This window comes from Lactuca virosa, chromosome 3 (genome assembly GCF_052849685.1).
Source record: "Lactuca virosa cultivar CGN04683 chromosome 3, Lactuca_virosa_CGN04683_v6, whole genome shotgun sequence".
NCBI classification, from domain to species: Eukaryota; Viridiplantae; Streptophyta; class Magnoliopsida; order Asterales; family Asteraceae; genus Lactuca; species Lactuca virosa.
The window spans coordinates 369928148-370000236 of NC_136428.1; the positions used below are offsets into that span (position 1 = coordinate 369928148).

Genomic DNA, 72089 nt, shown 5'->3' on the forward strand with positions numbered 1-72089 from the left:
AATAACCTTCCTTTCAATCCCATGCTTTATCATCTTACTTAAGAGATGATTAAAGCGATCAAAAGCCTGAACCAGTTTCTCTTCAGGCTTCTGTTTGAAATCACCAAATTCAGAAAGCAAAAGAGTTTGAATCGAATGTTCCAGATCTTCATCAGTGGAATACAATTCTTTTAGTCTGTCCCAAATCTCTTTAGCAGTAGCGGAAGAACTCACCAAACGGAACGTATCTGACTGCAAAGCGAACCTAATCATCCTCAAGGCCTTGATGTTGCATTGAAACTTTTCCTTCTCGTCTTGAGGTATATCTTTCACATCACCAATGAGTTGATTATATTCCTTTTGAGTTTTAACAACTCTGGAAGTACTTGCATGAACGAAAGGGCCAACAGTAATTGCCTCCCAGATTAAGTAACCATTATCTTCAGATCCAATCACGTAGTCTTCGAAGTGATGCGTCCACACTTCATACTCTTGAGTATACAAGATTGGAATCCTTGTTGTTGAACCGATGCTGTTAGAGATGTTGATTGGATTGGTTTGAGAATCATCCATGGACATTGTGACGGCGTTTGATCAATTACCTGTTTTAAGATCAGACTTGTAATTTTATCTATTAGAGTAAGATTGACGATTAATGAGATACGTCAATATGGAATGACGGCTCAATTAATATCAATCAATGCGGAATAAAACTCTAATAACTTCTTCGACAGAAGAGATGTGTATGAATTACACAGTCTCCTGCTCTGATACCAATTGATGAGAATAAATCTCAGATCGATTAGATCTTTTACAGGAAAAATATGAATATCAAACAAAACAAACACAATAATAATATGAACACAGTATAGAATCAACGTTATGCTTATGATTCAAATATAGTCACGCCTCAGCAGAGCTCGATGAAGAACTTCCACTGTAGAGGCGAGCTAGGGTTTACAAAACTCAATGAGAAAAATAATTAAAGCGTTAATCACAAAGACTGCATGCATGCAGCTTAAATACTAAACCCTAGAATAATACATGCACGGTTGGACAGGCCCAAACCGACAACCAAAACTGGGCTATGGACCGAGCCCATGACGCAACACTATAAGCCCAACATTTATAAAACAGCCAACACAACAACACAACAAACACAATGGTCATTCGTTAGTTTATGCACATCATACATATCAACAAACACATTAAACAACCTTTGTTTTTCTAAGACAACTTTAAATGACAAAAGATGCACGAAGCTTTTGTCACATAAAAAATAACAATTATAAAGTTTTCATAGAAAATATGTATGAACTTGTTTTTATAAAAAACCAAGCTATCCATATCCTCCAAAACCAAGATTTTCAAAAAAATCAAAAAATCTAACCAAACTTGCAAGGTGACTCTGATACCACACTACAAGAAAAACACGATTTTGCTAGGGAAGGGCGCTATGGAACGTATTTCCGTTGTTAATCTGCAATGGATCGTGCTATGGAATGTCGTTCCATAGCAAGGTTGCTACCACATTGTCTACAAAATTTATTTCCGGTAACGAGCATATGACTTGCTAGGAAAAATGCTACCGACTCCATATCCGTTGGTATTATGCTACCGATATTTCTATGGAAAAAACATTCGTAGCAATTTTCCAACGAAATTTTTTACGAACACACTTTCCGTTGTACTGTTGCTATGGAATTAATTATCGTGGTTAATATACAACGAATTTTTTCAACGGAAAACAATTTCATAGTTGTTTTGCTATGGAAGTACCATTCGTAGGTATTTGCTAGGGAATTCTGCTATGGAATTTGATTTCCTTTGCTTGTTTTGCTATGAAAAAAAAAGTATAGATAATTTGTGACGACATTTGTTACGAAATTAAATTTCATAGCAACGCTGATAAGGAGTAGTTCAAATTCATAGATATTTAGCTATGAAAATTTGCAACGGCAATAAAACTCGTGGAATTTTTATTATTGAGCAATAATATGTTGCAACTTTTGCTACCAATTTTGCTAGTAATTAATTTTTTGTGAAGTATTTTACATTAATTATAGTGCCATATTATGGAATTTATTTGCATAAATAAAGCGTCCAATCCAACTCCTATATTTCCAACCCCACAAGCGGGAGAAGATAAATTAGGTCAAATCGATGTCGTCGTCTTCAAGCAGTAACGTGAGGTTGTGCGGATGTGGAGATCCGGTTGGAATGTGGACGACATGGGCACTAAAGAATCCTGGATGGAAGTTCCTTGGTTGCACAAATTACAATGATGAATACATAAATTGTGGTTTTTTTCGTTGGATTGACCCATAACTGCCGAACAAGTGGTATAGAGAGAAGATGTACGAGTTGAGAGCTCAAGCCAATGATGAAGATGTCATTTTAGATGCCCCCCCTCCCCCCCCCCCCCCCCCCCCGACGCTCCTGTCAATTTTCATGTCAATGAAACCCCGACTCAAGTTGTTATTCAACATACTAATGAACATGGTAATGGTCCTCGAGTTGAAGGTGATAAAGTTGGAATTATCAAGTTCATGATGGTGTGTTTGGTTTGTTTTTTTGTTGGGCCGTTGTATGCTTAATTAATTTTCTCATTGTTATTATGATCAATGGAGGAATTATTATTACGATTAATGGAATTGGTAAGCTATGGTTTAAATGATATGTTTTTGAATTGGTAATATATTTTGTTTGTTTTATTGCATTTTATGTCTTTAATAGTACATGAAAGAATAAACTTTTATATGTCTTTAATAGTACATGAAAGAATAAACATTTGTTATTATGTTTATGTTATCTTGAATAATTTTTTACCATTTTAATGTAAAGAAACTAGATTATAACATAAATGATTACTTAATTGAATATTTAATGAAAATAATGTACATACAAATATCTCAAAAACACATGTCCCCTTTTAAATGCTTTCAATGTACCAAAGAATGATAAAATTTTATTTTATTTAATTCTCATGAAGGGCACTAATACATAACATCACATTTTCCAATTCGCATACAAATACTAAAAATTAGACAATGTAACTATCCTTCTATAAAGAAACAAAAATATCTAGTCAATATCTTCTTGCTCCTCTTGTTATTTATTGCTCGATGTACAATACGCATAACTACCCTCGCTATCAGGTACCATCATTGTCGTCCTCATGAATTTCACCTTCTTCATCAATGTTATTTTCATTATCTGAACCGCTGCTTGACATTCCGTAATCATCATAATTGTATGTATCGGTTGTAGTTGGTATAATGATTTCATTTGATTCAACTTCATCTTGTTGGAAAGCAACGCCTTTCTGAGGAATACTTTCACGTACATCAGTACAACTATGAGGTTTAACTTTAAATACAGCCCACCAGTCCGAGTTGTTTGTTTTCAAACTTGGGTAAGGAATGTAACACACCCGAGTGGCTTGCGTGGCTCAAACAAACGGCCCGAACTTGTTGTATTTTCTTTTGACGTTTATGTCAACCAAGTTATATTGTTTGTGAACCTTAACTCCTATGTTAGGTGTTGGATCGTACCAATGACATTTAAACAAAACTGTGGTTTTAATTAGGGTAACGAGGGTACTTGACTTCTAAAATTTTCTCTACCTTATCATAATAATCACCTCCTTGTCGACTAACACACAGTCCGCTATTGATTGTTGATTTGTTCATACCATAAGCTTCTGTGTGAAACTTGTAACCATTGACAAAGTATACACTATATAATTTCACTCTCCTGAATGGCATTTTGGAAAGGTCAAATATATACTTGTTCTTTATCTGGATCTTACGAGCCTATATGACAAATGGTAAAGTACTTAATTAGAGTTAATTATAACAATAACAAAAAATAATAAAATTAAAAAATATAAAATTAACACCCACATAGTTTTGAAACCATACTGCAAAGTTCTTCTCAACTTCAACTGCAAGCTCCTGTTCATCCATATCCCCCAATAAGTTCATTCAAATCTTCTTCAAATATTCTGAATTAATATTTAAATAACATTTTGAAAGTTACTATGATGTAATAAACAAAATCATACAAGTAAATGTTATTCAGAGCAATTACACAACAAATTATTATTATAATTAAAAATGATGTATACGTTAATTACCTGATGTAATGGTTGATCTTATCTTCGTTAAAGAGTATGTAAGTTTGGGAATCATGTAATTCATCATCAGATAACATTCTATTCCTGAATCTTCCATAATGACGAGCAGAATATGAAAATATATCTGAAATTTCGTTGTTATCATCATGTTGCTCATCTTCTCCTCCATCATTATTTCGAGGCAACTTTCTATTACGTGTGGGGAAACCAATCTCGAAATAATGAGAGCAAAATATTGATGCTTCACGAAGCAAGTACGCGTTAATAATGGACCCTTCCACTCGAGCTTTATTTTTCACATCTTTTTTCAACTGATTTAGATATCTATAGTAAAGAAGATTTAAATTAGTTTATAAAAATAGCAACATACATTTTGATGCAAAATACAAACTTTTCGAATGGCTACATCCATTGATATTGGACGGGACCAACTATCTTTTCTTCGTATGGAAAATGTACTAGTAAATGTTCCATGGAGTTAAAAATACCAGGGACAAAGATGGTCTCTAATTTACATAGAATTATGGGATCTCGGCTTCAATCCTTTCCATGTCTTTTGTTGTGATTGATGTTGTTGTTAATGTTTTGAAGAAAAGACTCAACTATGTTAACGCTTCCTGATGTGCTAGAAATTACCCACTAGTTTTAAATTTATAACCTAATGAACTTAACTAGCCAGATTACACCTAGGCAGTGTGCCTAGTTGAATTATAGAATAGTTTATGTAAGTCGGGTGTCGATCACAGGGAACGGTATTTAATTAATAAAATAACTACTAAAAGCTAAACTAAGAAAACAACTAAAATGAGTTTTTTTATCTGATTTTACAAGTTCATAAAAACTTAAGCACTCAACTAAAAACGATTGTAATAAATATATTAAAAACACTTTCTTTTAGTGTAACACCCGGTTCCCGGTACGTATTTTAAATTTTAAATTTTATTTTTTTACACTGGGACTCGGCGAGTTGGAGGCCCAACTCGTCGAGTAGACTAGACTTTGGGCGCGGGTTTTAAGTAACCTACTCGATGAGTCGGAAGCCCGACTCGGCGAGTAGGACTGTCTGGATGAAACCCTAATATTTAGGGTTTGCATCCTATTTAAACGCCTTATCTTGTCCCAACCCAGCCTCCATCGTCTCTTTCAGTCCAGAAAAGCTCTAACTCGAAATCCTAAAGCATTTGAAGTGTTCTTGAGTCATTTTGTGTGTTTTTGGTTGTTTTAAGCTTGAAGAAGGAAGTAGAAGCTTGGGGGTTCCAGAAGAAGCAAGTAGATCTAGAGGTTTTGCTTCATTTTCAGTTCATTCAATGTAAAAAGCTTCAACCTTGACCATCTATCTCTTAGATCTCTAGTTAGGGTTCATTTCTACCTTTTCTAAGCTTTAGTTGAGCCATATTCGGGATTTTGTGGGTCTAAAGGGGTATGACTTCAGATCTGGAACCGTTGAGGGTTCCCATGGCATAAAGATGCCAACTTTATTGCCTTAAGAGCCCCATGCATCTTGTAGACTCCATTTTAAGGGCCATTTGAGCCAAATACCCCATGCGTGAACATCAAGTTTGCGACTTTACATGTATTATGGACCCTAGGAGGTTAGATCTATGTTTTGGATGTATAAAGCTCGACTGAAATTGACTGTATGGACATGGACTTTGGGGGACTCGACGAGTCTTCCATGGGACTCGACGAGTCGGGGTATGGTACCCCAACTTTTTTTGTTTTGATCGAACTGGTTGTGTCTAGAAGAGGACTCAACGAAATGGATGTGAATATGGACCTGAAGATTATGGAACTCGGCGAGTTCAAGAACAGAACTCGGCGAGTTCAAGAAAAGTCCTAACTGCATGAAGACGAACTCGACGAGTTCATAAGGAACTCGGCGAGTCCATGACTAAATGTGTCTTCTTGCATGAAGAAGGACTCGACGAGTTCAAGGATGAACTCGGCGAGTCAGTTGTAGAAGGTCCCGACTTTGTATGAAGGATGACTCAGCGAGTGTGTGCAAGACTCGGCGAGTAGGGTCGAGGTTTTAGTGTTTTGAGGGTTTGGGGACTTGGCGAGTTGAGTCAACCAGGTGTTGACTTTGACCCAGAGTTGACTTTGACCAAGGGGTTGACCTTGACTTTGACTTTGACCTGAATTGACCAAGAAATGGTAATTAAGGAAGATTGTTATGTGTAGGATCTGAGAGGGGTTGATTCTGGCAGCAAGGACAGTTCAGACACTTTACGAAATTGAGGTGAGTTACCTTCCAGTAGAAGTGGGTCTAAGGCCACAATGCCGGCCCACTAGTAGGAGCTTGTAGTTAGATGATTGTCTGTGTGATAATTGTCTGGTGTGCTACTATCTGTTATGTTCTATGTGCCAGTATGATATTATTCTATGTGGTAGTGGTAGGGGTGAAATAGTCCCCGATATCCAGTTGAAATAGACCGAAGGGGAGGCTAGCACCCAGATACGCTAGGTAATTATCCGGTTGAAATAAACCGAAGGGGAGGACAACACCCAGATATGATAGGCAGTTATCCGGTTGAAATAGACCGAAGGGGAGGCCAGCACCCAGATATGCTAGGTAGTTATCCGGTTAGAATAGACCGAAGGGGAGGCCAACACCCAGATATGCTAAGCGACTATCCAGTTAGAATAGACCGAATGGGAGGCTGGCACCCAGATATGCCAGGCTAGATATGTTATTGTATGGTATGCGGTATGATGGGGGAACTCACTAAGCTTTGTGCTTAAGGTTTGCAGTTTTGGTTTCAGGTACTTCTTCGTTGAAGGGGAAGGAGCTGGCACGGTAGCAGCGCATCGCACACACGCGATTTCTGCATTTTGAGATCCATGGGATTGTACTCTGACACTATTAGTATTGATGATATGATTTTAAGACATGTGATTATGGTTTTTATGGATTAGTATGATATTGATGATGTTTTTCAGTAAACTGTTTTATAAGTAACTTAATAAAAAACAAAATTTTTGGCCTAGAAAATTGGGATGTTACATTTAGTTTCGAATCCACCTTTTCCTATGGTTAGTTCTTATTTATGGATTAATGAAGTTGGTTACCAAGTTATATGTAATTAGCAATTCAAGTCCAAATTTACTAATATTTTCACCAATTCATGAACTACTTTGTATGGTCATATATAAGAAAAATACAAAATTAGTTATTTATTATAGATGGGCTATGTAAGATTTATCTAATCAAACACAATTATGTTCTCCAGCACAACTAAATTTGTTACTTTTATTACTTATCTAAGATTTGGTCGATCCTACCTCTAGCAATTTAATGGTCACTAAATCACTAGGTAAACAAGTTCATGTAATTTAATGGTCACTAAGCTACACTAAAATTGACTTTAAGCAACAAATCCACAAAAACTAACATGCTAGGTAATGATAATCAAACACATGCATAAACCAAATTCATATAATCCATAAAGTAAGAAACTAACTCATAGTTTTAGGTTTCATCTAACTAAACGAAAGAAAGGGTTTTTAGCCCATAATCACAGCTGATGAACACATAAACATAAGGTAAACTAAGCAAAACATCATTAAACTATGCAAACCGAATGTGTAGATGTGAATCCTTCCTCTAATCGACTTCCTAGCTTCAAAATCGACCATAAAGGGTTCTTAGAAGGGTTTTTGTAGCAATACTTCTCCATAAAGTCACCTCAAAGTCCCCCAATTTGTCCTAATGTTCGGATATATATATATATATATATATATATATATATATATATATATATATATATATATATATATATATATATATACTTGTCTAAAATCTGGCCACCACGACGTGGTAATGGCACCACGTCGTGGTTTTCGTGTATATCCCGTATTCTCCAAGTCAGCATCAAGAATCGCGAAGATTCCATTCACCACGTTGTAGTGGGATCACCACGTCTTGGTTATCGAGAATCTGCTTTTTCTCAAAACATGAAAGTCATCCGATATTGTGTCTAGTTTTCATAACATTTTTAATCTCATCAATCAGAGTTACGAGTCATGATATATGGTCAAAATACTGACGAGGGGTCAAGCTGGCCAACAACATCCTTCTTGTGTCTTCGACTTGCCTAAGCTCTCATTTTCCTGCTTCCAGCTTCGATATTGCTTTAGAGAATGTCTTTTACGCTACATAACATATATTAAACATAATAAGTACCTTTTGTTCTATAATAAGCATAATTATAGCTAAAACTATTATGATATGATGTAAAATATATATGTAGATATGCACATACCAAAATCCCCCACACATAACCTTTGCTTGCCCCCAAGCAAACTGATTTTTAACTTACCAATATCACATACAACAATCCATTTTAAACCCAATTGTTATCTCAAGACCGCAATGCATGTATTTGTGTCTATAATTCCTAAAACTTCCCAATCCTAAATACGCACAATCCTTATGAACATTCATCCCTTAGTTTATACAACATTCATTTTTGCAACCCACCGAATCCATCCTCAGAAATCTTTCTTAACCTCAAGGTATTTTTGGTAAGCTACCCAAGCATACATAATCTAGAACGAATTATAAATTTGATACAACAATGGAGCTCTTTGAATTCAACTCTTCTTTTATATTTGATCTTTGATTACTTTAAATTCACCACCTTTATTGTTTGATTTTTGGTATCTTCAACTTTTTAATTCTTCAGAATTTTTGATCTTTTAATCTTCATACTTTGATAGCTCCAAAATGCTTTCAACTTTTTTTTTTAATTTCTCTCTCTTTTTTATATATATCTCACTTTTTTCGCTCAAATCCTACATGCTTAAGCAAGGGAGCTTAACTTTAAACTTTATTGGTTAGAGATATTAGTCGAAGTGCAATGACTACATAAGCTCTCCTGGATAGATTTCTGGTTTAGGATGCAAAACGTATTATGCCATAAAACTACCAGATGACCTTTCATATCCAATGACTTTTCACTAAGAAATGGGAAACCACAAATACACTATAACATGTGTTGGCTCAGGTAAACATTTGGGCTCTCATCGGATCATCCCACACAATACTAGCAAAAATTTTCTAATTGACTAGATTTTCTAAATTAAACTATTATTTCAAGTTTATGTGAATGCATATTGTCAAAACTAGCAATTTTTTATGATTATGCAATTTTTTGTAAAAATCAAATGCTTGTACTCTAATGTAATCAACCCCCTACCCCACACTTATTTTATGCAATGTCCCCATTGCATACTATGAAAATCATAAAATTAAATAGGGAGAAAAATGAATAGACTCCCCTGGGATAGAAGTTGTGAGGTCGAATTCTGATTGTTGGTGGGAAAGCTTAGACTTCTCATATAATTGTTGGAAACAATACTTCTGGACCTTCTTCCTGTGAATGCAAATGTGCCGAATCGAATGAAATCAAAGAAACATTCTTGAAAAATGTGTTGAATCGCTACCACAACGTAGGAAAGTAATGTCATGTCATGGTTTCGAGAAAATGGTCATCAAGGTCGTGCAAAATAATGTCGCCACAACATGGTTTAAGGATGTCACGTCGTGGTGTAGTCAGATTCAGTTGCGATTAAATTTTTTGCCATAATGTGTTGATGATGTCCACATCGTGGTGTCTTCTCAGAGAATCTTCTAAGATTGAAACAGGTTGTCATCGACTCTTTGTGATGTATAAGACCATTCCCACTATTCTTTTCAGTAAATATGCTTCAAAATTCTTTTCTCTTCATTATGTGGGAACCCCACACTTATTCAAAAACTTGTTCGTCAATTATGATCTTCTAAAATCTCCCGGCTATTTCCAATTAAGCTCCTTCACTACTTCACTTCTTTCATCACTACAAACTAATATCAAAAGACTAGAGAAACACATGATCATTCAGTTAAGGTAAACTAAAATGAAAAATAAAACTGAGACTAAATAAAAAAGAAAAGAAAAAGCAAACTCTAAAAACATCGAGTTGCCTCCCGAGAAGCGCTTCTTTTTGAAGAGTCGTGAGTTGGACTCCTTCCCACTCTACATTACGTCAGGTGGAAGTGTAACCTCCCCTTTCTCCATCATCTTGAGCCTTGTTCGTTTGTAGGCAACCCGTCTGTTGAATGCCTTTCTTGAGCTTTCTTGCATTGTTGGGTTGACATATTCTTTGTGCTTTTGCTTGGGTTCTTTCCTCATTCCCATGTCTTTATCTTTTGTCTTGTCTCTTTCCGAATTTTTCTTGTCAAAATGAGACTCATCACTCTCTTCTTCTTTTTCTTCAATCGGCTCTATGACTTGATCTGGTGGTCTTGTAAAAGCAAATACCTCAAAAATCATTGGTGTTGAAACTAGAGGTTTCAAATAATTCACTTCTTTTTCCAATTTCTCTTCGGGTAAAGGCTCTTCCCATTCCTCCCACTCTTCTTCCTTCACGCGTTCAAATTCATCATGCTTAAGGAACTTCGTGTTTTGTTGTTTCACTATATTTGCATTGGCACGAGATGGGAAAGGGAGAGGTGGTCGATATGGCTTAATGACAGAAAAATCTTAATCATTTTTTATCTTCCACGATGTGGCACTATTGCCTCCACGTCGTGGCGACTGGGCAGCTTCACGATACTCTTCTTCTTCTTTCTTTTTTACTTCGAGTGACTGATTAGACTCCTTTTCAAGGTCCTTCGTATGTACCAATTCATCTTCTTCTTCTGTATCAACGACCATGGCTTGAGCATTTTAGATTGACTCAATTTTTCATGAAGGTGATTCCGGTAGCTTTTCTTGCACAAGCCTTGTTAATTGCACCACTTGCGTATATATACTTAAAATAGATTCTTTTGTTCTCTAAGTATTGAATTTATAGCATCATGTCGTTTTTCGCTAGCTTCCATGAATCTAAATAACATTGACTCGAGAGCAGATATTTTCTCTGATTGGACTTGCTCAATTTGGTAGAGATCATGCTTAAGTTCTTGAATTTCTTTCACATCTCGTTCTCTCTTGTACTCCACCTCACAATCCTTAGTAGAATGGGGCCCCCCACAAGCTCCACATCTATCATGAATTGATCCACCCATTTTTGTGATCTTTTCTTCCATTGCTTCGATCTTGGAAATTACTAAACTGATAGCATCTTGACCTCCATCTTTACTTGATCTTACTCTAGTGAAATCCTCCTTTGAGTTGTGATACTCTCTTGAATGCTTAGCGAATTCTTCAATCAAAGCTTTATTTGTTTTTGGATTCTTCTTTGTCATGGGACCTTGCGAGTCTAGAAGTTGACGAGTGCACACATTGAATCCATCATAAAATATCAAGATTTCTTGTTGCATATTGAAGTCATGTTGAGGGAAATGTCGTAACAATCTCTTGTAACGTTTCCGAGCTTCGTATAATGACTCCCCCTCTAATTGTTGAAAATTTTCGATGTTTCTTATAAACTTTTCCACTTTTGAAGGAGGAGTAAACTGGTTGATGAGCTCAGTCTTAAATTCAGCCCATGTCGTGATTGCTCCAAAGGGAAGTGATTTTAACCATTCCTTAGCTTCTCCCTTCAATGTCATCGGTACAATTCGAAGCATCACCGCATCTTTACTCACGTTTGGTGCATTAAAATAATGTGAAATCTCCACCACCTCTTCTATACGCTCATAAGCGTCCTCGTGCTCCTTCCCATAAAAAGATAGTTCCCTTAACATATTGAGAATGTGCCCCAGAAGTTCAAACTTTGTCGTGGCTGGGATTTTTGGTGGATCAAGACCCCATCTATTGTCGTTCCTCATATGTCGCTTGTATTCTTCCATTGACATGGTTGTGATGTCCCCCATATTTTTTCAGCTAAAACAAAACTAAAAAAACACGTAAAATGAACAAAAAAAAAAGAAATAAAATCAAATCCAACTGTAACGTGACCACGACGTGGTTGCTGCTCAGACAGAAAAATAAAATGCAGAAAAATTAACTTTTGCGGTTTTTACCCAAAAAAAAGAATCGAATAACTAAAAGAAATTGAATTATAACTAGAACAAGTCGTTCCCCGACAACGACGCCAAAAACTTGATGTGCTAAAAATTACCCACTACTTTTAAATTTATAACCTAACGAACTTAACTAGCCAGAATGCACCTAGGCAGTGTGCCTAGTCGAATTATAGAATAGTTTAGGTAAATCGGGTGTCGATCATAGGAACGGTATTTAATTAATAAAATAACTACTAAAATCTAAACTAAGAAAAACAACTAAAATGGGGGTTTTTTATCTGATTTTACAAGTTCAGAAAAACTTAAGCACTCAACTAAAAACGATTGTAATAAATATATTAAAAACACTTTCGTTTAGTTTCGAATCCACCTTTTCTTATTGTTAGTTCTTATTTATGGATTAATGAAGTTGGTTACCAAGTTATATGTAATTAGCAATTCAAGTCCAAATTTTCTAAAATTTTCACCAACTGATGAACTACCTTGTATGGTCATACACAAGAAAAACACAAAATTAGTTATTCATTATAGATGGGTTATGTAAGATTTATCTAAGCAAACACAATTATGTTCTCCAACACAACTAAATTTGTTACTTTTATTACTTATCTAAGATTTAGTCGATCCTAGCTCTAGCAATTTAATGGTCACTAAATCACTAGGTAAACAAGTTCATGTAATTTAATGGCCATTAAGCTACACTATAATTGAATTTAAGCAACAAAGTCACAAAATTTAACATGCTAGGTAATGATAATCAAAGACATGCATAAACCAAATTCATATAATCCATAAAGTAAGAAACTAACTCATAGTTTTAGGTTTCATCTAACTAAACGAAAACAATGGGTTTTAGCCCATAATCACAGCTGATGAACACATAAACATAAGGTAAACTAAGCTAAACATCATTAAACTAAGCAAACCGAATGTGTAGATGCGGATCCTTGCTCTAATCAACTTCCTAGTTTCAAAATCGACCCCAAAGGGTTCTTAGAAGGGTTTTTGTCGCAATACTTCTCCAGAAAGTCAGCTCAATGTCCCCCAATTCATCCTAATGTTCGGATATATATATATATATGTATATATATATATATATATATATATATATATATATATATATATATATATATATATATATATATATATATATATATATATATATATATATATATATATATATACTTGTCTAAAATCTGGCCACCACGTCGTGGCCTTCGTGTATATCCCGTATTCTCCAAGTCAGCGTCAAGAATCGCAAAGATTCCATTGACCACCTCGTGGTGGGATCACCACATCTTGGTTATCGAGAATATGCTTTTTCTCAAAACATGAAAGTCATCAGAATTTTTGTCTAGTTTTCATAACATTTTGAATCTCTTCAATTGGAGTTACGAGTCATGAGATATGGTCAAACTACTGACGAGGGTTCAATTGGCCAACAACATCCTTCTTGTGTCTTCGACTTGCCTAAGCTCGCATTTTCCTGCTTCTAGCTTCCATATTGCTTCAGAGAATGTCTTTTATGCTACATAAGATATGTTAAACATAATAAGTACCTTTTGTTCTATAATAAACATAATTATAGCTAAAAGTATTAAGATATTATGTAAAAAATATATATAGATATGCACATATCACTTCCCATACATGTTTTTGGGAACATCTCACGAAATGTAATTGGCATCAATCTTTGCATAAAAACATGACAATCGTGGCTTTTCATTCCGAACAGTCTACACCCGGTTAAATCAACACACCTCCCCAAATTAGAAACATAACCATCGGGGAAACGCAATTTGTTTAGTCATTCACATATGGATTTCTTTTGATTCTTGTCTAGAGCATAGTACACTCTTTGATAATCTTCGACTCCTCTTCTCTTCCTACACTAGAGTTTCAGATCTCTTTTCGCTGCTACATGGTCCTTCGTCTTCGCTTTGACATCCATTACATTTTAAAACAGGTTCTCAAATACATTTGTCACAATATGCATAACATCAAAATTATGTCTAATGAGGTTTGTTTTCCAATATGGTAAATCCCAAAATATTTTTTTTTCTTTTTCCAACCATGATCAACACATGCTTTGTTTACATCATCACCATTTAGTTCAGTGACTTTTACCAAACCTAATTGTTCAATTTCCCTTAAAGTTTGTTCACGATTCTTATATGGAGGAGGACCTTCTTTCACTTCACGATTCCTCTTGAACTTATTTTTATCATTTCTATATAGGTGATTTACCTGTAGAAATCTTCTATGACAGTCAAACCATGACATCTTATTACCTATCTTTAGTCTGAATGTTTGTGTATGTTTCCCACAATGTGGACATGCTAGCTTACCTGATGTAGACCGTCCTGATAACATTGCATATGCTAGAAAATCACTTATTGTCGACATCAAAGCTGCTCGTAAATGAAAATTTTGTTTTAAAGATATATCATATGTTAATACGCCTTCTTCCCTTAACTGCTCCAATTCTGCAACAACTGGTTGCAAAAATACATCTATTTTATGCTTAGGGTTTGACGGTCCTGGCACAAGTGCGGTAAAAACATGTAATTAATGCTCTTTCATGCACATAGAAGGTGGCAAATTATAAGGTGTTATAATAATAGGCGAAGATGAATATTGTTTTCAAAATGTTCCATGTGGTGCAAACCCATCTGTACTTAGGCCTAATCTAACATTACATATTTCTGCTACAAATGAAGGATGAATTCTGTCAAAGTGCTTCCAAGCTTCTAGATCGGATGGATGACACATTAATCCAACATCATGTCCCTGATCCTTGGAGTGCCATCGCATGGAAGCGGCTGTGGCTTGTGAAGCATACATTCTCTTCAACCTTGGATTCAAAGGAAAGTAATGCATTCTCTTAAAGGTACGCGAGAACATCTAGCCAAATTTTTTGACCGTTTGTACCTATCGGCATTGTAGAATTTGCACCGATAAAGCTCTTTGTCTCCCCTACATCCAGACCAGCAGCAGTCAATCATCTCCACAGGAAAACCTAATGCATGTATTAACTTTTTGCTCTCGTATAAACTACCTACCATATTATTCTCCTCCGGTAACACATCATTTATCAATTGGCAGATAACACCATAACTTTGTTCAGGTATGTGATACTCTGATTTTATATTTAATAGTCTAGCTACATCAAACAGTTGTGTGATTTTTTTACATCCAGACCACAACTCTTTATCAGCTACCTCTAGCATATCAAAGAATTTTTTAGCTAGTGCATTTGGCTCCTCTTCAGGTTTACTAGTAATAAAATCAGGAGCCACTGCATCTATGACCATTTCTGTATAAGTACATTCACCTTCATTCAAATTTGTGTTTGAATCATCCACCCCTAAAGATGTATTGTCATCATCAAAGGATGTTTCACCATGTTTATCTCAAAACCAATATTCCTTAACAAAACCTGACTTATACAAATGGTGTTTAACAGTATCAGGGTCTGTATATGGTATGTTACGACATTTGATGCAAGGGCACTTGATTCAATTTTCTTCCATGAACCTTTTTTGACTGGTAGCAAAGTCTATGAATTTTGTCACTCCTTGTATGAAAACAGATGATACACAACCGCGATTATCTTTTCTTTCAACATCCACGTTCTATTGGTATTGTTTATGATGTTAAATCTGTAAAATATACATTTAAATAACACAAGATTATGTTCATTAATATGGCTTCGAATTGATAGATGGATTTGAAGTGAATATATGTGTACAATATACAAATGGAAAAGGTACCTTTACTACAAATCGTTTCACAAAAATAATGACCGATTGATGAACCAATCTTTAAAGTTTTGTCGTTTGTGTGGATGAATCACTTTGATGATTTAATAAGTCCGTAAAATATTTGTAGAATGCGTTAATTGAATTTGAGATATGTACACCACAGTTTCAAAGAAAGATTGTATGAGGGAACCCTTGACAACCCTTGATTTCAATATGGTGGATGGATAATAGGTCAAAGCTCTTGGTTGATATTATTCAATATTTGAACGAAAGTATATATGTTGGGCTTTATTAAAAAAATTTACCCTCCTTTGTAAACCAAACAAACATCCCGATGTGTTTCACATTTGATCAATTGTTAACTGTTATGGTAGATTGTATATATAATTATATTTCCTAACAAAAATACAAACTTTATTATGCTACTTAATAATAAAATAACAACCTAAACCAAACCATCATAATATACAGTTAATTATACTAATATAATATAAACACAACTATCGAAAGTCATTAAGACTTAATAATTACAAGCATTTTTCTTTTTGTCTTACAAAAAATATATATGTAGAAATATTTGTACATGCACTTAAACACTATTAATGTCCATTAATTATGAACTGAACCACATGTTTTTAAAAATCTACAAATGTTACCATATTCCACATACCAACGACAAACCTTGGAATACATCTGTGGACCCTCATCCTTTGCTAGTCCATCTGCAAATGTCCCTTTAACAGAATGACCTTCCTTTTCACATTGGAATGTGATGTTATTCGTTGTAAGTCTATGAACAACTTCAATTTTCTTCAAGAAATCTTTGGCACTTTCAGCAACATCTATGTAGTCCCCATAATCCGGAAATGCCATGCCAAAGTACTCATCAAGTAGTTGTAAACCTACACATTAAAAAAACTATCAATCCAATTTAGCCATTTCAACACAACACTAAATATTATACAACACAACACTAAATATTATCAACCACAACGTATAAACATGTATTAATTAACTATATACAAAATTGAATGTGTAAATATACTATACATACCTTGATCACACTGAGGAAGCCCTCTTGAAATGTAGATCATCCCAAGCAAATAAATTTCCTCGAGATGATGCTCATCTACTGCCTCAGTCAAGAAAGTCATTCCTAAATCATAATTGTCATTACAGAAGCACTCATCCTGTTAACAAAATAACAATATCATTAACATAAATGACACCAAAAATAAATTAAATCAAATTAAATAAAATTACTCAAATTACACATACCAATCCTTGTCTATAAATTGCTTGAACGTTATTATGTTCTACACATGTGCGTATAAATACAGCAGAATTACGATGTTTGGGACCCATCCCTTTAATCATGTGTAGGGATGTTGTTTTTAACACTTCAGGATCTCCCCCCGCTACATATATCTTTTTTGAACTTCAAAAATTGAAATATACAATTAATAACTAATAAATCAAGTTATATTTGCTCAAATATACATTCATAAGTTAATGTTTATTAAGAATTACCAAAGTCTTGTAGATAAGATGTCTTTTGTAGATTTAGACCCTAACATTACAATAATCTGACTCAAAAGCTATATTGGAAGATCATCCAATGAACTACAAAATCTTATATTCAACATTCTACTAACATCATACAAATGGAATAAGTTGATATCAATTTTAAAGAAAATATTGGAAATATTTTGATGTGATTGTCACTTGAAATAAGTTGAGTATTGATTTACATTTTCTAATAAACATTATCAGAATGTTTCAGGTTGAAAAGATATTGAAGATTCAACAAGTGTTTGAAGAATCAGATGTTGGAGCACTTGTTATTCAGTTAGAGCACTTGATGTATACATGGAGCACCTGTTGTTGACATGGAGCACTTGTTGAAAGCTAGTTGGATCATCATGATCTGAGATGACATATCTAGATCATATGTGGAGCATCAAGATATTGGTGGATCATCTGGAATATTGATGGATCATCAGGAACGTTGTTGGCTCATCCACAACTCTATGGCTCAACAGGAATACTTGTTGGCTCAACTCAAGTCAATGGATCAACATGATCACATTGATGGCTCATCAAGACTGCACATGACACATCATGTACAATGAAGGCATGTCCAAATGCTCAAAGTAACATGAATTTCGTCCATGGTCCATCATGAACATGTGGTGGTACATCAACAACACTTCTGGAAGTTGATGACATCTAAGAAGACAATTGAGCAACATGATGCTCATGTTGCTCATCACTTTTTCAATGTTGATCAAGAAGGTTCAAGAATTATAAAGACTCACAAATTGGATGGAACCCTAACGGAATTCTAACAGAATTGGAATATTCCATCCATTCTCCGTTAAGTAGGGCAAAGGTGTCAACTGATGACTAAGTCATGATGACGTGTCAACACCTGATTGGTCAAGCCATGTCATGGGATTTTCCAAAGCCTATAAATAGGCCCCTTGGGATCCATTATAAAGTTGCTATTTTCTGATCATTCCTGCTCATTCTGCACAATTGCTGCCTAGACTAGTCTTCAGAGCCATTTGAGAGTTTTAATGTGTGTTTTACATTCAAACACTTGTAATTGAATCTCCATGAATATGAGACACATTTGAATCATTGATCTTAAGTCAAAAAAACGTTTTTCTATTAATTTGATTAATTCAAAACTCTTTATTTTCCGCACTACTTGCCACTTGACGATTCTGAAACTCTGTTTCAGTATTTTCAACACTTGGACTATTCTAGTCTAGGTTGACTGAATTATTCTCACTTCTTCAGTTGGTATCAGAGCTCGAGTGATCGACTTTGAGACTTAGAAAACTTTTCACAAAAACACTTTTTCAAGTTTCAAACTAGTATCACCTGTTCTCAATGGAAAGTGTGAATCAAAACCAAAATGTTCTCTATTCAGTTTCAGTTGCAAACAGTCTTGGAGCAGGAAATCATGCACCTATCCTTGTGCCTAGTGAATACACTTCATGGGCAGATCGCATCAAATACTACCTGGAAGGTCATGACTCTAACATCTGGACCTTCATATCCACTGGGAAACATACTCCAAAATTTCTGAAGGACATTAGAGTTCCTGAAGCCGATGTCTCTCCTGAAACCTCCAAAGTTATCTTTGGATCTGTTTCCTTTGGTGCTCAACTTCGTGACAGGAAAATCAAGAAGTTTGAGGCTAAGGCAATGCAAGAGCTCTTATCTGGAATTCCTCATGACATCTATGCGCAACTTCCTGATAAAGACAAGAGTTCACCCTTCAATGTCTGGAATGCACTACGGAAACAATTCGAGGGAACTGATAAAATTCTTGCAAACAGGAAGAAAGCTGCATTGACAGACATGGACAACTTCAAGATGTTACCTCATGAAACTATCTTCAATGCATATTCTAGATACAACATTGTTGTCAACAGGGTGAAGAAACTCAAAGGAGAAAGATCACAAGAGGATTTCAATCTGAAATTCTTGAACAGTCTATCTCCAAAATGGGATACAATGCATATGATCATACTGCAAACTACAACCAATCTAGACACCATGTCTGTGTTTGATCTATATGCTGAACTGCAACGACATGAGCCGAAAATCAACAAGCTAGCTCAAGCAACTCCCTTTGATAATCAAGGACTTACCCTGGGAATTTCAGCACCCATGGAAAATCATTCTCAAAACTTGATTGCACATCACAGTCCAATCCCAATTCACTTTGCTGATCAGTTTGCCAACCAAGGATATGAACCATATCCTTATCAAAGTTCAAGTATGGCTCAACAGTACAACCAGAATCCGTACATGCCAACTCAACAACCTCTTCAGATTGCAAATGGATACATGGCTAATCATCAAGCTTTCATTGGAACCACAATGGAATCTCCTCAAATCAATGAGGAAAAAGAATATGAAGAATGTATGGCACTCCTGACCAAGTTCAATCCAAACTTCAAGAAGTTTATGAACAAGCCAACTGGGAACTTTAGAGCACAAAGTTATCAACAACCCCAACACTATCATCAAAACTCTGGAAACTTCCAAGGAGGAAGCAACAGTCAACGAAGCTTCAACTCTTAGAATTCAAATTCTGAAAGTTACAATTCTCAGAGGATGAACTCAAGGGTTCAAGATAACAAGTTGAAGTCCCATGAAGATAATGAAGTAATCAGGTGCCACAACTATCAAGGTGAAAATAATTTGCCAAGGATTGCAAAATGAAAATCAAGAAGGTCAAAGACGAAGGATACTACCTTCAAAAAGCGGAGCAGATCAAGAAGCATGTTGGGGTGCAAAGTTCTTCATGTATGACTTTGTAATGGTTTGACTCTTGTAGACCCACTTGCATGTGGTGCATTAGCCTTTAGACCCATATGTTAGTGAGAGTGAGAGAGAGACATGTAAACACCTCTATAAATAGTGGGTTCATACCACTTGTAGAGGTGTGTTTGAGAGATGTAAAAGTGAGTGTGTAAGTGTGTGTTATTTATTTAGATGTAGATCTATGTCCCTTTTGTAACACCATACATATTCAATACATCTCTTGAACACCCAAATCACCATCTTCATTGTGCAAACTTTAATTCCGCATGCCAAACCATGTTCTTTGTTTCTACAATTGGTATCAGAGCGGGTCTTCAAGATCAAGGTGATTTTTGAAGAACGATTCTCGGTTTGGCAACTTTTGTCGCAATTTGAACAATTTTGGTGAGTCTCTCTCTATGATCTCTCTTAATCTCGTTGATTCGTGTGACACGTTATTGAATTTTTGATCGATTTGCTTCATTGGATCAAATCCGTTTCAATCCTATTGCTGATCCAATAATTTTTTTTTAGATCAATTACCAAAATCTAAATCAAATTTTCATTTTATATTTTTTTCAAATCTTTACTGTTCCTCGTTTTATAAACATTCGAAATTTACTGTTTATGAAGCCCATCTTGAGAAATCTGAATAATATTCATCAAAAGCCCAATATCCATTCATATGCTATTGAATCTATCCACTAAGCCCTAAATCAATTTGATTTCAGTTTTCATTCAACGAAGATAATTATCAAAATGATTCTCGATACTTGCTCACGTTATCATATCAAAATTGAGTAATCAGATTTTTCTTTGAATTAGAAATATGCCGATCATTTCATTTTTGTTCATCATTTCATCACTTGACTTGTACTCTTGCTTTACTTTGTTGTACCATCGGTTTTTGATATCGATCGATTTGTTCTTGAGTTCTAGTTTGACTTCATCAAACGTTTGTTACTCAGAATTAAATTTGAAATTTGCATTAAAATCGAAAGCAGAAGGAGTATGAGTTCGAATCTTCAAGACAAAATTGAAAATCGAATTTGATTGATTTTGTTGTGAGTTGAGTATTCAACAGTCAATGGTTTAAGAAAGAAAGTCAAAATTAATTTGGTGTTATTCTTGATCAGTGAATTTCAATGGTTGAGTGGGTTGATTGAAGTCGAATTTACATAATAAAATCAATTTTGATTGAAACTTGGTTTGAAGATCTCGTTATGCGAAAATAAGTTTGGACTTCAATTTATATCAAGCAATGAAGTATGATCGATAGTTTTGAAATGCAATGTCAAATCTGTTGAAGGGTTTAATGATTATTGTTTTCGAATGGTATGTGTTCGATTGGTTATTGGGTTTGTATACAAGAATCGATTTGTGATTTGGAACAGATGGGTTTTGATTGAAGCTATTGAGGACAACGATTTCCGATTTTGGATTTGGATATTTTGATGTTCAGGGCTTTACATGGTAAATGAACGAAGGGTTAACGATCGATTTCTTCGAAGATTTGGGATTTGATGTTGCTTTTGAGTTGATGTTGAACAAACGAAATTATGTTTGTGAACAAATGATCGAATGTGTTGATTTGGTGAATAAAATTCGAAGATTTGGGAATCGATGGTTGGGTGAACTGGGCAACGAACGAACTGAAAAAAAAAATCGATTCAGAGGTATTAAGAGGTTACTGTGCATTAAGTGGCTTCGAATGCTTCGAATTCGTGTGTTTGGGAAGATGATTTTTATACGAAAAGGAGAGAGAAGGAAAATCTTCGTATGTTTGGTTGAAAAAAAAAACTGTGTGTTTGGAGGCAGTTTTGCACGAAGCGAACGAAGCAAGAAAATTTTCGTGTGTTTGGATTATGATTTCGTGTGAATTGAGTAAAAAGAAAGACATATTTTCGAAAATAGTCCCTGAGGCTTCGAATGTTTGGCGGTTCATACCCAAATTCGAAAAAGGACTGTTTTTGCTGAAAATTGAAGAAAATGCATTTTAAGCCCCTGCAGTTTGTGCAAATTGACGCTTTCTACCCAGCTTTGGAAAAGGGGGAGAGTTTTGCATATTTTGCTGTTTTGGGCGCACCGGGTCACTGCAAAATTTTGAAATTGACAATTTCTACCGATATTTGAGAAATTTTGTCAAAGGCGATCCGTGAACGAAGCTAAAAATTCAATATTTTTTGGATTTTCATTGAAGCACAAAGTTTATGGCACATGTTAAGGGGGAGTTTTGACACGAAAAATTCCGAATAAAGCACGTTCTTTTTCCTTGGGAGTTTTATAATCAAATTTCAATTATAAAAAGGGGGATAAGTTTTATATGGAAATTCGAACTTGAATTTTTCATATTACGCGGATTTGAAGACCGAAGTGATCTTGAAGTTTTGAAGCTTACGAAATGATGCAATTGGAAGTTCGGAAATGATTTATTTTCGAAATGGGTTTGGTTTTATTGAAGATTTTTGGGATGTGTTTTTATGCGCAACTTTTGAGTGATTATTTGGAGTTAATCATTCGTTGCTGCTCGGATTGTATGGTATCACATCCTAGAGCCCAAATTGAAGAATCATGGAAGAATTGAAGATTGAAGTTCGTTTCGACATGTGTCACCTTTGAGGCTCGGGTCGCGTAGTTGCTCGATTTTGGAAGATTTGAAGTGGGTCATCCATTCCTAACTTTGAGGGGGAGAATGTTGGGGTGAAAAGTTCTTCATGTATGACTTTGTAATGGTTTGACTCTTGTAGACCCACTTGCATGTGTTGCATTAGCCTTTAGACCCATGTGTTAGTGAGAGTGAGAGAGAGACATGTAAACACCTCTATAAATAGTGGGTTCATACCACTTGTAGAGGTGTGCTTGAGAGATGTAAAAGTGAGTGTGTAAGTGTGTGTTATTTATTTAGATGTAGATTTATGTCCCTTTTTGTAACACCATACATATTCAATACATCTCCTGAACACCCAAATCACCATCTTCATTGTGCAAACTTTAATTCCGCATGCCAAACCATGTTCTTTGTTTCTACAAAGCAGTCAAAAGACAAAGCTTTCATGGTCATGGAAACTCCAAACGTGGAAATCTGGGAAACAGGTGATGAAGTGGATCAAGTAGAAGAAACTGAAGCCTACAAGAACTACTTCTGCTTCATGGCTGATGATGACAAAGATCCTTCTCCTCTCCATCAACAAGTTGTTGAAAAGGTACGCTTTATGCTTCGTGATAATCATTTAACTAGTGAGCCTTTTCTTGATGACATTGACCATAGTTCTGAAATAATCAAAGAATATGTCACCAATGCTGAATATCGTGTCAGTTACTACAAAGATGAACTGACCGACACTCAGTTCAGACTTGAAGAATTGAGACGCCATATGGCTAAGTTAGAAAATGACCTTGCAATCAAAACTGAGGCACATCTTACGTCAGTTGAACAATATGAAATTGTATTGAATCAACGTGACATTATTGCAAAAGACAATCGTGAGATGTACGCCCAAATCAATACAAAAATCAATAGTTATAAGGCATCGAAAACCCTTCTTGAACAGAACTCACATGCCATTATCAAGGGACCAAAACCATCATGGATCAAATATGGTCTTGGTTATGATGAAATGAACAAGGAAATCATGGGACTCAATACTCAACCAGAGTTGTTACCATGTGATCCAAGTCTCTTCACTGGAGACAATGAGGATCATGAAGAGGTGGTAACTTGCAGTCCTGATGTAATTGCCACTTCATCCTCAAGCATCCCATTGGAAGTCACATCATCCAATGATCTTCCAGACTTGGACACTAAGTCTGACTCTCCAGTAGAATTCTCTCTTGAATGTCCGATCATGGAAAGTTTCAATTCAGAAGATGCCACTTCTGAACAATCAAATATCCATGACTCTAAATCTAGTGATAAACAGCCCAAGTCATATGAGCCAATAGGATATTCAAAGACTGAACCCATTGAATTCCTCAATCAAAAATCATTTCCATCTCTTACTACTTTTGTCTCTGGAAAAAAGGATTAGGATGTAAATATTCTAAGAAACAACAGACTGGGAAGTCTCCAATTCCAGTCAACAAGGATGAAACCTTGAAGACTGCGAGTAATGAGAAAACTATTTTTGAAATACTCAATAGACCTTTTGTTCCAATAAAAATCTCTTCACCCAGTCCTAAACAACAGAAGACAATTGTAAAGCCATATAATGACTCTAAAGACAAGGGAAAAGAGAAAATTGATGTCTCTAAAGAACAAGGTCCAATTGTAGTCCATCCTTCAAAACCCAAAGTGGTTAAGACTACAAATAATGACAAGGATAGGAAGACCAAGAGAGTACCTAAGGCTAAGCTAAGCCAAAGGAATACCAGACATACCAGTCCTCCCAAAACTTCAAGGACTCAAAGAACCTCTCCTTCCAATCATGGTTTCTCAAATTCTGGATTTCCAAACCCAACTGGAACTCACTATTAGAATAATTTCAGACCTAACAATCTTCCTGATTTGTCTGAAATGATGAGACCAAGACCTGTTCAAACCAACCCTTTCATGTATCAGAATAGTAATTACCCTATAAATTCTTCTCTTCGTCTATATTATGGTTTTTCTCCGTCCATAGGAGGGAATAACATGTTTGGGGGAACTCTGGGTTTCCAATGATCAATCAATTCGGGGGAAATACCCAGCTTCCCATGTTTGATCAATTTGGAATGCCTGTGAACTATGGATTTCCCTCTCTATGAATTCCTACTCAGTTTACCAACTCTCCATTTTTCCCACAAACCAAACCTCAAAAGAAGGCCTCTAAGAAATCTAAAACCAAGGTCACTAAAAACCAAACAAAACCCAAAGTGGTTGATGCAAAACATGAAAATATTATCCCAACTCCCACAAGTCCGAAGGAAGCTAACACTCAAGGACCCAAGCAAACATGGGTACCTAAACCTTCTCTTTAAATGCAGGCTTTTTGTGCCGAGGTACCACACGACGATACATGGTACATTGATAGTGGATGCTCCAGGCACATGACCGAGCACAAAGGATATCTCAGAGATTTCAAGATCACAATGCCAGGTCAATATGTTACTTTTGGAAACAACATGAAGGGAGAAGTTATGGGACATGGAAACATATTAAACTAGAACTTTACCGTTAAGCATGTAGCATATGTAGATGGTCTTAAACATAACCTTATCAGTGTTGCACAACTGTGTGACAATGATCATGAGGTTTTGTTCACCAAAACCAAGAGTTTGATTATGGATACCAACAAGCGCATTCTTGTTGATTCCCCACGAAATGGGAACATGTATCCTCTTGATATTGAACTAATTGAGGGAACCCCATATATTTGTATTCTTTCCAAAGCTGCCTATGACATCAGTTGGTTGTCGCATAGAAGACTCTCCCACCTCAACTTTTGTTATATCAACAAACTCATTGGAAAGGATCTTGTAATAGGACTACCACTGTTAAAACTTGACAATTATATACTTTGTGCTGCCTGTGAACAAGGCAAAATTTCCAAATCTCCGCACAAAAGTATAACAGAACACAGTGTATCTGAACCTCTTCAGCTTATACATATTGATCTGTGTGGTCCCACTACAGTTCTAGCTTAAGTGGTAAGAGATACATTCTTGTGATTGTGGACGACCACACGGAATTCACTTGGGTGTACTTTCTGCGAAACAAATCTGATACCACCAATGAGCTATATAACTTCATTCGCTACATAGAAGTTAGGGTAGGCAAGCCACTTAGAAGACTGAGAAGTGACAATGGTGGCGAATTTAAGAACAACACCTTAGATAGCTTTCTTGTATCGAAAGGCATCGAGCACAATTTTTCTGCACCCTACACTCTACAATAGAATGGTGTAGTTGAACGGAAGACCCAGACACTATGTGAAGCTGCTCGATCCATGTTGATATTCGCAAACCTACCACAATACTTCTGGGTTGAAGCCACTGCAGCCGCTTGTTTCACTCAAAACAGATCCCTAATCAACAACAGGCTAGAAGTCACTCCCTATGAAGCAATGAACAAGAGGAAGCCCAACGTCAAATTCTTTCACATCTTTGGCTGTCGTTGCTACATCAAGAACAATAGGGATCAACTAGGGAAATTTGCACCCAAGGCCGATGAAGGTATCTTTCTTGGATATTGTCTCCATGCTGCAGCCTATAGAGTTCTAAACAAAAGAACCAGGGTAATAGAGGAAAGCAGTGATGTCACTTTTGATGAAAGTTATGTAAGAGTTCTGCATCCAAACCACTTTGGTCCTCAAATGGTAGTACAATTTGATAAAATGAACCAGCCATCACCTGCTAATGCTTCTACTCCAGTCCATGCTATTGAAGTAGCTTTTGATTTCCTCTTTCCAACTCAACCTTCATGCCCTAGAATCAGAAAAGCTCACGAAAACAGCTTCTCCTGATGTCTCTCAACCTCACCAATCATCAAAAGTCTCAAGTTCCACCAAAGCTCCGGTTGAGGGGGAACCATCTTCTGAACCTTCTACACCAACCTCCCATCAATCTGGACCAGTCATAACACCAATCACTGCATCTTTCGAGGGGGAACCACCTTTGAACGGTTCCATTCTTAAAGGTACTTTACAATCCTCCCAACCATCCAATCAATAGTTTCAGGGGGAACCCCACTCGACTAGTTCCAGTCCCTTAAGTTCCTTCATATCTACTCCATCTGTTGAATTCAAGCATGCAACAGTTGAGGGGGAACCACCTGTTTCAGGTAGTTCTAGACTCTTCCAATACGATCTTTTTGAAGGAACACTCACTTCTTGTTGGATTAGTGTCTAAGCCCGTAACTATATTTGGTAAGTACTTGACCCGGTTGTGCATGGTCCTTTTGGGTTGCCTTCACCATAGCAACTTGACAGGTTGATTTATATAGAGAGAAGAGATATTATTATATTAATATGTTATAAGAATAATATATTAAAGGAATAATAATATTATTTAATTAATATTAGTCATAAATTAATTAGGAATTAATTTGGTGACTAAAAGAGGTTAATTGAATAAAGGGCCTTAAACTGTCAAATGTGTGATAGTTGTGTTTTTGGGCTATAAATCCTTATGGATATTAGGGTGGCCGAATTTTAGGGTTAGGATATCTGAAATTCGTCCAAGCCTTATATCTAGAAGGATCCTTGGGTTGCTTAGGGCCTAAGTTATTCAATTAGGGTTAAGGATGTAACCCTAGTAGCTCATAGTATAAATAGACCCTATGGGTGAGGGAAATCGGCCACTCTTGTAAGAAAGAAACCCTAGAGCCGATTTTCTCATCTCTCCTCTCTCTCCAAATCATCCTTTTGCTAGTTGGTGTTTGTAAGCCATTAGAGGAGTGACAATTGTGACTCTAAGCTCCAAGAACAAGAAGATTCAAGCAAGCAACTTAAGGTATTCTTCTAGATCTGATTTCATGTGTTATGTTTCAATTGTTATCTCTAGATCTAGCATTGTAAGCCTTGGAAACATTGCATGTTCAATTAGAGAAACCTAGATCCAAGAATTAGGGTTTGCATGTGCACATAGGAAAGTTCTTATGGCTCAAACCCATCAGTGGTATCAGAGCCTTGATTGATTTCTATTGAATTGATGCTTTGGTTGATTGCTTTTTGCATGAAAAAAATCGTTTTTTGTGCCCCTGACTGATGAACTCGGCGAGTCGCGATGTGGACTCGGCGAGTAGCTCCAACTCGGCGAGTTCATAATGGAACTCAGCGAGTTCAAGCGTCAGTTAGAGTAGATTTCGGGATTTCTTGCTGTTTTGCTTAAGGATACTTGCCTTAATTGTTTTGGGTCATTAAAATCCAAATTTTATCATATATTTGAGTATATCCTTGACCAAACAAAAAATAATTACCATTTGACTGAATAATAATTTCCTTATATGATTATAATAAATTATTTGAATTAAATTGGTAAATTGTCTTGCAAGTAATATTGACTAGGTCAAATTTAGATAATCATTAAATTAATTAGTTGATTTATATTATTCGCTATTTGATCCTTTATGTTTTGAAAAGTTCAAAACTTGCCCTCAAGTTTTGAAATTTAAGTTTTGTGATTAAAAGTTTAATTTGAATAATTTAAATTTCAAACCCTAGAATTTTACAAGTTTTAAAATTCAACCCTATACTTATAATATTATAAGATTAATATATATATGTATAACTTAAATGATAGTCTTACCGTTAGTAGGCCTCATTCACGAAGCCAATCTATAAGGGGGTATAAGGTTATGGCCTATAAAATGGCCGTTTAATGGGTGTCCATTCTCACCCACCGCTTCTTTGATTGGTGGAGGGTCGTTAGCCGAACGGGTAGGATCAGGCAAACCTTTCCTCATTAAAAGTATAATGAATCTATATTAAGTAACTAAATGTTTTTACAAAAATTCCCAATCTTAGTTACTTTAGGCAAAAGTGAATTGATGCAATTCCATGAAATTACACTTTGTACCCTTGCTAAGACGTTAATGAAGCGCGTGTGGTTAACCGGCACATTAATTGGGTTCTAAGCAAAGGTGGCAAAGGGTGACTCGTTGTTTGTTATAGTTCAATGGAGCGTATGTGGTTAACCAGCACATTGAATAGGTAACTGTAACAATGAGGGCACCATGTACATTTGCATGGTTATTCACACCCACTTTGTGATCCTCGGCATCCCAGTCACAAACAAGAGGGGCATATCGAGATTTAAACATGCCATTGAAAAGTTCAATGTATCTCAAAAGATCTAGGAGTTTTCAATACATTTAAAACCTAATTTCTTTTTCGTTTTTCATGGTGGAGAATTAGTGAATCGACATTCACTTGCCTTCAAATTATTTACTTATTAGATTACGGCATCCCTCTTCTAATTAGTAAACAATGTTGTTGGTTCCTAGCCCTAATTTTTCATTTGGGTGATTAATTTGGGAAATTCATTTCTAATCAAACTTTGTTCTTTTCCCATTTCAGATGTGTCACACCCCGCTAAAGCGGAAACGCAAGGTATGACAGCGACAAAGGTTTCATTGCAAAAGATAAAGATACATCACCATAGCAATATTTAAAAGTTTACAACCCATAGTTTAAACAAAACAAAGTACAAGTTTTCCAAAATGACATTGTTCAAAATATAACTTCATAAAATAACTTCCACACGATGCAGCATGCTCTATGATGATGAATCTCTATATCCACTTACTAATTATTTCCTGAAAAAGCATGTAAAACGAGCGTCAACTATGAAAATAGTTGGTGAGTTCACAGGTTTATAAAATCAAGATTTGGTATAAGACTTTTCATAAATACCCAAAAGTACATTGCTTTAATGAGAACAAAGTTCATTGCTATAATGAGAAACAAAGTTGATTGCTAAAATTGATAAACGAGTTTATTGCCATAATAGATAACAAGTTTATTACTATAATGTGTAACGAGTTTGTATGTGTATGAGCAAACAATGAGTCTCAACCAAACCTATGACTGAAGCCCTATCAAGATCTATGCTTATCGTTCCATAGATGAATATGGTATCATGCACTCCAGCAATAGGGCGAGTGAGGAGTTGTCAATTCCTAATAGCGCTATCCATAATGACCATTGGCTCAAAGAGTTAATGGTTAGAGATAAGGGAAGGGCCTTAGTACGATAAGTTCTCATGTTCCGTGATGCATAGACATACATAGAGAGACATAGCAATAAAATAGCAATCATGTTTGATACAAATCAATTTAAATACAACATTAAAATAATAGTTTTTCGGGACATGCCTTTCCATCCCAAAACATAAAAACTGAAAATAGGGGAGTGCGTGAATACTCACAACGTTTCGAGTAGGTACAAGTGGTACTTCGGAATGCACCAACGTCTTACTACCGGGATCCTACGACATCAAACACACACTAGTGAGTTTCCATGTCGAAATCTAATGCTAATATACTAAATTCTACATATAGTGAAATGCCAATTTATGTTTTAGTATTTGATTTTATATTAATTGGTTACACGTTTTCTGAAATAATGAAATTCTACAAATCGTGCGATTAATTACAACATTGGAATATAAATTTTCCAAATTTTTAAGTCCTTATTACAACATAAATTCACGGAAATAGCATTCAAAGGATAAAAATTCTCAAACTTTTTATTTTAGTGTTATTACACAATACTAAGCTGAGAAAATTATAAAAATGGATGTCCAAGCTGTTTAATTATATTTTATGATTTTTGAGCATTTATTCCAATAAAATTTGAAATAAATAGAAAACAGTTTCCAAAATTACCCAAACTTTTTATTTAACTGTTATTATACATAAATAGGCTGGGAAAAATATAAAAGATATTTTTCAGTGGGTATTTCTATTTTTCCTTGTTTTATTCCTTTAAATAATCATTAATTGAAGAAATAAAATTAAACAGTTAAAATAAATTACCAAAAATTTTTGTAACATCATTTACAGTATAAATAACCTGAGAAAAATATCAAAAGTGGTCTTCATATTATATAATCCGGTTTTGGGTATTTATGTGTATTTAAGTGTAATTAACTTTAGAAATTAAGAGAAAAATAGTTTACAGTGGAGCAAAATCCTCAAAATTTTTATGTAACCTCCTACTGTACAACATGATGTTCTGGTAAATTTTCATTAATTTTGGATAATCAGAACTATTTTCCTATTTTTAAACCATTATAATTACCAAAAATTGGGAAAAATAGCTAGGCATGATGAAAAATATTGAAATTATTTTTCTGAGTCATCCATCACAGGTGAGGTATGCGAAAATTGTTAGATAAAATTTTCACACTCTCCAAAGTGGTTTTGTGATTTATTATATCCTAACAAAAAGAAAATTGGAAATCATATCAAACATCAACAAAAATTGATGAAATTTAGTGAGGGGTCATTATCCGTCATAAGGGTCATTCATGAATTTGTTCCGGATTTATTGACCTCTGGAAGTATTTTATGTGATTTATGCCCTTGGTTTCTAGCAATAATTTTAATAAATCAAAGAAATAATAAACGCTTTTGGTATTTTACAGATTATCACATGCATGTGAGGGCTTTCAAAAGGAAAAATATTCGAAATTTATTCAGAAGGAAAATAGGGGTATTGAACCCAAACAAGTTAAGAAATGTTGCATGCAATGATGCATGAGATATAAATGTGGCTGAAGTTTATGAATTTATGTAGCCCATTCAGTGGGGTTTTAAGCCACGAAATTTCAACCATCATTCACTGCATATGTTAAGTTTCTAAAGTATTTTTCCCCAGATTTATGGTTGGGTTTAAGGCCATTGATAATGCTAGGCAAAAATGGTGATCATAGAAAAAGAGCTGTTTGCGCAACCATTTTGTAAAAATTGCCAAAAATCGGATATTTAATATTTTACAGTGAGACCAGTTGGGTTTGAAAGTTAACTCATGAAATTATCCAATACAAAAAGAATATCATGATTTGGTTAAGAAATGACCGAGTTATGGTCGTTCAAAGTTGAACAAAGTAATCTGGCAGATTGCATGTTTGCTTTGAGTGCATCCTTAGGACATTTTGACAAGAACATCATGCATGCCTTTGATAAGGTACGATTTCTAGCACATGCATGGAGTGAATGAGCATCCAAGATGTACTAGAAATGGTTTAAATGCTTTTGACCATGCAAGAACACAAAATAAATGGAGAAGAAGATGTAATACTTGTTTTTGAAGTCACATGAACATATGTGCATCATTTTCACTCCTTGCATGGGTTTGATCCCGGATTTTCACCATTTCAAACACATGCATTGTGTTATGGTGAGAATCTACAAACCACAAGGGGAAAATAAAGATTTCTAGCCATGGAAAGGCATAGAATCCGAAAAGAAGAGAAAACTAAGAAGAAAAGGAAGTAGAATCATGAAACTATGGAAGAAGATGTTGTTGTTTACCTTGGTTTTGATCTTGAGGGAAGTAAGAACACTTCAAGGTCTTCTAAATCTCGAAATTTGGCAGAGGAATGGGGAGAATTTCGTGAGTTAGAGAGAGAGAGGAAGAGAGTTTGTGTGTGTTAGGAGGGTGGAGTGTGAGAGAGTGAAGAGAGAAGAGGTAGAGTGAGGGAGAAGTTCTAATGATTGAGTTGTGGGAAGAGGGAGCATGGGGAGAGGGGAGATGGCCGGTTTTTGAGTGGGTTAGGAGCCCTCTCTCTCCAAAAATTCAAATTAATAATTTCCCTCTTCATTTTTTTATAAAAATCTAATTTTTATAAAAGTGATTCTTTAAGCAATTTGATTTATTTAAAAGTCTTGTTTTTAACTAATTAATTATGATTAATGCATGATAAATTATATTTCTATTTCATTGGTATAATCCATAATTTGATTAATAAAAATTTGATATTAGGAAGTTTATAGCCAAATTTTATAAAGTTTTTAAGCTTTAAGATTTATAAATTTGGATTTTGGGCTCTTTAGGGTTTTTGGAATATTGTTTGATATTCATCATCATAATGAAGTATAATTAGAATATTTTAATTTATTTTTCGGGTTTTATACCCTTTTTCAATTATAACAAAGCTTGAAAGTTTCATTCAAATTATAGCGTTGGCATTTCCTATTGTAGTTAAGCAACTTACTAGAATCGTAAGTGTCAAGTATATTAGTCCTAGGTCTTAGATGGATCCTAGTTTATGTAAGATTTTGACCTAATTTATACTACTAGGTCATGGCATGATGTGCATGAATGGTTATTATAAAGATGCATGAGTCCGAGAATGACCTGAATTTACAGTTGTCACAAGATGTCGAACGCAAACAACAACACTTCTGGGTCAAACTCCTCTGGTTAATTCTCACTCATGAACTTGTGTGGGAAAGTGATCTTCGATGGGACCAATTTCAGTAATTGGATCCGCAACATTCGCATGGTCACTCGCTACGAGGACAAAGAGTATGTCCTCGACGAGAAGCTTAAGGAGATTGACATTGAAACTGCTACTGCCGATGAGATCGCGGCCTACGAGGCCCACGAGCGTGATGCCACGAAAGTCCATTGCATCGTGCTCGCGACTATGACTGCTGAACTTCAAAAGTCCTATGAGCACAAGTACCCCTACGAGATGCATCAGGATCTGTTGGAACGCTACCACCAGAGCGCCAGGCAAGAAAGGTATGAGATCATCACTTCGATGATCACTACCAAAATGGGAAATGGAGAGTCTCTTACTGCCCATCTGCAAAAGATGCAGAGATATGTTGATCGCCTGCTGAAGTTGAATGTGAACTTCGATGAAGAGCTGGCAATTGACATTATCCTTCACTCATTGCCTTCCTGCTATAGCCAGTTCCGCATGACCTATCACATGAATAAGGAAGAAGTATCTTTGAGCAAGCTTCAGGGCTTGTTGAGGACTGCTGAGAGCAACCTCAAGGATAAATCTGTTGCATCACCTCCCACTCCAGCTGCTGCCCCTGTCTTGGCAATAGGGCAAGGGAAGGGTAAGAAGAGGAAGGCCTCCTCAAGGAGCCACCACAAGGGAAAGTCTCAAGATGCCACCTCTTCTAGTGGAACCAAAGTTGGTTCTGCTAAACCCAACTCAAACCCCAAGGAGGCAGAGTGCCACCACTGCCACAAGATAGGGCATTGGAAGAGAAGCTGCCCAGAATATCTGCAGGCCATCAAGGATGGAAATATCAAGCCATCTTTCACAGGTATTTACACAATTAAATCTAATAGTTTGTCACATGCTACTTCTTGGGTTCTTGATACAGGATGTGGTTTTCACATATGTTCTGATTTGCAGGGACTAAGAAGAAATAGGGATGTGGAGCGTGGAAGGATGAATCTGATCATGGGAAACAGAAGATCGTCGCATGTGACCAAGATTGGAGTTTATTCCTTAGTGCTTAGTAATGGTTTAGATTTAAATTTGAATAATTGTTGCTATTCGCCAGATATGGCTAGAAACATCATTTCATTTCATGGTTTATATAAACAAGGCTTTAGATATTCATTTGATAATGAAAAGGGTTCTATTTATGCTTATTTTAATAATGTTTAATATTTTGAAGCATTGCCTTGTAATGGAATATATGAAACTGTGATGGTTATAGACAACTTAGGAAATGATGTATTATGTGTGGATTCTTCCAATAGTATGGATAGAGCATGCTTGTGACATTGTCGTCTTGGACATGTCAATAAGAAACGCATAGCCCAACTCCAAAAGGATGGAGTGTTGGAATCATTTGACCTTAGGGACGGTGACGTATGCGAGTTTTGTTTACTTGGAAAAATGACCAAGTCACCCTTCACTGGCACTTGTGCGAGGGGTGAGGGTTTATTGGATCTCATACATACAGATGTATATGGACCCTTTAGATCCACCACAAGGGACGCAAATCGCTTCTATGTGACTTTCACAGATGATTATAGCAGATATGGGTATATCTACTTGATCAAGCACAAGTCAGAAACCTTTGAGAAGTTCAAAGAGTTTAAACAAGAAGTGGAGAATCAAGTGGGCAGGAAAATCAAGATGCTTCGATCTGATCGAGGTGGAGAGTACCTAAGTCTTGAATTCCACGACTACCTCAAGGAATGTGGAATAGTTTCACAATTGACGCCACCTAGGACACCACAATTGAATGGTGTAGCTGAGAGGCGTAATCGAACCTTGCTAGACATGGTTCGTTCCATGATGAGTCGTGCTTCACTACCTATCTCATTCTGGGGCGTATGCCTTAGAGACTGCCGCCCATATCCTTAACTTAGTACCTACGAAGAAGGTTGCCAAAACACCTCACGAGATATGGACAGGGAAGGCTCCCTTGTTAGCACATATCAAGGTTTGGGGTTGCGAGGTTTTCGTAAGGCGGGAAACTCACGACAAGCTCGAACCTCGTAGTGAGCGATGTATTTTCATCGGCTACCCACATAAATCCTTTGGATATCTCTTCTACAGACCGAGTGACAATGTTGTCTTCTTTGCGAGGAGAGGGGTTTTCCTAGAGCGAGAACTCATAAGCCAAGGAGACAATGGGAGGCAGATCGATCTTGAAGAGCTTCAAGAATCAAGCGATGAAGGAACCTCTAACACTGGCGCTTAACCCGAGGAGGAAACTCCAATTGAACCGATTGACGAATCCTTACCTCTTAGACGTTCCAAAAGAGTTAGTGTTCCACCCCAGTTTTATGGTTTTCATATTACTATGGAAGGGGATACGTTCGTTAGTGATAGTACACTAGTGAATATGGACGAACCTAACAGCTATAAGGAAGCCATGGCAGGCCCAGAGTCTGCAAAGTGGAAAGAGGCTATGGATAGTGAGATCCAATCCATGTATGACAACCAAGTTTGGAATTTGGTTGACAATGTACCAGGTCGTAAGACGGTCGGGTGTAAGTGGATCTTCAAGAAGAAGACTGACGTGGATGGAAACGTGCACAGTTATAAGGCGCGATTGGTTGCGAAGGGTTTCACTCAAACTCCTGGAGTTGACTACGATGAAACCTTCTCACCAGTTGTGAAGATAAAGTCTATCAGGGTGATGCTGGCCATTGCTGCATTTCATGACTATGAAATATGGCAAATGGATGTCAAAACCGCTTTCTTTAATGGGAAGTTGGCTGAGGATGTTTACATGGCTCAGCCAGAGGGTTTTGTCAATGCGAAGCATCCCAATAGAGTGTGTAAGCTTGAGAAGTCTATTTATGGACTTAAGCAAGCGTCTCGCAGATGGAATCTTTGTTTCGACGAGAAGGTCAAAGAGTTTGGTTTTCTGCGAAGCGAAGATGAGTCTTGTGTATATGTCAAAGCCAGTGGGAGTGTAGTAAGCTTCCTCGTATTGTATGTCGATGACATACTACTCATAGGAAACGACATCCCGACACTACAGGAGGTTAAGTCCTGGCTCAGGAAGTGCTTCGCTATGAAGGACCTCGGAGAGGCTTCCTATATTCTGGGAATAAGGATAGTGAGAGACAGAAGTAAGAGACTAATAGGACTTAGTCAGAACACTTACTTGGACAAGGTACTAAAATGTTTTAGTATGGAGAATTCAAAGAAAGGGGAGTTACCAATCCAAAGTAATGCCAAGTTGAGTAAGACTCAGAGTCCGAGTACTGAAGTCGAGATAGCAGAAATGAGCCGAGTACCTTACGCTTCCGCAGTCGGCTCGATCATGTACGCTATGACTTCCACTCGCCCTGATGTGGCCTTCGCTTTGAGTATGGTCAGTAGATATCAAGGGAACCCTGGCAGAGCGCATTGGATCGCAGTCAAGAACATTCTTAAGTACCTTCGGAGGACCAAGGAATGGTTTCTAGTCCTCGGTAGGAGTGATGACTTAAAGGTACGAGGGTACAGCGACGCCAGTTTTTAGACCGACAGGGACAACTATCGTTCGCAGTCGGGCTGGGTCTTTACCCTCAATGGAGGAGCAGTAACGTGGAAGAGTTCCAAGCAGGAAACTGTAGCTGATTCAACGTGTGAATCAGAGTACATTGCAGCAAGTGAAGCATCAAAGGAGGCTATATGGTTGAAAAACTTCATTGGAGACCTTGGAGTTGTGCCAGCCGTAAAGGAGCCCATGGAGATTTTCTGTGATAATGAAGGAGCGGTTGACTTGACCAAGGAACCAAGAGATCACGGTAGATCTTGACATATCGACAGAAAATATCACTTTATTCGACATCGGGTGGAAGAAGGACTCCTCGTAGTGAAGAGGGTATCGTCAGAAGATAACCCAGCAGATCCGCTTACGAAGGGACTGAGCAGGGTTAAACATTTGCAGCATGCTAGGAGCATTGGGCTAAAGGACGATATTAGTTTAGATTAGATAGTTTGGAAACATGTAATAGATAAGTTGTTATTAACATTTGATGATTAAATAAAGGAGTATTATTTATTAGTAATGTTACTGTCTTATGTTAATATTTTACCTATTGTTTCATTTTGCATGTTTTGACTTCCTGAATAATTAAGTTATTTGATAATAATCGAGTTATTCAAATGGTCCACAATCGTTCATATGTTGGAAGTAGATATGAATGAAGACTGTCATGAATTGGTGTGTAGATTGTCTAAAGTGTATTAGACATAGCAAAGGTTTGCTACAACGTTCATGAGTGCTTATGAACTTGATTTGAGCATTGGAATAAACCCACACTTGCTGGAATCACTTCATGGAATTTATCACGAGTGATCGCAAGATGGTAATATCATATGGTCTTAAAACCTAGATATATGGTTTATTGTTTGTTAATTGGTTATGCATTGATAATGCGCAAACGCATCAGTAACTTGATGTTATAAAACGTATTGTTGTGTGTGATTTGATTAGTGGATAGTAGATGCATATAAGTTGAAGTTTATCTGTTCCTTTTATCCTAAGAGGGTAAAAGCGATATCAGGGCCCCTCGATGATTTGATTTGACTTATGTGCCGGGCCCGGTCAGGACTGAATTGATGTGTTCAATTAAGTTCTATGTCAAATGAATCTGAGATCGAGAAACCAATTACAGGACAATAAGTATGACCATGTTCCATGTAATTGTCCGCACGATATCTAGAACAGAGGATTATACGATCCCTTATCTGAAGGACATGATATTGATAAGGTCAGAGTTTGACAGCATCTTTAAGAGCTACGATTGCTAATCGGATTGTGTTTGCATTTATAGTTACTAGACTTATCCAAGTGTGAGACTGTTGGATTAGTGTCTAAGCCCATAACTATATTTGGTAAGTACTTGACCCGATTGTGCATGGTCCTTTTGGGTTGCCTTCACCATAACAACTTGACAGGTTGATTTATATAGAGAGAAGAGATATTATTATATTAATATGTTATAAGAATAATATATTAAAGGAATAATAATATTATTTAATTAATATTAGTCATAAATTAATTAGGAATTAATTTGGTGACTAAAAGAGGTTAATTGAATAAAGGGGCTTAAACTGTCAAATGTGTGATAGTTGTGTTTTTGGGCTATAAATCCTTAAGGATATTAGGGTGGCCGAATTTTAGGGTTAGGATATCTTAAATTCGTCTAAGCCTTATATCTAGAAGGATCCTTGGATTGCTTAGGGCCTAAGTTATTCAATTAGGGTTAAGGATGTAACCCTAGTAGCTCATAGTATAAATAGACCCTATGGGTGAGGGAAATCGGCCACTCTTGTAAGAAAGAAACCCTAGAGCCGATTTTCTCATCTCTCATCTCTCTCCAAATCATCCTCTTGCTAGTTGGTGTTTGTAAGCCATTAGAGGAGTGACAATTGTGACTCTAAGCTCCAAGAACAAGAAGATTCAAGCAAGCAACTTAAGGTATTCTTCTAGATCTTATTTCATGTGTTATGTTTCAATTGTTATCTCTAGATCTATCATTGTAAGCCTTGGAAACATTGCATGTTCAATTAGAGAAACCTAGATCCAAGCATTAGGGTTTGCATGTGCACATATGAAAGTTCTTATGGCTCAAACCCATCACTTCTGACTACCATCCTCGTCCAAGAGAACAATATGAGGTAGTTTGCACTCCTCAAATCCATAAGGAAGCTCGCCTCACAAAATGAACAAAGGATCATCCAGTCGATCAAATCATAGGTGATCTAGATTTTGGAGTAGTGACTCATTCAGCAACCACGAATGAATGTCTATATGCAAGCTTTCTATCCATGATAGAGCCTAAAGGAATCAAAGAGGCTCTAGAAGATGCAGATTGGGTAAAAGCAATGCAAGAAGAGTTAGCTGAATTTGAATGCAACAATGTGTGGGACTTAGTTACAACACCAGAAGGAGTATCAGTTGTTGGTTCAAGATGGGTCTATAGGAACAAAAGTGATGACGACGGAATCATCATTAGGAACAAAGCCAGACTGGTTGTCAAAGGCTACTCGCAACAAGATGGCATAGACTATAATGAAACCTTTGCACCTGTTGCAAGAATAGAAGCCATTAGGATTTTCTTGGCATTTGCTGCACACAAGAATTTTAAGGTCTACCAAATGGATGTGCAGTGCACATTCTTCAACGGAGAAATTGATAGGGATGTCTATGTTCAACAACCTCCCGGATTCGAAGATCCAAAGTTCCCCAACCATTGCTACAAGCTTCAAAAGGCTGTCTATGGATTGAAGCAAGCCCCAAGAGCATGGTATGGAACATTGACCAAGTTCTTAGAAGATTACAAGTTTCAAAGAGGTTCCATCGATCCCACTCTATTTAGGAAAATCCACAACAACCATCTAATCGTCGTGCAAATCTACGTCGATGACATCATATTCGGTTCAACCAGCAAGGACCTTAGTGATGAGTTTGCTGAGATGATGAAAAGCAAATTTAGAATGAGTATGATAGGTGAGCTCAACTACTTCCTAGGTCTACAAGTTTGTCAATCTCCTAAGGGAATCTTCATTGGTCAAGAGAAGTACATCAAAAATCTGTTGAAGAGATACTCCATGGAGAACGCATCAACTGCAAAGACACCAATGTCTACTTCCTACAAGCTTGATTCAGACCTTGATGGAAAATATGTAGATCAAAAGCACTACAGAGGAATGATTGGCTCATTACTGTACCTTATAGCTAGTCGACCAGACATCATGTTTTGAACATGTATGTGTGCACGCTTTCAAGCCAATCCAAAGGAATCACACCTCATAGCAGTCAAAAGAATTTCCAAATATCTGAAAAGAACTGCTTCTTTGGGTCTATTCTATCCTGCTAAAGGCAACTTCTATCTTCAAGCCTTCACTGACTCAGATTATGGAGGATGCAAGCTCGACAGAAAGAGCACTTCTAGTAGCTGTCAATTCTTAGGAGGCAGATTGGTCAGCTGTACCTCAAAGAAGCAAACATGTGTTTCAACCTCTACTGTTGAAGCTGAATATGTTGTTGCTGCCAGCTGTTGTTCTCAAGTGCTCAGGATGCAAACACAACTGAGAGATTATGGATTCAAAATGCAACATATCCCAATCTATTGTGACTCTAAGAGTGCAATTGCAATCTCTCACAATCCAGTCAACCACTCAATGACCAAGCACATTGATATCAGGTATCACTTCCTTAAAGATAATATTCAAAAAGGTCATATTGAGCTTCATTTTGTTCCTACAAAAGAAGAGACTGAAGATGTGTTCACAAAAGCTCTGGATGAATCTAAGTTCTTACACTTTCTAGGACGACTTGGCATGCTTAATCCAGATTCTCTAGGCATTTGAAATTTTTTTTTATTTTTTTTAAAAGAAAACTCCAAAAATATTTTATTTTCTAATTTATTGTATTTTTTCTTTACTTTTCCACAAAAGAAAAAAACCCAAAAATATTTTTTTTACTTTACATAAGAGAAAACTACAAAAAGATTTTATTTTCTGTATTTTGTCTTTACTTTAAACAAAAGAAAATACCAAAAAGATTTTATCTTTATTTTTGTTAGAAAAATGCAAGTTGTCATCACAACTATGCAAATGAAGAAGGTTAGTTGCTTCACACTTTAATGATTTTTCAAAATACTAACACTACTAGAAAAACAACCTTTTACGATGCGCAATGCGTGTCGTAAAACGCTCAGACGATGCACAAATACGTGTCAAGGAACGCCCTGTCATAACGAGAGACGACACGCTTTTGCGCGTCATCTATTTACGACGCGCATTTATGACACGCATTTACGACGCACATCTATGACATGCAATGCTTATCAAAGAAGACCCTGTCATAAAGGAAGACGACACACATTTGTGTGTCGTAACCTTACGACGCACGTGTTTATGACACGCAATGCGTATCAAGGAAACCCCTGTCATATAGGAAGACGACACGCATTTTTGTGTGTCATAATTTTAAATTTTTTTAAAATTATATATTTTTGATAGATTTACTAATTTTCAAATTAAATAACACATTAAAAGTCTCATAATACAAAATAAAATACCATAAACAATAAAGATAATTCATTGCACTAATATGTCAAATACAAATAATCATTCCAATAGTAAGTAAATGTAACACATTGCTAATATTGCATAATATTTATTATAGAAAACAAAACATGTACAACCTTAAAAGAAACCCATGACTAAATTCTCCTTTGACAATTTCCTTTCTAAGAGAATAACTTGAATGTAGGAACTTTGAGAGGCTGCAAGGCATGGAGGAGGTTGCTAGAGCTGTCAGAACCTGCACAAGGCAAGTCGGTAACTTAACATGCAATACAATACAAGATGGCCTTTGCTGGATATAGAGGCATCTCTTGCTTTGACTTACAAGCTTCGCAAGAGCTTGTTTCTTTTGGGCTTCTCTTGCTTTCATATCTGCATCTGGTGCTATATAATCCAATAAATCTGATGCACTGACCCAATAAAAAAACATCAGTATCCTGGAATGAACTATTACATTCCTTTCCTGATTCCAATAGCCTATGCTTACCTTAGATGGCCTTTTCTGGATATAGAGGCATCAGGCTTTGGGGTACCATTGCATGCAACTTCTTGCTGTTCAAGGGCTTTGGACTCAAAGTATTCAAGCCACGCTACTGCATCCTACAATATCTTAAAAAACTTAGTAAAACTGAAATTCTTAATGTAAAAATCATAAAATAAAAATAATAATTATAAAAATTGTGTAAGGTACCTGAGTACGAAGATCTTCAGGTCCAAGTTTAGCCTGCAGAATCTGTAAAGTGGTTTGTTCATGTTGAACACTCAAGGAATAGGCTTCCATCAAGGAAAGAGAAATTGCTATAGCATGGTAGCTAGCAGCAGTCTGACACAAGTGTTAGATACAACATATGAATCACAAAATGACAAAATATAATCTTCAATAGAATATATATATATATATATATATATATATATATATATATAAGTAAAAGTGAGAGAAAGATTGCTTACTTGTATGTGATCGGCTCGAAGGAGTCTTTTATTACACTTGAGAGCCTCATGAAGATACCTAAGAGCAACATGAACATTTCCTCAACCTTCTTCCATAATTGCTACATTAATGTAAGTAGCAACAGTATTCGGGTGAGATGGCCCATATGTTAGATGCAATAGATACAACGCCCGATTCACATACCTACAAACAAATACAAACATAAGCCAAATACATTCTTCTCATTTTTTCTATCATAAATTTTTATTGTTTTTAAGAAAGAAAAAAAAACATACTTGAGAGCCAACTCAGTGTGTTGGTGTGTTGGAGCCTGTAGTAAAAAACAGCCAATTCCCCATAACTCTTCATTGTATCTGGATGATTGAGCCCAAGTTCCCTCTCGTTTATATCCAAAGCTTTTTGTTGGTAGATAGTAGCCTAATAGATAGATAGATAGATAGTAGTCAAATGACAAATAGTAACAACCTTCCTTAGTTGACTTATTCTTGTATTCACAAAAAGTCAACACAAGAAAAATGCTCATGTACCTGATTAAAATCACCAATATGATAAAGCACCACAGCCAAAAGACTATATGCACCAGCTGTCATTCGATGATAAGGACCACATAGAGATACAAGTTTAGACAGTGCATGTACATAGTAATAATGTTAAACCTTATTTGACTTATTATTGTATAAATGAAAAGTCAACACAAAAGATTTAGTTACCTTTGTTCCAAAGTTGACAGCGTCTTCAAGTTTTCCTTTATCCAAAGATGTTTTAGATGACTCCAAAAGTGTACGCCCATCAGCAGATGAACATGCAACATGTTTATAAACACGAACCATGCTTACAATATCAGACTTCTTGAAAGGGTAAGTTGAATCTATATCATAGTCTCTGGGAACAAGCTCGAGTCCAACTTTATGAGAAAGCCCTCGAAGAATGGCAAATTTAATAGTCGATTTTCTCTTCACATGCATATCTCTTTAAAAGAAATGATTCAACCCAATTCTACTTTAAATTTTCTAAGTCACTTGTGCTAGGTGTTCCTAGTAATACATTTAAGCAGGATGCTATTGATGAAGCTAAATCAGTTACATCATCGACTGCTGATATAATTGCTTGCAAGATGTGTTTGTAAGCTCAAACTATCATTTCATGGATACATAGTGATTGCACATGAGGAAGCTTGTCTGCAAGTTCAACCTGATAAAAGAAAGCAAAAGACAGATTACTATATAAGATGTTAGGGGTAAAATTGGTATTGGAGAAAAGAAGAAATGAACTTTAGACACTTACCACTCGCCCTAAAGAGCACATACGCAAACCCCTTGTTTGCATGAAATCTGTCAGTGTCCTTCCATCAACAGGTGAAAGTTCAAGAGAGCCAAAATCAGCCACCAACTTAGGAAGGGCAGTTTCGTCATAGAATTTATGCGTCATGCCAACCAACTCATCAGGTGATTGTCAACATAAACCAAAATACCGAATCAAATACAAATCAAGAAACCAATATTTTTTCCAATATTACCCTTCAATATCAGATTATGCTCAACCTTGAGGTGAAGACCAGTGGCTGATTCTTTAAGACGCAAATAAGCTGCTTCCGGAAGGAACTTTCACCACATCATCTCCTGTTCTTCATCCAACTTTATTGTCTCTTTGTTATCTGATTTATTAACCGTGTCAACCTCCTCTGTTTTTCCGTTTTCTTCCTCGGATTTTTTCTTGATTCCTTTCAACAATCCATTTCCTAAACCCTTCACATCCGGTTCCACCTTAGCTTCTTCAACTCTCTTGGAATCAGATTTCTCCTGATATGATGACTTGGAGTTGGAGTTATAGATAAAATTTCTTCCTTTTGAATTTAATCGAGTAACGGGTCCTCACTCTGTGCTCCTGGTTTTCCTTTAATCTGAAAAAATTTTAAAAGAATATTAGACATACATATTAAAAGTTTTAATTACAAATATCTTGGTAACATTGACTTACAAGCTTTGCACGAGCTCGTTTCTTTTGGGCTTCTCTTGCTTTCATATATGCATCTGGTGCTATATAATCCAACAAATCTGATACAATGACCCAAGGTATGAGAAAGAACACAAACCTCAGGGAGGCAGCCTTCATAATAAAGAGCAAAAAGTGCAGGAAATATCTTCTTTTTTGCAAGATCACTTGAGGCTCCAACAAATGTTATAATGAGTAGGGGTGGTACGGATAATATCCCATCTTTCAATATCTTAACAGGATCATCACTTTCAACAGGGGATGTTTTCATGTTTGTAGCACCTAAAAAGAAAGGGTATATAAGAGTTTTAGAATTAGAAGCAAAACAATACACTAACAAAGCATAGTATATTTGATAATTACCATTAGGATCAGTAATCCCTGCCATTTGAAGTGCATCTGAGTTTGCCAAAAGAGTGAAGAAAAAAGACCAACGACTCACATTTTTGTGTGCTTTGACAAGAGACAAACAAGTGTATCCTTGTTAATGATTACCTATAAGTAGAAAGTAAATAAAATGGTTACTTGTTTGTTTAAGAAGTAGAAAGTAAATAAAATGAGAAGAACAGAAAAGCATACCTTCTTTGTAGATTTTGAAGAAGTAAACCAACTAGATGATGATGAAGTCTGCACCTCAGGATTACCTAAATTAATGTTAAGGGTGAACATCAAAAAGTACATGCATAAGTGTATACTTGTGATTTTCTATTGTTGTGATTAAAAACCATTAGTTTCAGGATCACTTTTTGGACGCTTTTTCTTCTGCATACATTAACAAATAAGTTAACTTTCAAGAAAAATATTTAGTTTTTAGGCTCATAGTTGTATGCATACAACTGAGGTGAGAGAAAGGTATACATACAGCTAGTAAGACATCCAGACCATCCATAACAGGTGGTTTCAAATTTTATTAAACATATGCATTGTAAGATAACATGAACACAAGAAAGGTAATCAAAGGTTAAGATATTACATATTTACATGTTAAAAGTGTAAAGAAAAGAAGATGTGGTTATACAGCTTACCATCATAATTTAAGAGGCCGCTACTTAATTTGTGTCCTACTTGTGCCATAGAAATCAACTACAATCACCACACACACGGAAAAGGTTCATGTATACAGAAATGGTGGATAGAAGAGACAGAAGATAAAGCTAAAAAACTACCTGCATTGCAGTAATAAACTCTTTGAAGACAAGAAATCCTTGTCGTCTAGAATTTGCAATTGCCCAAACCTTAAGAAGTAGTATGAATAGGCGTAGAGAAATAGTTAGGACAGATTGGGATTAAAAGATTAGAAAAGCAGAATGAGAACTATAAGCTAACTTCTGTGCCCTTATGAGCACACTTAGCAATCAAATTAATGATCAAAACTTGAGGACGTAAAACCCATATATATGGCGATATAGACAAATGAATTCAACGCACTGTTCTTTCCAAGCTCGATTAAAAGAGGGGTTTATGTACAAGCTAGGGTTTATTAAAATCCACAGTTCCATTGAAGGAAAAAAGTTAGAGCATCAATAGAGATGAAGATCGAAACCTGCTTGAGATCTGGTCGGGATAAATTGGACATGATAAAGAAATTCAACGCACTGTTCTTCAATGTTAAATAAATCGAGAAGACGGTCTGAATCACTTGTCGTTCAATGAAATGATTCAAACACAAGCCCTAATTTTAAAAGACGATAGGTATACTAAAAAAAGAGTCAACATGAGAAGTATCAAGAGGTTCACATTACCTTGGAGACGACATGAGAAGTATCAATCAAAAGTTTCAAGATCTCTCTAGCAGCAGACGTCTCCGCTCTTTGTCTAAGCCCACCCTGTAATGATACAAGCGACCCTTCAACTGCCCCTCGGAACCCCAATTGTGGAAATTCATTCTTAGAGAAAAACCCTAGAGAACTAAAATACACGGGAGAAGAGAAAAGAGATAGCAATGAAAACTTACAATGATTAAAATAGTTTTTTTGGGATTATTGACATGTTTTTAAGTGTCCTGCGAAGGATGGGGGTTCTTAGGTCTCAGGGAATATCCAAATCACACACATAAACACAAATCGTCACAGTCGCCGGCGAGGAGAGGTGCGACTGAGATTATCGGCTGAAGAGTTAAGGTGGGCGGAGGTCGTCGATCACATTGCAGAGCAGTCGTCGTGAGGACTTGAGAGTCTTGATAGCTATAAGATTATGAGTGGCACAAAGTTCTTGAAAAAAGCCCTAGCTCTGCTCACGATTTTGATACAGGCATAAGAACGTGCAATTTTGTTATAAGTTAAGAACGCACGTTTGAAAAATTAGAAAGCGACACCTTAACACGACACCCATTTAAAAAGGGGTGCCCTCCGTGTTTTTAATTTTTTTTGTTGGACATTAATTTTAGGGCACGCATAAAGGTGCATCCTCTGTCCTTCAAATTTTGGAAAACTAACATTAATTATTAGGGCACGCACAAATGCGCGTCCTCTATCAGTGTGTGTCATTAATTACGCGTCGTAAAAGGCTGTTTTTCTACTAGTGTAAATTCTATGGTTCTTCAGTTTGCTTCAGTACACAACTAATATCGGTACTTCAGTGACCATTAACAAGCTTCATGGTTATACTCTACTTAGAGTTATAACATACATCAAGTACTAATGTTATGTGGGATAATTTGAGGCGAACTCTAAGGTTTAGTTAAGCCAATGTGTTATAGTATATTTGTGGCTTCCCTGTCCTAATGAACTCATGAGACAAAAACACGAACTTGTGTAGTTTGAGGGACATAAATTTTTTTACTTTGTGAATATCTATACCCAATAAAAAGCTTCTTAGTTAAAATAAAGCGAGTCAAATTCCAAGTTTATTTGTTTAATTATTGCATTTTGAGTCTAGTTATATATTAAATAAGTTATAGTTCAGGCGTGGAGTTAATCTGTGACCTATGAGAACTCGGCCAGTAAACCCCACGAGATATTGAAAATCTGTCCACCTGTAGTACATTAACGCGGATCGGACCGGGAAGAAGTCCGCTACATGGGTTTTCATAGAAAGTCATGGAAGCGATTCTGAGCACTCCAATGAATTTCTTAGAAAGTCACGAACTAAAGTACAAATAGAAGTAAAGCTAAGAATTATTTGCTTATGTACTTTGTCAAGGTTAGAGTTATAAGAAAAGATTAAAAAAAATCAAAAAATCAAAAAAAAAAATTTAGTTATATTCTTAGGTCAACTATTATATATATTATTTTTTCTTCTGAAGTCGTGTCACTTGGAATTTGGCGATACCTTTTGAAACAAAATGGGTCAATAAAAAGGTATAGGTGGTAGGAATGCCAAAAAATGAATGTTTTTCAAACTAAGCGAGGAACGTTTATGAGGATTGTCAGTATTTAGGGCTTGGGAAGTAACTAGGCCTTAGACACAAATATACGCATTGCGGTGAGACATAATTGGTGAGTACAAATCGGGTTATTCTGTGTAATGTTAAGGAATTCAAAACATAATGATCCACAAGGGAACTCTTTACAATGCAAAGTGAAGAATCAAACACATAATTTAGTTGCTTGATAAATCTGTAAGTAACAACAACATAAACCTCAATGCCTCTAAATCAGTCAACTAGTGTTTCCTTAAATTTTTTGTTTTCACATGCACACACTTCACTGCATCTTCCTACTCCCTTCTCAGATTCTCTATTTATATGCACAGACATCACTTTCAAAGTTAGATTATTCAGTGTTTGCACTTTATACTTTCTGTTTAACTCATGCCTTAGAATCTAGGTAAAGCAGTTAAGTTAGATAGAGAATACCACTTACTTGATCATGGAACATCCTGAGCCAAGGGGAGCATCTTATGACAATGGATCATCCTCTTCAAGAAAACCATATGTGTTTGCCTTGGTTTATGGAGCATTATTGTATATTGTGAAGACATTCAAGATCAAAAGCTTTAAAGAACCATCTTGAAGCAACTCCGTGCTCTTGGACCAACATGGAACAACTTCAGGTACATGGACCACAGTTGGAGCAACAACATACATCTTGGACCATCTCCTCATCTTTGGACCAAGTGGACGAATGAATGAACCATCTTCATTCATTTTGATCATCTTGAGGCATATTGGACTATCTTCATCAACTTGATCATCTTGAGGCATCTTGGACTATCTTCATCAACTTGATCATCTTGAGGCATCTTGGCATATTTTCATCATCTCGATCAACTGGAAGTACCTTGGAGCAATTTCACCAACTTGGAGGATATTGATCACTTGGACCAACTTGGAGCTTCTTTAGTCACTTGGAGCATCAAGAACATTGGAACATGTTCAACAAAATTGGAACATGTTCAACTACATTGGAGCATGATCAAGAACATTAGCACATGATCAACAACTTGAGGCATCTTCAGTCACTTGATGCATCACGCCCATGTGGCTCATTAATTCCACATAGAGCATAATAAATGAGCCATACACATTTCAAGTAAGCCATGCGCATTTCATGTAAACCATGCACATCTCAAGTAGGTCATGCACATGTCAAGTATGTCATGCACGTTTCGACTAGATCTTTCCTTAGATGTCATGCACGTCTCAAAGATATCATCCATGCATACACCACCTTTTTCTTTCTTGATTCTCAAGGCATCATTCTCGTGCTCGCGACTCAAGTTGAAATTCTCTTATTTATACTTGAGTACCATCCAAGCCTTATGGACCCACAAGTTGGCGCATACAAGCCCTCTTTCGGCCCACTGAGAAACTCTAGGAACCTTCACCTATAAATACATCACTTCTACTTCTCATTCTTTCTTTTTCACTCTCTCATAAATTCTTACTCTCATACTCGCTTAGAGCAACAAGGCTCCGTGAGCAACAGTCGCGTAAGCAACAGGAAACTTCAGTTGGTGAGCAACAAGCAACCTTGGCACAACAACAACTTTGGCTAAACAACCAAATTTCGAAATTCATATTGAGCCACAAATCATTTCTTGTTCCAAAACCCTAATTTGGCTCAATTACCTCTATTTCGAAATCCACTCTTGAGCCACACTCTTTTTTTGTTCCAAAACCCTAGTTTGGCTCAACAACCACCCTATTTTCAAAATCACTCTTGAGCCACAAGTTTGTTGTTGCAAAACCCTAATTTGGCTCAACAACTTCCTTATTTTCGAAAATCATCTCTTGAGCACCAAGTCTTTTTTTAAAACCCTAGTTTAGCTCAACAACAACCTTATTTTCGAAAACTCCTCTTGATCCATTCGTGATCAAAAAGGATTTTGTGTGTCCTCTTGATCCATTCATGATCAACAAGGATTTTGTATCCCATCTTGAGCCATTCGTGATCAACAAGGATTTTGTATTCCCTCTTGAGCCATTCGTGATCAACAAGGATTTTGTGTGCCCTCTTGAGCCGATCGTGATCAACAAGGATTTTGTATCCCCTCTTGAGCCATTCGTGATCAACAAGGATTTTGAGTGCCCTCTTGAGCCATCAATAAAAACGAAATCCCTCTTGAGCGTCCTTTTTTTTCGAAACTCTTCTTGACCCTCAACAACCCCTTCTTGATCATCAAGCAAAACCGAGGATATCTTCTTGAGCCATCTAATACCCTCTTGAGCCATTCCAAATTTCGCAACTCCTCTTGACCCACAAACCCTAATTGCCCCTTTTCTCTCTTGAGCCACAAGCATCTTCGTGATCATGCAAAAACCTAAATCTTCTTGATCTTTCCCTTCTTGCCTCATCAACGCAACACCTCTTGATCCTCACAACCTTTTTTTTCATGATCAACAAGTCAAACCGAAACCCTCTTGATCCTTCCCTTCTTGCGCCATACTCTACCTTGTGCGCCATTCTATTGCTCATCGATCAACTCATGTGCGCCAGCTCCCTCAACACCATCGTTCTATACCATTGTCGTGATCAGGCTTTGTAATTGGTGCATCCGATTACCATCATCTCAGCCCATGTACACATCAACTCTTAGGAGCAAATTCTTCTATAAAAAAAATCGATTGGAGCATCAGGTGAACAAACCCTATTTGCGCCAACCCTAGTTCACGTTCGTGCAATCCTTGGCAAAACACTTCATCCTTCAGCATATTCCCAGATCTCCTAGAATTATCATGAAGATGATATTTCGAAATTGAGTTTCAATGGAAGATTGTTGAGTTTCGATGTGTTTGAGTTTCAATTCTATGGCAGTTGAAGAATGATTGAAAACAGGTATCAATGGAGTTTCTTTGCAGATTTTGAGATTTCTACGAATCAGTTGCGCTCTTGATCAGTAGTGAACTCGTATATGAAGTGTCAAATACAACAATGGATGTTCCGAAAACCGGATTCAGTTTCGACCTATATAGGAGAAACGATATGCTGGCGAAGAAAGGCTTGAAACTTCATGGGTATCTTAAAACGGGAACCACCATTGTTGGCTTAATCTTTGAGAATGGTATGATCCTTGGAGCAGATACCAGAGTCACAGATGGTCATGAATCAAGAGTCGTGACAACACTTACACTGTCAAAATCTCATCTTTTTCGCTACCAAGGCCATGTTTCTGTTGCGTTGGTACTTGGTGGAGTTGATATCACATGTACTCATCTCTACACTACTTATCCTCATGGATCAACTGAAACATTCCCATTTGCCACAATGGGATCTGGTTCTCTTGCTGCCATGGCTATCTTTGAATCAGAGAATGAAAGAACCTTGGTGCACCACAAACTCTCGACATGAACACTCCCAAAGTGCGTTATTGTCCTTCTTCGTGTGCCATCTGTAATTGCCTACTTCCTCCACTCCATTAGCGCACCATCAATCTTACGAGCACTACAGTTAGCCTCGTCAAAACCTTTGGCGCTTCAAGAATTTTCTAACCGATTAATCCTGGCGCATCTCCTCTCCCTAGTTCGTCATCAACCCTCTTCAGCCGATCCAATCGCACCCATCATCTCCTCTCCCTAGTTTGTCATCAACCCTCGTCATCAACCCGCTAATGTTGCCCCCGTCTTGGCTATTGGGCAGTGGAAGCGTAAGAAGAGGAAGGCTCCTTCAAAGAGCCACCATGAGGGAAAGTCCCATGATGGTACCTCTTCTAGTGGAACCAAGGCTGGCTCCACTGCACCCTCCTCAAACCTGAAGGATGCAGAGTGCTACTACTTCAATGAGAAAGGGCATTAGAAATGAAGCTGCCAGAAGTATCAACAGGACATCAAGGATAGAAAGATAAAACCATCCTACGCAGGCACTTATACTATTCAATCTAATGACTCATCGCACGCTATTTCTTGGGTTCTTGATACATGATGTGGTTTTCACATTTGTTCTTATTTGCAGGGCCTAAGAAGAAATAGGGATGTGGAGCATGGGAAGATAAACTTGATCATGGGGAACAGAAGATCGTCGCCTGTCACCAAGATTGGAGTTTAATCTTTAGTGCTTAGTAGTGGGTTAGGACTAGAGTTGAATAATTATTGCTATTCGCCAGAAATGGAAAGAAACATCATTTATTTTCATGGTTTATATAAACAAGGATTTAGATTTTCGTTTGATAATGAAAAAGGTTCTATTAATGCTTTCTTTAATGGTGTTTTCTATTTTGAAGCATTGCCTTGTAATGGAATATATGAAACTGTGATGGTTGTAGACAACTTAGGGAATGATGTGTTACATATCGATTCTTCCAATGATTTGGATAAAGCATGCTTGTGGCATTGTCGTCTTGGACATGTCAACAAGAAACACATAGCCTAACTCGAAAAGGATGGAGTGTTGGAGTCATTCGACCTTAGGGACGATGACGTGTGCGAGTCTTGTTTACTTGGAAAGATGACCAAGTCACCCTTCACGGGTACTTGTGACAGGGGTCAGGGTTTATTGGATCTCATACACACCGATGTGTGTGGGCCCTTTAGATCCACCACAAGGGATGCGAGCCGCTTCTATGTGACTTTCACCGATGATTATAGTAGATATGGGTATATCTACTTAATCAGGCACAAGTCAGAAACCTTTGAAAAGTTCAAAGAGTTTAAGCAGGAAATGGAGAATCATTTGGGCAGGAAAGTCAAGATACTTCGATCCGATCGAGGTGGAGAGTACCTTAGTCTTGAATTCCACGACTACATTAAGGAATGCAGAATAGTTTCACAATTGACGCCAGCTAGGACACCGCAGTTGAATGGTGTAGCTGAGAGGCTTAATCGAACCTTGCTCGACATAGTTTGTTCCACGATGAGTCGTGCTTCGCTACCTATCTCATTATGGGGGTATGCCTTAGATACTACCGCCCATATCCTTACCTTAGTCCATACGAAGAAGGTTGCCAAAACACCTCACGAGATGTGGACAGGGAAAGCTCCCTCGTTGGCACATATCAAGGTTTGGGGTTACGAGGCTTTCGTAAGATGAGAGACTCACGACAAGCTCGAACCTCATAGTGAGCGGTGTATTTTCATCGGCTATCCACAGAAGTCCTTTGGATATCTCTTCTATAGACCGAGTGACAATGTTGTCTTCGTTGCAAGGAGAGGGTTTTCCGAGAGCGAGAACTCATTAGCCAATGGGACAGTGGGAGGCAAATTGATCTTGAGGAGCTTCAAGAATCGAACGATGAAGGAACCTCAAACACTGGCGCTCAACATGAGGAGGAAACTCCTGTTGGACCGATTGATGGGTCCTTACCTCTTAGACGTTCCGGTAGAGTTAGTGTTCCACCTGTGTTATATGGTTTCCATATAATAAGTGAAGGTGATACGTTTATTAGTGACAGTACACTAATAAATTTGGATGAACCTAACAGCTACAAGGAAGCCATGGCAGGCCCATAGGCTGCAAAATGGAAAGAGGCTATGGACAGCGAGATTCAGTCCATGTATGACAACCATGTTTGGAATTTGGTTGACAATGTGTCTGGTCGTAAGACGGTCGGGTGAAAATGGATCTTCAAGAAGAGCACCGACATGGATGGGAAAGTACACACTTATATGGCGCGATTGGTTGCAAAGGGCTTTACTCAAACTCCTGGAGTTGACTATGATGATACCTTCTCACCGGTTGCGAAGATAAAGTCTATTAGGGTGATGCTAGCCATTGATGCATTTCATGACTATGAAATATGGCAAATGGATGTCAAAACCGCTTTCCTCAATGGGAGTTGGCTGAGGATGTTTACACGAGTCATCCAGAGGGTTTTGTCGATGCAAAGTATCCTAATACACGTGTAAGCTTGAGAAGTCCATTTATGGATTAAAACAAGCATCTCGCAGATGGAATCTTTGTTTCGATGAGAAAGTCAAAGAGTTTGGCTTCCTACGAAGCGAGGATGAGTCGTGTTTCAAAGCCAGTGGGAGTATATTTAGCTTCCTCGTATTGTATGTCAATGACATACTACTCATAGGAAACGACATCCCGACCCTGCAGGAGGTTAAGTCCTTGCTTGGGAAGTGTTTCGCTATGAAGGACCTCGGAGAGGCTGCCTATATTCTGGGAATAAGGATAGTAAGAAACATAAGTAAAAGACTAATAGGACTTAGTCAGAATACTTACTTGGACAAGGTACTAAAGCATTTTAGTATGGAGAATTCCAAGAAAGGGGAGTTACCGATCCAAAGCAACGCCAAGTTAAGTAAGACTCAAAGCCCGAGTACCGAAGCCGAGATAGCAGAGATTAGCCGAATACCTTACGCTTCCGCAGTTGGCTCAATCATGTATGCTATGACTTGTACTCTCCCTGATGTGGCCATCCTTTTGAGCATGGTCAGCAGATATCAGGGGAACCCTGGCAGAGCACATTGGACCGCAGTCAAGAATATTCTTAAGTACCTTCGGAGGACCAAGTAATGGTTTCTAGTCCTCGGTGGGAGTGATAACTTAAGGGTGCGAGGGTATAGTGACGCCAGTTTTCAGACAGACCGAGATAATTATCGATCTTAGTTAGGTTGGGTCTTTACCCTGAATGGAGGAGCAGTGACTTGGAAAAGTTCCAAGCAGGAAATTGTAGCCGATTCAACAAGCGAATAACAGTACATAGCAGCGAGCGAAGCGTCAAAGGAGGCGATATGGTTGAAAAACTTCATCAGAGACCTTGGAGTTGTGTCAGCCATAAAAGAGCCTATGGAGATTTTCTGCGATAATGAAGGAGCGGTTGCCTTGACCAAGAAACCGAGGGATCATGGCAGATCTTGACATATCGATAGGAAATATCACTCTATTAGACATCAGGTAGAAGATGGACTCCTCATAGTGAAGAGGGTATCATCAGAGGATAACCCAACAGATCCCCTTACGAAGGGACTGAGTGGGGTTAAGCACTTGCAGCATGCTAGGAGCATTGGGCTGAAGGAGGATATTAGTTTAGATTATATAGCTTCGAAACATGTAATATATAAATTGTAATTAACAATTTGATGATTAAATAAATGAGTATTATAAATAAGTAAAGTTACTGTCTTGTGTTAATTATTTTCCTATTGTTTCACTTTTCATGTTTTGACTTCCTGAATAATAAGATTATTCGAACAGTCCACAGTCGCTCATATTTTGGAAATAGGTATGAAAGAAGAATGTCATGAATTGGTTTGTAGACTGTCTAAAGTGTATTAGACATAGCAATAGTTTGCTACAACATTCATGAGTACTTATGAAATAAGATTTGAGCATTGGATTAAACCCACGCTTGCTGGTATCACTTCATGGAATTTATCACGAGTGATCGCAAGACGATAATATTATATAGTCTTTAAACCTAGATATATGGTTTATTGTTTGCAAGTTGGTTGTGCATTAATAATGCGTAAACACATCAGTAACTTGATGTTATAAAACGTATTGTTGTGCATGATTTGATGAGTGAATAGTAAATTCATATAGGTCGAAGTTTATATGTTCCTTTTTTCCTAAGAGGGTAAAAGCGATATCTGGGCCCCTCGAGGATTTGGTTTGAATTATGTGTCGGGCCCGGTCAGGACTGAATTGATGTGTTCAATTAAGTTCTTTGTCAGAAGAATCAGAGATCGAGAAACAAACTGCTGGACAATAAGTATGACTATGTTCCATGTAATTGTCTGCACGATATCTTGAACGGAGGACTATACGATCCTTTCTCTAAAGGACAAGTCAGAGTTCGACAACGGATTTTGAGAGCTACGATTGCTAATCGGATCCTAAAGTCGTACTTGCATTTATAGTTATTAGACTTATCCAAGTGGGAGACTGTTGGATTAGTGTCTAAGTCCATAACTATATTTGGTATGTACTTGACCCGGTTGTAGCATGGTCCATTGGGGTTGCCTTCACCAAAGCAACTTGACAGGATGATTTAAGGAGAGAGAGTATATTATGGTTTATTAATATATATTATAAGAATAATATATTAAAAGAGAAATCATATTGTTTAATTAATATTGGTCAAGAATTAATTAAGAATTAATTTTGTGGCTAAAAGAGATTAATTAAATAAAGGGGACTGGTATTGCCAATTATAAGATAATTGGATTTGGGCTGTAGATCCTTACGGATATAAGGGGGATGAATTTAGGGTGGAAGGCCACCTTGAAATCGTCCAAGGGCCCTATTCCAGAAGGTTCTTGGGGCTGCTTAGGGCCTAAGCTATCCAATTAGGGTTTTGACTGAAACCCTAGCAGCTCAGCTATTTAAGGACCCCTAGGGCATCCAAAATCGGCTACCACTTGTTCCAAGAGTCCTACAGCCGAATTTTAGAGCCTCCATTCCCTCTCTTCAAGATCATCTTCTTGCCATGGTGTTTGTAAGCCATTAGAGGTATTATAATTCTGGTACTAAGCTCTTGAAGTTGAAGATTCTTGCTACTTGTGAAAGGTAATCATCTAAACTTGTATTAGTTGTTATTTTCAGTTTTTGTATGCTAGATCTAGGGTTTGTAACCTTTGGATAAATTTGCATGTACAATAGAGAAACCTAGATCCAAAGCTTTAGGGTTTTGCATGTGCACCTACGGATGTTCTTTTGCTCAAAACTCATCATATTATCATGACACTATAACCAACTACAACATTGACCCATGACCTATATGTGATCCATAGGTATTACCATGACATTATAACCAACTACGACATTAACCCATGACCCATATGTGATCCATGGGTATTACCATGACATTATAACCAACTACCACATTGACCCATGACCCATATGTGATCCATGGGTATTACTATGACATTATAACCAACTACGACATTGACCCATTACCCATATGTGATCCACGGGTATTACCATGAAATTATAACCAACTTTTCCATTGACCCATGATCCATATGGGACCCATGGGTATTACCATGACACTATAACCAACTACCACATTGACCCATGACCCATGTGTGATCCATGGGTATTACCATGACACTATAACCAACTACCACATTGACCCATGACCCATATATGATCCATGGGTATTACCATGACACTAGCTATAAGCAACTACCACATCGACCCATGACCCATATGTCATCCATGGGTATTACCATGACATTATAACCAACTACCACATTCACCCATGACCCATATGTGATCCATGGGTATTACTATGAAATTATAACCAACTACGACATTGACCCACGACCCATATATGATCCATGCGTATTACCATGACATTATAACCAACTCCCATATTAACTCATGACCCATATGTGATCCATGGGTATTACCATGACATTATAACTGTTGGGTTTTATGTACTCTGACAATCCTATGGTGCACATGCAACCCTGATGCTTTGGATCTAAGTTTTCTCTAATTATACATGCAGCATTCTTTTTCCAAAGCATGAAGCCTAACTAGCATGCAAATGTGATATTTAAGTCATAAAACTAGTTAGAAGATTACCTTGTGTAGTAGCTTGTAGAATCTTGGCCTTAAGAGAGCTTAGCACCTCAAGTGTGATGCCTCAAATAAGTCACAAAGACCAACAGACATTTAGAGGAATATGAGAGAGGTTATGGAGACACAAAATCGGCTAGCCCTTATGGAATGGATGTAATGGCCGATTTTAGGGCTTGGGGTACACATTTATAGTGTAGAATTCTAAGAGTCATGTCTAACCCTAATTCTTACACTTAAGCTTATGATCCAACCCTTGATAACACTTCATGGACTAACTTATAAGCTTAGCCCATCATAAATCAATCATGAATCATTAGCCCAAACCATATGTATCACTGATTTACATAATCAGTCCTCGCTAATTTAATTAGTCTCTTTTAATCACTAAATTAATTCCAAATTAATTCTTGATCAATACTAATTAAATAATATGATTTCTCAATTAATATATTATTCTTATAATATATTAATAAATCACAAATAACCTCTTTCTCAGATATCCATCTATCAAATTGTTCTGGTGAAGGCAACCCGAAATGGACCATGCTACTATCGGGTCAAGCACATACCAATTATAGTCATGGGCTTAGACACCTAATCAAACAGTATCCCACTTGGATAAGTCTAATAACTATAACTGCCAATGTAACTTCAAAATCCGATTAGCAATCGTAGCTCTCAAAAAGCCGCTGTCGAACTCTGACGTGTCCATTAAATAAGGGATCATATAATCCTATGTTCTTCAAGATATCGTGTAGACAAAAAAATGGAATAAAGTCATACTCATTGTCCAACAATTTCTTTCCAGATTTATGATTTGTCTGACATAGAACTTATTTGAACACATCAATTGAGTCCTGACCGGGCCCGACACATAAGTCAAAACAAAATCATCGAGAGGCCCAATATATCGCTTTTAATCCTCTTAGGACAAAAGGAACATATAAACTTCGACTTATATGCTTGTACTAACTACTCGTTAAATCATACACAATAGCACATTTTATAACATCAAGTTACTGATGCGGTTTCGTACTATCAATGCACAACCAACTCGTAATCAAGAACTCATGTATCTTGGTTTGAAGACTATACGATATTAGCATCTCACAATCACTCGTCATAAATTCCATGAAGTGATTCATGTGAGTGTAGGTTTAGTACAATACTCATATCTTATTTCAAGAGCACTCATGAATGTTTGTAGCAAACTTTGCTATGTCTAATACCTTAGACAATCGTACAAAAACCCATTCATGACAGTCTACTTTCATAACCTACTTCCAAAGTATGATCGACTGTGGATAGTTTGAATAATCTTATTATTCTGGAAGTCAAAACATGCAAAGTGAAACAATAGCAAAACAATTGACACAAGATAGTAACTTTACTTATAAATAAAAGGCTCCTTTTATTCAATCATCAAATGTCAATTACATTTAAACTATTACAAGTTTCTAAATATTTATCTAATCACTAAAACTAATATCGTCCTTCAGCCCGATGCTCCTAGCGTGCTGCAAGTGCTTAACCCTACTCAGTCCCTTCGTAAGGGGATCTGCTGGGTTCTCCTCTGACGATACCCCTTCATTACGAGGAGTCCTTCTTTTACTTGATGTCTTATAAAGTGATATTTTCTGTCAATGTGCCTAGATCTGCCATGATCCCTTGGTTCCTTGGTTAAGGCGACCGCACCCTCGTTGTCACAGAAAATCTCCAAAGGCTCCTTTACAGCTGGTACAACTCCAAGGTCTCTGATGAAGTTCTTTAGCCATATCGCCTCCTCTTATGCTTCACTTGCTGTTATATACTCTGATTCGAACGTTGAATTAGCTACAGTCTCCTGTTTGGAACCTTTCCAAGTTACTGCTCCTCCATTTAAGGTAAATACCCAACTCGACTGAGAGCGGAAATTATCTTTGTCGGTCTGAAAACTGGCGTCACTATACCCTGTCATTCTCAAGTCATCACTCCCACTGAGGGTAAGGACCCAGTTCTTAGTCCTCCGCAGGTACTTAAGAATTTTCTTTACTGCAGTCTAGTGGGCTTTACCAAGATTCCCTTGATATCTACTAACCATGCTCAAAGCAAAGGCTACATCAGGGTGAGTACATGTCATAGCATACATGATCGAGCCAACTGCAGATTCATATGGTATTCGACTCATTTATGGTATCTCAACATCGGTACTCGGACTCTAAGTCTTACTCAGTTTGGTATTGCTCTGGACAGGTAATTCTCCTTTCTTGGAATTCTCCATGCTGAAACGTTTCAACACCTTATCCAAGTAGGTACTTTGACTAAGTCCTATTAGTCTTTTACTCATATTTCTCAATATCCTTATCCCTATAATATAAGCAGCTTCCCCGAGGTCCTTCATAGCGAAACACTTCCCAAGCCAGGACTTAACCTCCTGCAAGGTTGGGATATCGTTTCCTATGAGTAGCATGTCATCTACATACAATACAAGAAAGCTGACTATACTCCCACTAGCTTTGACATATACACAGGACTCATCCTCGCCTCTCGAAAAACCAAACTCTTTGACTTTCTCATCGTAACAAAGATTCCATCTGCGAGATGCTTGTTTTAATCCATAAATGGATTTCTCAAGCTTATATACTTTATTAGGGTATTTTACATCTACAAAACCCTCTGGCTGATTCATGTAAACATCTTTAGCCAACTTCCCATTAAGGAAAGCGGTTTTCACATCCATTTTCCATATTTCATAATCATGAAATGTAGCTATGGCTAGCATAACCCTTACAGATTTAATCTTAGCCACTGGTGAGAAGGTCTCATCATAGTCAACTCCAGGAGTTTGAGTAAAGCCCTTCGCAACCAATCGCGCCTTATAAGTGTGTACTTTCCCATCCATGTCGGACTTCTTCTTGAAGATCCATTTGCACCCGACTGTTTTACAATCTGGTACATTGTCAACCAAGTTCCAAACTTGATTCTCATACATGGACGAAATCTCGTTGTCCATTGCCTCTTTCCATTTTTACAAACTCGAGGCCTGCCATGGCTTCCTTGTAGTTGTTAGGTTCATCCAAATTTACCAGGGTACTATCATTGATAAATGTATCACCTTCAGTAGTAATATGGAAACCATAAAACTCAGGTGCCATTCTAACTCTACTGGAACGTCTCAAAGGTAAGGACTCGTCAACTGGTTCAACTGGAGTTTCCTCCTCAAGTTGAGCGCTAGTGTTTGAGGTTCCTTCATCACTTAAATCTTGAAGCTCTTCAAGGTCAATTTGCCTCCCACTGTCCTCTTGGCATATGAGTTCTCTTTCGCGGAAAACCCCTCTCCTGGCAACGAAGACAACATTTTCACTCTAGGTCTATAGAAGAGATATCCAAAGGACTTCTGTGGATAGCCGATGAAAATACAACGCTCACTACGAGATTCGAGCTTATCATGAGTCTCTCGTCTTACGAAAGCCTCGAAACCCCAAACCTTAATATGTGCTAACGAGGGAACTTTCTCTGTCCACATTTTGTGAGGTGTTTTGGCAACCTTTTTAGTTGGGACTAGATTAAGATATGGGCGGCAGTCTCAAAGGCATACCCCCAGAATGAGATAGGTAACAAAGATCGACTCATCATGGAACGAAGCATGTCCAACAAGGTTCGATTGCGCCTCTCAGCCACACCATTAAGCTGTGGTGTCCTAGGTGGCATCAACTGTGAAACAATTCCACATTCCTTAAGATAGTCGTGGAATTCGATACTAAGATACTCACTACCTCGATCGGATCGGAGCATCTTTATCTTCCTGCCCAATTGATTCTCCACTTCTTGTTTAAACTCTTTGAAATTTTCAAAGGTTTCTGACTTATGTTTGATTAAGTAGATATACCCATATCTGCTATAATCATCAGTAAAAGTCACATAAAAGCGGTTAGCATCCCTTGTGACGGATCTAAAAGGTCCACACACATTTGTGTGTATGAGATCCAACAAACCCTCACCCCTTGCACAAGAACCAGTAAAGGGTGACTTGGTCATCTTTCCAAGCAAACAAGATTCACATGTGTCATCCGACTTTAAGTCAAATGACTCCAACACTCCATCCTTTGGAGTTGGGCTATGCGCTTCTTGTTGACATGTCCGAGAAGACAATGCCATAAGCATGCTTTATCCAAACCATTGGACGAATTGATATGGAACACATTATTCCCTAAGTTATCTACAACCATCGCAGTTTCATATATACCATTACAAGGCAATGATTCAAAATAAAATTTACCATTATAATAAGCATTAATACTACCAATCTCATTATTAAATGAAAAAGTAAAACCATGTTCATACAAGCCATGAAAGGAAATAATATTTCTCACCATATCAGACGAGTAGCAACAATTATTCAATTCTAAATTTAACCCACTATTAAAAAATAAAGAATAAACTCCAATCTTGGTGACAGGCGACTTTTTCCCATTCCCCATGATCAAGTTCATCTTTTCGTGCTCCATATCCCTACTTCCTCTTAGACCCTGCAAATCAGAACAAATGTGAAAACTACATCCTGTATCAAGGACCCAAGAATTAGCATGTGATGAGTTATTAGACAGAATAATGTAAATACCTGCGAAGGTGGGCTTGATCTTCCCATCCTTTATGTCCTGCAAGTATTTGGGGCGGCTTCGTTTCCAGTGCCTTTTTTCATGACAATGGAAGCACTCTGTGTCACAACTAGCATTTTGGCTAGGAAATTCCGCCCTCGTGTAAGCAATAACTATTGTGAGACTTGTGCTAACACATTAGAAGTATACTTTATGGTTCCTAATCGACCATGAAAAGATAGAATGGAAATCTCTCCATGTATCTCAAATCTCTCCAAAATCTCTCCAAGAATATGAAATCTCTCCCAAATCTCTCCAAGTATGTGAAATCTCTCCCAAATCTCTCCAAGTATGTGAAATCTCTCCAAGTATGTGAAATCTCTCCAAGTATGTGAAATCTCTCCCAAATCTCTCCAAGTATGTGAAATCTGTCCCAAATCTCTCCAAGTATGTGAAATCTCTCCAAGTATGTGAAATCTGTCCCAAATCTCTCCAAGTATGTGAAATCTCTCCAAGTATATGAAATCTCTCCCAAATCTCTCCAAGTATGTGAAATCTCTCCCAAATCTCTCCAAGTATGTGAAATCTCTCCCAAATCTCTCTGTGTACCTTCCTCAGTCGAAAACAACCCAAAACCGAAGGAGAAAACCCAAAAGGACCCTCTTGGTCCGGAACCGTCTTGGTCCGGAACCCTCTTGGTCCGGAATACCCTAGTTCACTCTGGAACCCCTCCCTACTTCGGACCCTCTGGTGGACTAAGGATAAGCCTCTCATCCGGACAACCCCATTCCGAAGACGCCAAGTTGTTTCGGACAATCTCGCATACTCCGGATGGTTTCGCTTCGCCCCGCTTTGGAACTCCCAGCCAGCTTCGCGCCTCCGGTCCGGACCTCCGAACTTCGCATGCGACTTCGGATCCGAGAATGACTCCGGAACTGAAAGAATGACTCCGGAACTTTGCCACTGACTCTGGAAAGTAGAAGCTGACTTCGGACCCTCGCAGGCTCCGGACTCCACTCCGGATTTTGGACCATTTCAGACTTTTTCATCAGTTTAGGATATTTTGACGTCGGGAATTCCTCCAAACTCGTGTTTTTCATATTTTAGACCCCTTAAACCCCTAATTTATGCCAAATTTGATTATTTTAAACATAAAATAATACCCAAGATTTTTAAGGGATTCTAAGAAGATAAGGGTTGACTTTATGATGTGATGTAAATTCTTCATTTCCCATGCAATCCCAGTTAAACACAAAATATCCATGGGTAACCAAGCATTGTACACCAGTCCTCAAAGCAAGTGTGATGTCACCCTTATCCCCTCCTTCTTGAATACATGAACTCCCTCCTTTGCTCCCCATAATTCTACTTCTCACTTTCACATCCAGTAAACTTCTAAGAGTACTCTCAAATCCTTCAAGCTTCAAGTCCCACTCCTTCAAGGAAAATTACCAGATTTTTGTAAGTGTTTCATCTTCTTTGACTAATGATTCTCCACATTATTCCTAAGATTTCATTATATTTACACATAAAGTTATTCTTAGGATATTCTAAATTTCAAAGAACCTTTCAAGTGTTGGAACTTGGAAGCTCCTTAACACTTCATCAAATCACCCACAAAACTAACTCAAGGTGAGCTTCATACTCCTACTTTTTCGAGATTTCTATTGTTTTTGGAGGAGAATACAAGTCAAAGTCTTGTGTAAATCATGATTTATTTGCTTACTGTGTATGCATGCCATCTTACATGTGTTTAAGTATGAAAACTCTTATAAATAGTCCAAAAGCTCAATATTTTGGTTAAGTCTCAAGAGTTTGGATTATATCTCACAAATCATGTTTGAAACAAGAACTAGTATGTTACCAAGTATAAGTCACGAATTTTGTAACAACTATAAGGATTTGCTTCAAGATTTACTTAAACAAGTTGTGGGACAAAATAATTTTGAAAGTGATTAAATTATGGAAATAATAATATTTTGGATCACTTTTAGCCAAACATAAATACAAGGGTTATCTTGGAATATTATGTCATACTCATGACTTTTTACCAGATCAACCAAACTATTTGTGATTATTTATGAATATTTAATATAAATAATATTATCAAGAAAAGTATACGAAAACATATTTTTCATGAAAAAATAAATTGCATGTCATAAACTGTTGTCGTAAAACCTTCAGGAACATAAGTAATGTTTCTATATGTCATAAAAACAGAAAATGCGTGTCATAACCTGCAGTTATAAATTTACACAAATTATAACTTGACACTTTTTCTCTTGACTAATATGAGCCTGAGCTGACAATTTATAGAAAGGAAAGCCCATTTTTGTCAATTCCGATAATGTTGTGTCATTTTGTTAAACGTTCAAAATGGCTTATTTTTCAATAAACGAAACGGAACGAACACGAGCACCCAGTTAACGAGCACAATCAACGATATGGAACGAGAACGATATTTCTATTCAATGAGCACGAATTTCATTATTTATCTAACAAATAATGGATCTCTAACGATTTCTCAAAAGGTTGTTAATATTCTAGTCAGACAAATCTCAAAAGTACCTAAATATAAAAATATTAGTGTACGTCTAAAGTCCTGTAAGGAGTTATAGCCAGAGTCTCCTGGAGGGAGAGCGGGAATTTGTGTATAGATCTATACGGGGTTGACACACCGCACCTTCGATGTTCGCTACAGCTAGACAGGCCAGTCTAGGGTGACAAATGTCTTTTCCAAAACGAGGGCGCCTGAGAAACGCCAAAACAGGCACTCCATCAGATTAGTATGGTTATAACGACTCACTAGAATATGTTATGTTATCTAGAAATTTATGCATGGAAAAACTTCATAAATAAATTTTGGCACGTTGTGTTGACTGTCCTACACATGATAGGTGATGGTGCGCATTTGTTGCGTCGACTGTCCTTTTTCATCGCGTAGAATGTCCACAATCGCCATGTTGATTCTTTCTCCTAACAAGTATAGAGTCTAAATACTGCTATTTTACAAATTAAAAAGCGTAGGACTCTATGGAAAATGTTTGTAAACGATTTTGAAAACGATAAACTAACCCACACATATACACAGTTGGAAATAGAACTTACGAATATTTTATAGTAGAAAATATAGGATTTTCTGGAGAAAACGATTTTCTACGATTTCGATAACGATAAACTAGAATGCACACTCAATTTTATTCGATAAGAAGAACTATTCTCGAACACAGCTCGCCTTTATAAATTTCACTACTTTTCAAAATCATTCCTTATAAGGATGAACAAAAGTAACGACATGCACACATATATCCATGATTTTCAAAGCAAGGCTTCAAATGATTTCATAGAAAATACCGGATTTTCTGAAAGTATAATGAGAACGATTCTAAACAAGTGTAAAACTATCTTATACAAAATGCTTATGAACTCACAAACTTTTTAGTTGACGCTTTTCAAAACGACTTGTATTCTCAGGGATCTGGTAAGCAGGTAACAAGGGACGCGGACGCAAGACTATTTAGCGGTAGTTTGGAATTTTTCTATTTATGTCTCTTTTGTGTAACTCGAAGAACCAATACAATATGTAAACAATGTAAGTTTGTTATCTCAATGTATGATGTTTGGATTGCTCTGTTTCATTTATATTCAATTGTTATGATACTGCTCAATGAAGTCACCCACCTCCGGACGTTTCCGCCGTCTGGTCCGGGGGTGTGACAGATTGGTATCAGAGCATTGTTTATAGTGAACCGGTATATCTAGCCATACAAGATATACAACTATAAATACAATGGGACTAAAACACACTCTGCCTGAAAGTATACTTTAAAAAGACAAGTATTCCATAAAAGTATACATACCTACTAACACAGTATCATAACGAGAAGAAAACAAAAGTAACTAAAGGTTGAACGCTACAGTCAAACCTAGGCAGTTATGTAATCATATCTGGGATAAATATAGCCTGATCAACTATATTTATTTGAGATATGACCAACATGTGCTTGGGAGTGATGGTGGTGTTGCAACAAACCTAAAACCTACCAACTATGAGTATAAGAGAATACTAGAATCGAACATCAAGTTTAAAATACTATAGGAGTATTTTAGGATACTATAAACCCCTCCCACATCTAAACTTTCCCTGTATATCTCGTACCTCGATTCTCGCACAAACAAGGTAGTTGAAATTCCTCGCCAAGACTTCTACTACCCTGTCACGGTAAATTACGGATGGGGCAAGGAGAGACCAGAATAAGTCCATGTGGAAAAACCCAGGAGTGGATCCTAAGCAATACCAAGAGATGAATTGCGAAAGGGAGGATTTCGACTAAGGGCCAAACGAGGATGAAAGCGCCAAGGAAATCCTTGACGAGCTCTACCCAATTGGTAGGAGACCAGAGACCCTTTTCACCTTTCTCTTCCCAGATACATAGACACCCCATATAGGTACTCCTGGAATAGACATACCTAGGAACAAAACGATACCCACGCAAAAACAAGTTGATTAATTGACTCCTATCCAATTCAGGGCACACCTTCACGAAAGACACCTCGATCCACAATCGACGTGCACCGAACTCCGATAGCTAACACCCTCACGAATCAAGCATCACCTCCGTATGGGCCACGAGTAACCCAAATTGACTCCCGGTTTCTAACTCTCTGTCATGGAGTAATGGAGACCGTAAACAAAGCCCAGTATGCAACAGTGTAAATCCGATCCGCCACAAGTAACAAGAACACCATTCCAAATGCCTTACGAAACCCACAAGTAGGACCAGAAAACTATACAGACCATCTACACTCCTCGAACGAGGAAATGGTCATTTGGAGACCACAACTCATAGCAATCAAGGCTAGGACAGCCTTAGCAGTGTAAGGAACACAAAAAGGGCACTCATAGTATAAGTGAAATGGCCAAGCACTTTGTGCGCCAAAAGAGGATTACCTCACTACTCGCCTTAGGTTCATAATGCCTTTAATCTCAACCAGTAGTAGTAAACCAAGAGGAGTACGCCCTCCAAGAATCCATACAACCAAGTCCGTTAACTATATTGCTAACTATGTGCTATTTTGACGGACCTAACATCATGTAATATATGTTTCCACTCTCTACCATAACTGCATCATAGGGATGTAGGTTGACACAATTAGCACCAGTACGTTAAGATTATACGAGTAAACCCACATGGAATTAACTACGAATACTTACGAGCTCACTTTTCGTGTGCAACAGGGTCATGTCTTCCCATGGAGATAACCAGTACCATGACGATGCACCGTTCCTACGAATAGACTCCACCACATTCCAAGCCACTGTAACAGCTGCCGTGGCAGCTGTCATGGCATACTTCAATGCCAACAACACGAACGAAAATGGAAACAATATCGATAAATTCAACCGTAACAACAACTAGGGAAGCCAACCAAAAACAACTCGCCAATGCACCTTAAAACCTTAACCTAAGCTCAAGAAATGAAAGTTCGGAAACGAAAAAGGACGCAGTTCGACTCAGAGGCTTACTAAAAGGCAATAAGCGAGATCAGTCCCTACCCCTACTAACCCTACTCCTCCCCCATCGAGACAATCATAACTTGGGAAAAATCCACCCTGCAACAAGTGCAAATACCATCATTGGGGAGCCTGCCAGACATTTTGTTGCAAAAGGTGCAACAAGACAGGGCACACCTCCCGCTACTGTAGGGCTCCGGCCCCATGCGTTGCCCCAACCCACAACCCAGAAGTAAGTCCAGTTTGTCACAAGTGCGGTGCAACAGGACATTTCAAGAGAGATTGTCCAACAGAGATGACTAACGAAGGAGCCGACAACTAGACAGGAGGAGACGACAAGGAACCCTACCGCCGCTTTTGGTACGTTCCACGATAAACTTTAAGCATCGAATTATCACAAAAAGTTTTTGTCAATTAAAAACCTAATCCAAAAACTATTTTCTCGTTAGAGCAAATCCTGTAAATCACGGGAAGTTAGGGATCCTTACGAATGGACCATGATGGTCCCATATGAACGTTAGTATCATATATAGTTAGGATTCCGCAAACTATGAGCGTGCGGTTCCGCCTTATTTTCTGCCCCTGGGCTGAATAGCGATTAGGACAGAACCCTGCAGCCAACCATCTCTAAAAATCCTAAGTATGTACGGTTTGGTCACATCCATCTATAGTGAAGAACCTGGCAGAATTCGTATTACGAATCCCTTGCCTTATAACAACACCCTCGTGTCGCCAGAACACCTAGCAGGCAGAAACGAGATAAACCCAATGGTAACAACGAAAATGAAACTAGCAACGATAAGAACACGAACATTAGAACACCTAGCAGGCAGAAACGAGATAGACCCAATGGTAACAACGAAAACAAAACTAGCAACGATAAGAACATGAACATTAGAACACCTAACAAGCAGAAACAAGAAAGACCCAATGGTAACAACGAAAACGAAACTAGCAACGATAAGAACACGAACATTGGAACACCTAAAAAGTAGAAACAAGATAGACCCAATGGTAACAACGAAAACGAGACTAGCAACGATAAGAACACGAACATTGGAACACCTAACAAGCAGAAACAAGATAGACCCAATGGTAACAACGAAAACAAAACTAGCAACAATAAGAACATGAACATAGAACACCCTATCGTTCCTGGCAACCAATACTCCTCAAATCGACGTAACAACAAGGAGTCCAATGTCATCAATTGGCACGGACAGGCTTGATCCTCACCTTACAAACTCTGAGCACTACAAATAGACTTCGTCCTACTCAAGCAGATAACTAAACTCTTTCAGCCAGTAACGACGAATCCCTAGCAACCAGACACCTAAGTCCTGGTGTAAGAAATACCACACCCTTCCCTAGCCCCAATAAAGATGGAAACTCAAGAAGCAAAAGGCATCAAGGGAATCCGAAAGGTTTCCAACCTTTCTCCAGAGATTCCCAAGGATTCCCTCGGAAACCTCAACCAAGTGGTAAACAGGGATAGAATCACCCCGACTCCTGGAACCACCCCAATAACTGAACACCCGATACCACTTAGCACGGTCACAAGAAACAAATAGTATCTGATCACGAGATCGACATAATAGATAAAGGAAACATCAGACCCAGGAAGAAAGACGAAACTACCATAGGCACCACCGACTCAGAATAAGCCAAACAAACCCATCCTCAAGGATCGATACTCCCTACCCCGAATCGGAGACATTTTCAAACCAATAACGAGGACTGGAAGAGACCGACCTACCATTAGCTTGGGAAAACTATAGGAAGAAAACTCCAGAGATAATCTAAGACTCATAAGGTTAACTACACCACACACAAACTCAACCTCGGTGACCATAGTACCAACTCTTAAGGCCCAGAAAACTCTACTTCTAGGACACCAAGATCCCGATCTCTAGAAGACCATTCGAAAGTCCTTGCCAAGATAGGCCCGATAACTCATAGTCTCCGATTAACATAAGGAACCAGTTTTAGACATTTCACATTTCAATGTGTTCAACACTCACAAGTGTCAGACCACCGAAACTCTAGAAATCCCACCTGACGAGGTCAAGGTAAACAAGAACCCACATCCCGAAGAGAAGCATGTGTAATGGACATTGACAAAGTTTGGGATACCCACTTGCTTCTAATCGAGTATTTATATAACAACAACTACCACTCGAGCATAGGAGTTGCACCCCTCGAGGCCCTGTGTGGCCAGAGGTACAGATCATCCTCTGTTAGGCTGAGATGGGAGATACCTAGCCGGCAAGATGACAAATGCCCAGTAGCACCCTCGCTAGACCCAGGATTATTCGAGAAACAATGGAAAGGATGGACCAAACCCGAGCACGAACCCAACCATCGTAACGCCGACAAAAGAGCTATGCAAATAGCATATTTAGAACCCTGGAATCCCAAGTAGGGGATCAGGGTATTACTAAGGATCTTCCTTCGAGGAAAGATGACACGATTTGAAAAGAAAGGTAAACTAAACCCCCAGGGCATCAGACCACTCGAGATCCTTACACGGATCGGTCTGGTAGCCTACAAACTCCAACTACCCTCCCAGCTTAGTGACGTACACCTGTATTCCATGTGTCAAACCTAGAAAGTGTCTATCGGACAACCCTCCTGGTTCCATTAAACAAGACTAAAGGGAACTAGAACCTACTAATCATTGATCAGCCTATCAAGTCAATGAACGGGAAGGTTAAGTACACAAAACAAAGCCGCATCCCGATTGTGAAGGTTCGAGAGAACGCTAGACGTGAGCCGGAATACACTTGGGAGCGCGAAGACCAAATAAATTAAAAGTACCTTCACCTATTCCCATATTCAGGGCCCTACCTATCGAAAGAATTTCGGGACGAAATTCCCTCTAACGGGGGGATGATGTCACAACTAGCATTTTGGCTAGGAAATTCCGCCCTCATGTAAGTAATAACTATTGTGAGACTTGTGCTAACACATTAGAAGTATACTTTATGGTTCCTAATGGACCATGAAAAGATAGAATGCAAATCTCTCCATGTATCTCAAATCTCTCCCAAATCTCTCTAAGAATATGAAATCTCTCCCAAATCTCTCCAAGTATGTAAAATCTCTCCCAAATCTCTCCAGTATGTGAAATCTCTCCCAAATCTCTCCTAGTATGTGAAATCTCTCCAAGTATGTGAAATCTCTCCCAAATCTCTCCAAGTATGTGAAATCCCTCCAAGTATGTGAAATCTCTTCCAAATCTCTCCAAGTATGTGAAATCTCTCCCAAATCTCTCAAAGTATGTGAAATCTTTCCAAGTATGTGAAATCTCTCCCAAATCTCTCCAAGTATGTGAAATCTCTCCTAAATCTCTCCAAGTATGTGAAATCTCTCTCATATCTCTCTATGTACCTTCCTCAGTCGAAAACAGCCAAAAACCGAAGGAGAAAACCCAAAAGGACCCTCTTGATCCGGAACCGTCTTGGTCCGGAATGCCCTAGTTCACTCCGGAACCCCTCCCTACTTCGGACCCTCTGGTGGACTAAGGAGAAGCCTCTCATCCGGACAACCCCATTCCGAAGACGCCAAGTTGTTTCGAAACAATCTCGCATGCTCCGGATGGTTTCGGTTCGCCCCGCTTCGGAACTCCCAGCCAGCTTCGCGCCTCCGGTCCGGACCTCCGGACTTCGCATGCGACTTCGTATCCGAGAATAACTCCGGAACTTTGCCACTGACTCCGGAAATTAGAAGCTGACTTCGGACCCTCGCAGGCTCCGGACTCCACTCCGGATTTTGGACCATTTCAGAATTTTTCATCAGTTTAGGATATTTTGACGTCCGGGAATTCCTCCACACTCGTGTTTTTCATATTTTAGACCCCTTAAACCCCTAATTTATACCAAAATTGATTATTTTAAACATAAAATAATACCCAAGATTTTTAAGGGATTCTAAGAAGATAAGGGTTGACTTTATGATGTGATGCAAATTCTTCATTTCCCATGCAATCCCAGTTAAACACAAAATATCCATGGGTAACCAAGCATTGTACACCAGTCCTCCAAGCAAGTGTCATGTCACCCTTATCCCCTCCTTCTTGAATATGTGAACTCCCTCCTTTCCTCCCCATAATTCTACTTCTCACTTTCACATCCAGTAAACTTCTAAGAGTACTCTCAACTCCTTCAAGCTTCAAGTCCCACTCCTTCAAGGAAAATTCTCAGATTTTTGTAAGTGTTTCATCTTCTTTGACTAATGATTCTCCACATTATTCCTAAGACTTCATTATATTTACACATAAAGTTATTCTTAGGATATTCTAAAGTTCAAAGAACCTTTCAAGTGTTGGAACTTGGAAGCTCCTTAACACTTCATCAAATCAACCACAAAACTAACTCAAGGTGAGCTTCATAACCCTACTTTTTCGAGATTTCTATTGTTTTTGGGGGAGAATACAAGTCAAAGTCTTGTGTAAGACATTATTTATTTGCTTACTGTGTATGCATGTCATCTTACATGTGTTTAAGTATGAAAACTCTTATAAATAGTCCAAAAACTCGATATTTTGGTTAAGTCTCAAGAGTTTGGATTATATCTCACAAATCATGTTTGAAACAAGAACTAGTATGTTACCAAGTATAAGTCACGAATTTTATAACAACAAGTATAAGGATTTGCTTCAAGATTTACTTAAACAAGTTGTGGGACAAAATATTTTGAAAGTGATTAAATTATGGAAATAATAATATTTTGGATCACTTTTAGCCAAACATAAATACAAGGGTTATCTTGGAATATTATGTCATACTCATGACTTTTTACCAGATCAACCAAACTATTTGTGATTATTTATGAATATTTAATATAAATAATTTTATCAAGAAAAGTATACGAAAACAGAGTTTTCATGACAAAATAAATTGCATGTCATAAACTGCTGTCGTAAAACCTTCAGGAACATAACTAATGTTTCTATATGTCATAAAAACAGAAAATGCGTGTCATAACCTGCAGTTATAAATTTACACAAATTATAACTTGACACTTTTTCTCTTGACTAATATGAGCCTGAGCCGACAATTTATAAAAAGGAAAGCCCATTTTTGTCAATTCCGATAAT

At 37.5% G+C, this 72089-nt stretch overlaps 1 long non-coding RNA gene, 1 other non-coding gene and 2 pseudogenes across 2 annotated transcripts; 2 read left to right on the top strand and 2 right to left on the bottom strand.

The window, feature by feature from the left end:
- Nucleotides 1–11427: 11427 nt before the first annotated feature.
- LOC145168065 (small nucleolar RNA R71) lies at nucleotides 11428–11534 on the top strand. Its single transcript, XR_013741658.1, has one exon. It is a non-coding gene; the product is annotated as a small nucleolar RNA R71 (small nucleolar RNA).
- Nucleotides 11535–41198: 29664 nt separating this feature from the next.
- On the bottom strand, nucleotides 41199–44436 carry LOC145164931 (protein REDUCED CHLOROPLAST COVERAGE 2-like; annotated as a pseudogene).
- A 189-nt stretch (nucleotides 44437–44625) lies between these two features.
- On the bottom strand, nucleotides 44626–44936 carry LOC145163252 (uncharacterized). Its single transcript, XR_013739679.1, has 3 exons — nucleotides 44911–44936; nucleotides 44774–44810; nucleotides 44626–44692 (listed from the first exon to the last, which is right to left on the bottom strand). It is a non-coding gene; the product is annotated as an uncharacterized LOC145163252 (long non-coding RNA).
- A 5426-nt stretch (nucleotides 44937–50362) lies between these two features.
- On the top strand, nucleotides 50363–50779 carry LOC145164932 (proteasome subunit beta type-7-B pseudogene; annotated as a pseudogene).
- The last annotated feature ends 21310 nt before the right edge of the window (nucleotides 50780–72089 follow it).